We start from the raw sequence: 72,089 nt of genomic DNA on the forward strand, positions 1-72,089 counted from the left end.
GGAAATATCAAAGTGGGTCGAATGGAACCGGGTAAAGTGGGTCTAAAACTGAAAAACCCGGGGAACCGGGTAAAGTGGGTCGAATGCATGTTTTAAAATTTCACAAAATACAAAAATAAAGCTGAAAAAAAAAAGAAATTCGTAGCTTTGATATCCCAACTTTAGGAGACTATAAGTTAATGAATATGAAACCAAAAAAGACAAAATTATAGTCTAAAATCATGTACAGACTCTATACTACACTTTGGAAAAAACTGCATGCTATTCCGACTTCAAACGAGTTAGATATGCATGTTTTAAATCTATCACAAAATACAAAGAAAGCTTAAAAACATAAAATTTTCAGCTTTGATATCCCGAATTTGAGAGACTATAAGTCAATGAAAAAACACCCAAAAATAACAAAATTATAGTCTAAAATCATGTACAAACTATAAACTACACTTTGGAAAAAAAAAAACCTCATGTCAATCTGACTTCAAATGAATGCGATATGCATGTTTTAAAACTATCACAGAATATAAAAAAAACTGAAAAATATAAAATTTCCAGCTTTGATATCCCGACTTTGAGTGACTATAAGTCGATAAATATAAACCCAAAAAATGACAAATTATAGTCTAAAATCATGTACAAACTATAAACTATACTATGGAAAAAACCTCATGCCAATCTGACTTTAAACGAATGAGATATGCATGTTTTAAAACTATCACAAAATACAAAAAAAAGCTGAAAAACATATATTTCCAGCTTTGATATCCCGACTTTGAGAGACTATACGTCAATGAATATAAAACCAAAAATGACAAAATTATAGTCTAAAATCATGTTAAAATTACAAACTATACTATGGAAAAAACCTCATGCCAATCCGACTTCAAACGAATGAGATATGTATGTTTTGAACTTTTCATAGAAACTGGTTCCGGCCCCTAAAACCGGTTCCGGTTCCTAACACGGTTCCGGTTCTTAAACCCGGTTTACCCGGACCCGAAACCCGGATTACCCGGAACCCGGATAGAGCCATTCTTTAAACCCGGGACCCGGACCCATTTTACGTATTCCGGTTCTAACGGTTCCGGTTCCGGTCCGATTCCGGTCCAGTTTTTCGGTTCTAAATCTCATCCCTAGTTAGAATAAAAGATAATTTTACATAGACATTAAGAAATAATCCAATAAAAAACCAACTCTTTTGGTCATTGGGAAAGTCGCTTAAACCAATGACACAAAAATCATCCAGACACTAAAATGATAAAAGAAAAAGTGTTTCATATAAAATTTAAAAAATAAGGGGAAAGACCATACCTCAATAACTACAAAATGAGAGGATTAGTAGGAATGTATCTAATTTTTGTCGTACCACTCTGCAAAAAATACAACATAATATCTTATACCCTTTAATAGGCTGTCAAATATTGTTATATTGTTTGGGAACTTTAATTGCAGGTTGTTTCTTTGTTAAACAACTGTTTAGATTGATGCAGTGCCACACTGGCATATAGTAGCAACAGTGGTTTAGATTTAGAGTTTAGGGTTTTGGTGGTGTCAAAGGGCGACAAGAACGTACGAAGCAGTGTTGGCCCATTTGCATGATTGATGGGCCCAATAGACTTAAAACATACACGGAACATTATTCACTGCGTTACATAGTGTAACACAATATCCGCGTAAATATAGTTAAGGTTCTTATGAGACTCGTTCATTCATTCGTACCTACCTAGTGTACAACCTTTAGTCCTATAGTTATAACCAGAGTCACTTGGAGGGAGAGCGATAGTTTGTGTATAGATCTATACGGGGTTGATAGCCCCGCACCTGAGCTGTTCGCTACATCTAGACTAGGCCAGTCTAGGGTGAAAAAAGTCTTACCTTAAACAAGTCGATGTCTGAAAAATGTCATGACAGACAGATCAGTCATATCAAGTATGGTTATAATGACTCACAAAGAAATTAATTCTGCTGTAAAATTTACAGAATACATAAACGATTCTACAATTACAATTCTATACAAACACCAACGTACGGTCTTTGGGTTTTTAATACTACAACACTTTTACAGGCATAAATTATCAGAGTTTTTGGGAAAAACTTACATTATACATCACCTTCTACTTATAACAGAAAACATGTGATTTTCTAGAATACTTCCCTTATACATTTTCAAAACACACATGCTTTAATACAAAATTTGATACAAAGCGTTCAAACCATATATTTTTTTTTTACAGAAAATATCAGGTTTTCTGGTGTTTACTAAGTCATACAAACATTTCATACAAATACACTTATGAACTCACCAACATTATATATGTTGACGTTTTCAAAATAACTTGTATTATCAGGAAATCGTTAAGCAGGTGGGCATCAAGAATATGTGGAAATCTGTTGCATTTTGATGCTATTATAAACCATTATATTATGGGATGTAACTCTTGTAAACAATTACAATGATGTAAGCTCAATATTGTTGTATTATTGAACGTGTGATGATGATGTTTGCCTTGTTTCTATTATATTTAATGTGATGATATTACAATATGAAGTCACTCAACCCCCGGACGATTCCGCCATTCCGGTCCAGGGGTGTGACATATTAGTATTAGAGCATTGTTTATAGTGAACTGACATATCTAATCATACAAGATATGCAACTATAAATACAATGAGACTAAATTACTCTGAACAAAATAATTACAATACATATATATTTGTGCATTAGTACAATAACAATAAAAGTCTTTGGAGGAATTGAACATCGTGGTTAAACCCGGACAATTATGTAGTCGTATTAGGGATAAATATAGCCTGATCAACTATATTTATTCAAAATACGACCAACATGTGTTTGGGAGTGATCATGGTGGGCAATGAATCTAGAAACTCACCAACCTTGTATCCAAAAGTTGTAACAACGTAAAAATTTAAAACAATTTTCCATTTTTCAACAAAATAAAAGTCATTCAATATTCTCAAATCTCATGTTTAACAAATGTCATCATGAAAAAAACATATCCCAAGATCATAAAATGAAATCCTCTGCCAGTGTGTACGAATCGTGCCGACGCCTTCCCGCGATTCTCGCTAATACCTAAAACACATAACACATAACATTGTAAGCATAAAAGCTTAGTGAGTTCCCCAAAATACCACATACAACAAATTAGCCACTCGAGGCTATAACTATGTATGACCCTCTTGTCATTGTGTCTCAGTGGGACCCTCCAGTCCCACAACTCTGGTGGACCCTCTGGTCCTAACTCTGTGGACCTTCTGGTCCTAACTCTGTAAAATCTGAATCATACATAGCATAAATCACATAGGAATAATGCAGTGTATCACATCATATAAATAGCACATAAAACACTCTATTACACAACTCTGATTACCTCCCTAGGTAAAGTATAGTGAGAAGACTCACATCGGGTAACTCGGATAATCTCGTACACGAATACACTGATCTAGCCCCCGCCTAATCACATAAACAATATCCTCAAATAAATAATGGCTCTCAAAGGCTAGATTAAATCCCTTTCTACAATCCCACAGAAGGGTAAAAGACCACTTTACCCCTCCTTGACCCTAAAGTCCAAATGTTGACTAAAACCCTAATCAGTGTCTCAAACCCTTACGCTGCGCGTACTGAGATTTACGCCCAACATAAGTCTCAGTTTCATGCTCTTATGGATTTTTGGTCTTAAACGGTTAAGACATAAACTCAAACTCCAAATCTGACTTTTCTAAGGTCACTTAATCCATAAAGTTGAAACCTTTAAGCCTTTGCATGGCTGTAAAGGTCACTAATCACTCTAAACACCTTTCCTATTTCCTCATAAAGCCTTTATCTCATGCATGACTTAATATTCATGTCTAAGATTGGATTTTTATGAACCCACAACTCATTTTACTCTGAAATATGGCAGATCTAAGCTTATGAAGACCATTTTCTCATAAAGTCTCCACCTTGGGACCAAAATCCCTAAAAATTGGTCCATGAAGCACAAATAAAAAATGACAAGGAAAGCTTTGAGCTTTTTACCTCCAAGTGAAGCTCCTCCCTCTGTAGAACTTAGATCCAAGCTTGTACTCCAACTTCTAGCCTCCACAAGAACCTCCTCTTCTTCTTCACTAACATACAAAGGCACTTTCAAGCTCAAGAATACCCACACACTAGCTTTAGAATGATAATATTGCTCTCCTAGGGTTTCTCTCTATGGAATGGTGGCTGGGTACAAGACCATAGCATTCCTTTTATAGTCCTCAAGCCACAATTAGGTGCATCTGGGCCAGCTACGCCCAGCGTAACCCTGGGTACGCCCTACGTACCTAGGTGAGTCCGCGCCCAAAGTAAGCGCTTGAGTATGCGCGGTGTACTCTTCAGTACGCCCAACGTACTCAAATGCCATACTTTTCCATAAGGGGCTAAACTTGACAACTTGATAAAGAAGAAGAGTTTAAGAGATGCACCTGAACTTTTCCATAAGGGACTAAAAAAACATGTGAACTTGCGAACTCATGATCAACTCATCATTTTTCAAAACCAAAAACACAAATCTTCTCTAAATGGTGGGTCTAAGCCATATCTAGGCTCAAAAAAGAAAAAGATTTGACATTTTTTTTTATTTATTTTGGAAATTTGCATGTATGCATAGTCAGCAGTCATATGACTGCTGATGAGCAAAATCAACAGTCATATAGACTACGGATGTGCACAATCAACAATGATTGTGCTCATCAACAGTTTATATGACTGCTGATTGTGGTCATCAGCAGTCATCCACAAAAAAATCATCAAATCTTTTTTTAGCCTTTATATGGCTTACACACACCATTTAGAGAAGATTGATGTTTTTGGTGTTGAAAAATGATAGTTGATTATGAGTTCGCAAGTTCTCACAAATCTTTTGGTTCTCAAAAGAACACACACACACACACACATATATATATATATATATATACATATTAATTTGTTGTTTCAGATATAAATATTGTCGAGCTTTTCAAGATATTTTGCAATTTACATGCGTACGCGACAAAAAGGGTTAATAGGTCATGTGCATGAACATTTTAGATATTGATATCTCAACTGATACTCGCACCATATTCATGTTAGATATCATAAATCATAATTTGAACATGTTTTTACAACTATGCTCAAGAGGCTTTAAGTCATATATATTCACATCTTCGAAGTTGTATCGAACACTCATTTGGAGATTCATGATCCACAATGTGACCATTCATGACTTAAGCCATGAGATACAATAAATTTTTAATAATATTGTGAACATGATGTAATGCACTGAATGTGTTTTAAAACTAAAAATGATCGAAAACTCTTTGTTACTAATTAGGTTAATATGATGAAATTTATGATTTATTTTAATAATGTTTCATACCATACACCAGTGAAATGCACACAACGATACTAAAAACCTGGAAATCTTTAAACAAATACCAAAAACTAAACCAAGATTGAATTTTCAAACCATCATGAGAAAAGATTGATGATCAAAAACCATTTAGGTTCAAATTGAAACCCAAAAACCGAAGCTCAAAAGCCTTTTAATTATGATTAACTAACTAACATCAAAGCCATAAAATTAACTGAAATGAGAGGAAGAGTAGGTGTTGTTAACCTTGATGGTGAACATGGTAGCTCTTATCTATATCTCCGACAATGAGACGATCATAACTATAGACTGCTCTTTCTTTTCACTATTTAGAAATAAAAGTACATATTTGGAAACGCAAGCATTGCAAAAACATTAACAAGAAGATTTGTATTTTTTGGATTAATTTTGATTTATGAATCTGATTTTTTTTCTTCCCCTTCATCCCTACAACCTCTGTTTCTTATTGATCTATTTCGATTCTACATCAATTAACATCAATTCGACAATCACGATCCTCGCTTGAAGGTGAACGAGAAGCCTTAATGGAAGGCTCTAATTAGTCATATATTGGCAAGATGATCCTAACAGTAGACACATGCACCAAATATCACCCAATTTCTTATTCCACATGGTAGAGTGACAATTCATAATTCCACACTATTTTCTTATTCCATACAGGTTTTACGGTGATAAAGAGGGCAACGTTTAGGGGTATCACCCAATTTCTTATTCCACATGGTAGAGTGACAATTCATAATTCCACACTATTTTCTTATTCCATACAGGTTTTACGGTGATAAAGAGGGCAACGTTTAGGGGTTTTGAGTGGAGAAAAGAGAAATGAATGAAGAGGGTAGTAATGTGATGGTGAAAGTGTGTGCAAGTGAAGAGACGAGAGAAACAAGTGAAAAAGAACGATGAGGGTTGTGCTGATGTCGATGATGAGGTTGAGAGAAAGAGGAAACATAGTTAGCCAAAATGACCAACCATATAAGTTTTTGAAACCACAAGGACTAGATACTTGACATTTTATAGTTGTCCTTGAGAGAATTTTGGAAACCACTTACACCATCTAAAACCCACCCTGCAATTTGAGTCCACAAGTTCAAACATTAAACAAAAACATAATCACAAGTTCTAAGTCAATCCTAATACATAAAAAAAGAAACATAAATACAATACCAAAACAAAATATAATTCACGATGAATCCAAACAGATCATGATCAAAATCATATATATTAAAACATGGAGTGTTATATGCATCAAGTTCACGGCCACTTAGAATATGAAATTCACAATCATCTTCATTCTCATCAAAAAAAATATTACACTTTCTTTTTCTACATTATCAAATAAGATTTTTTAATGTCATTAATAGACAAATAATAAACTAAAATTGCAATATTAAATTAATTCATGTGGAAATAAAAAACATAACATTGCGTTTGACAAATTTAAACAAAATGACTTTGTTAATAAAGAAATATTTTTAAAATATATTGTATGTATTTTGTAAAGACAAGTTGTATTGAAAAATACAAGATCATTTAGCCTTTGATGTTCCAACCTATTCCACCTTTTCGAATGAATCCTTTCAAAGACACCCCAAATACGCTCACAATCGGAAGATGATGTGGTTTGCCTTAATATTCTAACAAACTTTTGTAATATCGGGGCATCTCCGCTAAATAACTTACATCATTCATCTAAAAAAGAAATTGCTAAAAAACATATATTTCATGATAATGTATTTAGTAATAACATATAAAATTTAAATCAGACATAGACACGAAATAATACGATAAGCAACATCACTTGATTGACCAAAAGTACCTCCACTCACGAAACTTGGCTAAAGACATTGTAAGATCTACAACTTCCTTACCTAGATAATTCTTCTTAACCGTATCAAGAAAACCTTGAAAAACCTCTTTCCTATAACGAAGCTTGTCATGATCATACTAAAAAGATGGGTTTAACCAATAAGTTGCGCACAATGAATACTTTTACACAACATCCTATCCCAATGACGATTGATTATTTTAGTATAAGGCTCGTATAATTCTTTCTTTTTCTTAAACAATTCCTTACCCCCTTTCTTGCTTGTTGCATTCCCTCATAATCATAATCTGATGTAGGTTTTTCATTTAAATCACACAACACACAAGCATTAACAAAAAAGTCACCACTTTCACTATAATCAAACAAATCTCCCAAAAAGTTTTTTTTCAAGACATTTTGTTTACGTTCATCAACATTTTCCACTTTAACATCTTCTTAAACTCATTAGATATGACCAAAGCTTGTAAATCAGCTTTATGGTCATACAAACTTCTCAACGCAATGGACGTGGTACCAAAATGAGTATCACATGGACGAATGATTTTTGTCCAACCATGTCTTTTCCTTAACCAATTCATAGGCCACTTGATTATAAATAAAAAAAAGTAAGCCTCGAGACCAAACTTTTCATGCTATAAAATTTCAAAACATCCTTTAATACAAGATCAAACCAATGTGATAGAACTATATCTTTCACATAGCAAATTACCAACAAGTTACAAACTTGTTGGTAACAATTTGAACAATGTTCTACAAATTACAACTTTGAAACATTGCTCTTTATATCTGATACATCAACATATTTAAGAAACGAATCCCTTTGGGACAACAAACCAATAATTTAATCAATTGCCGTTGCCTAATATCTCCCTCCACCTATCACTCATAATCGTGCAACCACTTTCAATCCATTGGCTATTATACAAATCAGCAATAATAAAATTGACTTCTTAACTTCTATCAACAAATTGACAATCGAAGCAAGATAATTAGGTGCTTTGTAAACATAACCAAATCTTACTATTTTACCCATCATATGTTGAAAATAAGAGCAATTACAAGCATTCATAGGCGTACATGTATCATAAAACCATTTAACAATAGTTAAATCTACATCATGTAATTTTTCCTTACTTTGCATTATAGATTTAATCGTAAGTTTGACAATAAGAAAGGATGCAAATTTGATGTAGTTTTCCTTTCTAAACATATTGTTCTTTGACATTCCTTAGGTATGTTTCCTCCGACTCTTTATCGTCATCTGAAATATTAAAAACTATTTATGCCACCACCATTAGCTTTATTTTTTCTATGTGGGCCATTTAAAAAAAAATACCTTACATAGTTAAATGAAGAACGAAGACCGATAAATCCTGAGCATACGCAACTCAATCATATTCTCCCATTCAATCAAATGTAAGAACGAATATGGATAAATCATCAGCATATGCAACTCTAGTTGTTGATGATAAGGGAAAAAAGACACATGAGTAATTTTTGGCAAAAGGTTATTCATTATGGTGGAATAAGAAGCATCATGTCGATACTAGTGGTGAGATAACATCATGTAAAATAGTAACTCTGGAAGTCCATTTACTATGTAATGTATTTTGATAGAAACAACCCAAAAGGAAAAAAGATAAAGCCAATGGTGGTGACACAAATAGTATTAATATCTTAGATGACGATAAAGAGTCGGATGAAACATTCCTCATAATTGCAAAATGTCGAAGAACGGTTTGTTAAAAAAAGGAAAAAAAGGAAAGCTACATCACGTTTTCATCTTTTATTCACAAAGGGTATAGATGATCATTCTCGACCCACAATTAAATTTGCCATGCAAAGTAAGGAAAAATTACATGATGTGGATTTAGATATTGTTATGTGGTTCAGTGACACATGTGTACCTACGAATGATTATAACTCTCCTTATATTCAACATACAGAACATGAAATAACAGGATTTCGTTATGGTTACAAAACACCTAATTATAATGCTTTGAGGGTCAATTTGTTGTCAAGACGCTAAGTAGTTAGTTTTGTTATTATTGATTCATATAGAAGTCAATGGATTGAAAGTGGTTGCACGATTATGAATGATTGGTAAGGGATATTAAGCAACGACATTTGATTAATTTATTGGTTGATTGTCCAAATATGTTGATGTATCAAATATAGAGAACAATGCTTCATATTTGTGTAATTTGTTTGTTAAGATTGTTAAAATAGTAGAAACAAAGAATATTGTTCAAACTGTTAGTAACAATGTTGGTAATTACAAGCTTGCTGGTAATTTATTATGTAAAAGATATACTTTTATTTCTTGGCCTCTCAATCTGCAACACATTTCTTAATTTTGTATTAAATAATGTTTAAGAATTAGAGAATGTGAAAAATCTGGTCACTCTTGCATATCGTACTGTTTTAATTTCTAATCATAATTAACCCTTGAATTGGATAAGGAAAAGACGCGATTGGACAAAAATCATCCATTTATGTGCTACTCGTTTTGGTACTGCAGTCATTTCATTGAAAAGTTTGTATGGCCATAATTTACAAGCTATGGTCATGTCTAACAAGTTTAAGAACATGTTGAAAGTGGGAAATTCATTTGGATATAAACAAATGCTTTTGAACGGAATGTTTTGGAGGAATTTTTTGATTAAAATGAAAGTGATGACTCATTTGTTAAGGCTTTTGAGTTTATGCAATTCGGATGAAAAATCTGCACTGGGTTATATTTATGGGAGAATGCATCGGGCAAGGAAAGGGGTTATGGAATTGTTTAAGAAAAATAAAGAATTATACAAGCCTTATATCGAGATAATTGATCACCATTGGAATAAGATGTTGTGTAAGAGTATTCATTGTGCGACTTATTGGTTAATTTGAACTTTTTAGATCATGAGAAGCTTTGTAGAGAGAGGGATATATATATATATATATATATATATATATATATATATATATATATATAGAGAGAGAGAGAGAGAGAGAGAGGTTTTTCAAGGTGTTCTTGATATGGTTGAAATTTTTTATTCAGGTAGGGAAGTTTTAGATCTTACAATTAGGTGTTGTTTGTTTTTTTGAAGCCAAAATGTCTGCAGTCTGCGGACCACATCTGCAAGCCTCTGCGGCAGAAGAGGTGGACCAAATGTCTGCAGTCTGCAATAAGAAGACTGTGTGTTTTTAACGTCTGCAGCTGTTGAAATAAATTAATTTTTCAAACTTAATTTCATGTCATAAACATTAAAAATGCATTTTTAGCAAAAAGAGAAAGGAAAAAAAAAACAGGTGGTCTTTTTTTTTTAGTAAAAAGAGAAAGAAAAAAGACAGTGGCACATGTCTGCGCCAGGAAGACCTCGCGCAGACGTTTTTTGGTCTACGCACTTCCAAAAAACAAACACTCTGCGAGGGCATATGTCTGCGCGGCGCAGACAAAAGTGATTGCGCAACTCTTCACAAAAAAAACAAACAGCCCCTTAATGTCTTTAGGCAAGTTTTGTGACATTGAAGGTACTTTTGGTAGATTTAGCTATGTTGCTTCTTATACTTATCCAAGTATGATTTGAATTTTAAATGTTACTTTAAATATACTATTATGAAATCTATGTTTGGCTAATCATTTCTTTTTTTAGATGAGTGATGGAAGTTATTTGATGGAGATACTCTGATATTGCGAAAGTCATAGGTTGTAAGCGTAATTGGAGTGCCTTTCACATGAAAGTGAATAGTAGGTTGGAAAATCAATGATCTTGTATTTGTTCAATATAATTTACGTTTACAAAATAGATACAATATATTTTAATAAAATATTTATTCAATTCGCAATGTCAATTCATTTTTTCAAGTTTTTAATGTTTTTGTAGACTTGAGGTTGATAAAAGGTCTTATGATTCAATTGACTATGAATGTATTGATAAGATTAACTTTTGGGTGGTTGAAGAAGAGTTGAAAAGAGAACTTAGGTGTTGTTTGTTTTTCGTCTTCAGATCGTCTTGCCCTCTTCTGTCTGCGCCACACAGACATTAGCTTTTGCAGGCTGTTTGTTTTTTTGAAGACTGCAAACCTAAAAATGTCTACACGCTCTCTTCTTGGCGCAGATGTAGATGAGAGTCTTCTAACATCTTCAGACATCTTCTAGCATAAAAAACACATATATCTTTATTTTGTTTAGTTATTTTTTAAAATTTATATTTATTCCAACTTTATTATTAATAATAAAGAATTTGAAAAAAAAATTACAATACTTAAAAAAAAAGGTTCGACGACACAATCATAACATTTTTGACAAATTTATAAATATAGATTTATTATAATAATGGTCGTTGAAATTGTTTATATAAATATGAAAAAAATCAGAATATATTCTTATATTTTGTGCCAAATTTTATAAAACATTATTTAATACAGTATCGTCAACTTCTTGGAAAATATTTATAGTACATTTTTAATTGATTTAATTGAAAAAATTGAAGTTTATTTCCGTCCATTTATGTGTCAAATTCTTTGATTTATAATTAAATGTTTAGGTATAACTTTGCGATAAAAATTGTTAGGTTTTATCAAATATATACGTTAATTCGTACCATTTTATTTTCACTTTTTATACAATAATATATAAAAGTTGATCTAGATTTGTTAATTATTTATAACAAAGTCATAAAAATACTAAAAAATCACTTTGAAGTTAAAAAAAATCATACTATTTACATTTTAGTTTATTTTAATAATCTGCAGATGTTAAAAAAACAAACAACTTTTTTTTTTCAGACTGTAGACGTTTGGTCCACTTCTTCTACTGCAGACATTTAGCCCAAAAAAAAACAACACCTTAATTATGATGATTTACAAAATATACTTGGCGAACATGAGCAAAAATCTGCTTCTCAAACGTAATGTTACATTTTTTATTTCTACATAAATTAATTTAGTGTTACAATTTTAGTTAACTATTAGCATATTAATGACATAAAAAAAATCATTTTGATACTTTAGAAAAAGAAAATGGTCATGTTAATGTTGATAAGGATGAAGATGATAACGAATTTCGTATTATAAGCAATCGTGAGCCTGATGCATATAACACTGAAGTGTCTCAATATTTGTGATATGATTTGATTGTCATTTGTTTGGATTCATTGCAAATTATATTTTGTTTTGGTATTGTAATTATGTTTCACTTTTGATGCATTGAGATTCAACTGAAACTTGTGGACATCAATTTCCATGTTTTTATATATGTCTGTATTCATGTATGTTTATGGATCAACCTTTTTTTTTTTTTTTTTTTAATTTTAGATACGAATTTGATTCAAACATTTTTACAAATTTGCCCAACTTTTTTTTACAATTTTTTTTAATGTCTTTTAAAAATTAGTTTTTTTTATTTTATTTTATTTACAAAACTAACTTTTTTAGTTATAAAATTATTGTTTACATTTTTTTAGTAAAATTTTCATGTATCTCTTTTCGATGTTTCATGTATGTTATAAATATTTTTTTTTGTTTTTACAAGTTATGTTTTTTCCGAAATTCTTTTCCAACTTTGTTGTTTATTTTGTGCATGTAAAGTTATAAAAACATATAAATATTCGCTTTAACTTATTTATTTTAGTTAAATTTGTAAAAAACCTAATTTGTAATAAAAAATCTTAAGTTGTAAAAAAATACAAAAAGTTGTAAAAAAACTAATTAAAAGAAGTTGTAAAAGCTATAAAAAAATAATTTGTAAGAAAAAAAAAAGAACTAATTTTTAAAAATATAGAAAAACAAAGTTGTAAAAAAGACGATGGAGCAAATTTGTAAAAACGGTTAGTAATAAAATTTAAAACTTAACCTAAATTTTGAAAAACAAAAAAGTTAGAAAACCTAAATACATGTTGCAGCACATCACGAGGACTCATTCGGGTCAACCTTCATGGTAAGGAAAAATAAATCAAAAAAAGTAATAAAAATGGTAGAAAAGTCATTTCGTGTCTCTCAAAAGATGAAACATGCAAATTTAAAATAAGGAGTGATGACATGTACAACTTTTAACCAACCGATGAACGATTTGAGTTAATTTTTGAAAATAATGACAAAACGCACATTTTGGTACGAGGGACGATTCGTGTAATTTACCCTAGTATTTTAAATTGAGAATATTAGTTAGCCATATATAGGCTATGTTTGGCGTACTAGCTGAAAAGCTAGCTGTTATATAAAAAGCTAAATGATAGCTGAAAAACTAGCTGATAAAAAATGACGTTTGATAAACTAGCTGAAATATATAAAACGACATAAAAAGACATTTAAAAGAATATGTTTTGTATAATTAACTAGATTATAGCCCGCGTTAAACACGGGAACGCATAAAAAACATATAATTGTTTACAGATATTGCATAATGATTATAAAAAAATATATGGTTATTGGTATTATTGAAATGTGTAGAAAATACATTGAAAACGATAAATATCCATAATCATTGAAGGACCTCTTCGTCTCATATACTTATGATATTATTATATAATTATACGCATTTTAATTAGACGTTCTTTCCATAATAAGATTACCTAATTTAAATATATATTGACAACCAATATATCATTTTTTCCACTGCATTAAATATTGACAACTATTTCATTTATTCAAATAAAATCATATAATATAATTTATAGAATGTTAAATGTTATATGGATTTAATTTTAGTATATCATTAATGGAGATTCTTTTCTAAATCATGATAAATTTATTTTAAATTGATTATGAATATAAGTGCTAGCTTTTATGTTTGTTCTTATTTATTTGGTGTTTACAAGAACTTTGCATTAGTTTTTTAATCTTAGTATAGCATTAATGTAATTTGGTATATATCTTTCAATTATGTGAAATATCAAATATTGACATTTCATTACTATTGTGATAATTTAGTTTATATATTGTATTTTTACTAATCTTAACGGTTTATTTTTTTCTAATAACCGTAACGTTTTTACTAATTGCACTTTCTACAAATCTCCTAATATCTTATAATTTTTATCTTACTTTATAATTTTTCATAACTATGTTATTTTCAAGATTGACTGTCTTAATAGTTTTTTTTTTTTTTTTATATATATTTCATTGTACAACATCATCGTTTGTATGTATTCTGTAATTTCACTTTAAAAATGCTTAATATTTACACCTTGATATTGTTTTTTTTAATAAACTCATGTAATAACTATGGAATATATCTCGTTTTAATTAACATTTACTTCCTTCATTAAATCAAATTCCTCATTAAACGGATATATTTTTGGAAAGTAATAATTATAATGGGGCAACATTATCTAAGACGTAAATGTTTGATATACTTTTGGAGGAAAAATCAGGATCATTAAAAAATTTTATATAAAGAAAATACAAATTTAAATTTGGTGAAATTATGGATGAAATTACTGGCGAAAATTATTTGGAGGGAGTTATATTTTGTAAGGTATAATAATATTACAAAATTCGAAATATGTATATTTGCTGTGCAAAATTATAAATTTTATTATTACTATATAAAGATAAAAAAGTAGGTTGATATGATATACAAAAACATAGTAATTTCAATGATATTTTAAAATCATGCAAAAATTAACCGGATTCTTATTACATAAAAATTAAAAAAAAATCATAATCATCTCTAATATATAAAAGTAACATTTTCGTAATTAATGTCAGTTCCCATGATAGTTAATTTTTGTTTTGTTAAAGGTACGTAATATCTTTTCCTATTTATTTGAAAAGTTTCAGAAAAATAGTTAACTGATTTCATGTAATTTGTGAGTAAGAAAATCGAAATATATGAATACATATATTTGATATAAAAACAAAAAAATAATCGAAAAAAATATAAAAAACGAAAGAAGATACTAACCTTCTATTGCTCAAGAGCGAATGTTTGAAGTAGAGAATAAAGATGGAAGTTATAAGCAATAAGAATGATGTAGGAGAAGGTTGGAACAAAAAAAACGATTGAAAATAAGTGTGAGTCGTGGATTCAAAGATGAATCGTATTACGTGATAATTTGAATATGATTTTTTGGTATTAATGATTCCTAATAAAAATAGATTTTGTATTAATGGTTTACTAATATAAATGGATTTATATTAATGGTTGATATTAATGCCTTGATTGAAATGGTTTGTTAGTAATATGTTTTTAAAATTGACCATATTAAAATCTTCATAACCGGGAATTATAGATTTAAAATATGAAAAGCTTTTATTGGAATTAAATACATTCCATTTCAACAAATGTAAGTTATTGTTTAACGACTGGAAAACATTTATTGGAATTAAATACATTCTATATGGGGAATATGATGTCAGCAATTTGATCTAAAGGTGAAAAAAATAAGATTAAAATACAATCAATGGTCCAGATTATTTAAGATGATGTCATAAGGTTTCCTTTTTAATAATATTTAGAGATTAAGGGGTATATGTGAAATATTTAAAAAAAAAGCTCTGAAAAGTCTAAGTATCTTTTTAAATATAACTATATAACTAAATAAACCAAAAATGTATAGATCTAAACTTGGAAGGACCAAAATTGACACATTAGACATCATTATAATATAATTAAATTTGATGTTATACTGTTTTTTTCCATCAAAATTGTATAAGAAATTAAGAATAGTGTTGAATAATAGCAAAAGGTATAAAAGTAATGTAAAAAAAAAAAAAAGAGATTTGATGATGTTTTGGAATTGCCCTAAAGTACTGTTATATCAATTTGCATGTTTAATTAAACATATTTCCTTTTGTTTTACTAAAGTTTTGCCATTTTTATTAGAATATAATTATTTGATTCGAATAGATGATAATTACATAATTAATATAATAATTAAGAGTTATTAAAGACATGAAATTATGATTTATGAGACGGTTTTTTTTTTTTTTTTTTTTTTTTTTATTTTTTTTTTTTAATTTTCTGCTATTTTCAAATTACCAACAAAATAGTCAAAGTAACAAACAGAGACGTACCAGTTACCATGGCGACAAACCCAATTCAAGAGAGCTAACGAGCCCTTCATCGAGGTTATCAAGACGACTCAAAGATCCATTAATCCATTCGCTTCCATCTTCACCATCGTAACTCTGATAAAGCTTCAATCTTTGTTTATACAATCTTAAACGATCTTCCAATATGCTTCTTTCCGATTCATGTTTCATCACAATCCACCTCAACGATTGAATAACTTCTTGATCATGGAGTTGCTTTTCATGACTCAATCTTTGATGTTGTTGGGCTTCCATTTCAAGGACGCTTTTCTGATTCTGAAGACGCAAAATCAAAGCCATTGCTTCCTCGGCTGCAGTGGTGGACGCCATTCGCTCTTTCTCGAGTTCTATGTAAGCATCATGCGCTCGCTGCCTCTCTATCTTCACCAATCTTCTCAGAGTCATTACATCGAACACTTGGTCTTCTTCGTCACAATGCTCTTGTTTATCAGCACCGGAACGACTTCTTTCGTTGCTATTTACAGTTTCTTTAACCACCTCCCATTTCTCGATCATTGGCGAGGTCGGAATATTAAAAAAACTCATCCATCCGCATTTACAAATCGACATCTTCGAATCGGAGTTCCCATGTAAACAATTTCTCAAGCACAACCAATTTAGAAACCGATTAAAAAACCCAACGTTGAAAATCTTTATACCAAAATAAAGCAAAATTAAGAGACCTAAAAGATCCATGAACTTTTTTAAACAGCCCACGATCAAAACCCAAAACCCTAAATCTCTGTCAAAACCCCAAAAGCAAAAAACCGATTCAAGATCCATAGAGAAATATCCCAGATGAAAGTTCGAATATATCCCTTGAAGTGTTTCAAAGTATTCGCAGTAGTTTAAATGCGTAAATTCTACAAATATAAAGTTCTTCAGTGTTTATATAGCATTTATGATGCAACAAACGAGATATATCATATAAATTCCACAAATATACAAGTTCTTCGGTGTTTATATAGCATTTATGGTGCAACAAACGAGAAATATCATATTTATGATATTTTTGCGTTAACATATAAAGTTGGAGATTATGCGAAAATCGGGGCAAATGTGTTTGTGTATCTACGTTTTAAAATAATTACTATGAATGTTTCAATAGTCAAAATAAGAATTTAGATAGTTAGTTATAACAATGCGATATATTTTCTTTTACATTGTTCAAAAAACCAAATTTAAAGTCGCGATTCTTAACTTCATATACCATTAAATTTATTCGATGATATGTTTGAACAATTGCCTTATTATTAGTAGATAACACAACAAGATAAAGTAAAAGTTGATATTATAACCAATAATATATAATAGTATGATTATGGTGCATAATAGTATGATTATGGTATGATTATCATATCTTATTAATATAATAGTATGATTATGGTATATAAATATGTGATTCATATATCATATTATTTTAATGTGTAATATGGAAAATAAATGGTTTTATATCTAGGGATTATAATTGTACTATGTGCCATACAAATGAAACAATAGATGATCGAAATAAATTGGGACCACTTTGACAAAATCATAACCAAATTAATAAGTGGTTTAAGGTTTTGTCCATCTCATTTGTGTCTTGTTAATGTCATAATTGGGATGGTTTTGGACCACATCTATTTTTTACATAATCATAACTTGAGTTTCTGTGAAATAATTTATTCATTATTATGTGAAATAGTCAATAACAATATTAATGAGATAATATATAATGCATGAAGGAGCTATTTGTACCAGAATTTGAAATATGTTTGAATAATTGTTTAGTGAGTATTGAGGAAGAACTCAAGCAAGGTGCTGTTTGTTTTTTGGAAAAAACCTCTTCAGACCTCTTATTGCTGCACGGTGCAACACACGCACAACACTTTTCATCTCGCAGTTGTTTGTTTTTTAAAAGTCTTCAGAGTCAAAAACTTATGTGCGTGCTCTGTTTGACGCAGCAGTTGTACTACCTTTTCCAGCCTCTTTTTTTTTCTTGCTAAATTTTTTATTATATGTTGTTGAAATTTTATTTCACTTTTTTTTTCGTTTTTTGTTTATTCTTGTTGATTTTTTTTTCGTTTTTTTATATTGAATAATGATACTTTTTGATGAAATATCATTATTTTTTTACTAAATATCTTTGTTTTTTTTGTTGAAATATAATTATTTTTTACTTATCATTCATTCTTGCCGAAATGTTATACATTATTAAATTTTTCGTATTAAAAAAACTATTTTTGATTTATAAAAGTAGTTTATTTTAATTTTTTAATATCTGAAGCAGTATGCAGATGTTAAAAAAACAAACACGCTTCTTATTACAGTCTGCAGCCGTTTGGTCCACCTCTTCTACTGCAGGGGTTGCAGAGGTGGTCCGCAGACTTTATAAATTTTTGCTTCAGAAAATCAAACAGCACCTTAGTTTCAGAGGTTATAGATTTTAATTATAAAAGTAATATCAACTTTTTAAATTTTAATAAATGTCAACATTGCTAAAAAAATATATAGAATGTTCTTTTCTGTGGTTGAATGGCTTATTTGCCAAACATGGATTTTGAATGTTGATAAATTCTTTTTTAATATCTTTTTATGGTGATTATTATTTATCAATAGGGACGACAATTCATATCAATTTACCAAGGATGAGTTGTTTCGTTTTTTTTTATTTATCAAATTTTAATCTAAAATATAATATGATATTCTGACAGCTAACTTTTGAGAGTTTTTATAAATTTGTGAAATAACTCCAAAGAAAAAACTTCTTTTATGAGTATGAGCTTAAAAGTTTGTATTTTAAACAAAAAAAATTAATCCAAAATTAGTTAAAATAGTTTTTGAGAGCTTTTAGTTTTTAAATTTTATGTTATTTTACATTTTAAAAAATTTACATCCCACTTTTTCCTTGCACGTCTATATAATAATAGTTATAACTAGATACCGTGTAATTTTGCCAAAATACGGTAGGTTTAAAAGTCTCCAAAATGCATCTAAATATTTATAATTTCTTACATCACATTAATAAGATACAAATATTATTATGTTATTAGCATAACGCCATAACCTCTATAATTATATAATATATTAATTCAAATTAAATAAAAAAATATAAGAAATATTGTGAGTTGACCCAATCTATATTGACCGATACAATACACCACTTTGCCCAAAACTCATAACTCTTCTTTATGAAGGTAACACAAGTTGCAGTGAAATTCACTTGGGCACATGAAATTGAGAGGTTTTACAAAAACAAGGAGATCAATTCAATTCTTTTGAGGTAAAATTCAAACATTCCCAATACAAGATGTGGTTTTTGTAAGATTATAAATTACACTCCAAATCGTGGTTCATTTTTCAATATTTATCTGAATTTTTGTATTTTTAAAACTCATTTTGATATATACTTGATATATATATATATATATATATATATATATATATATATATATATATATATATATATATATATATATATATATATATATATATATATATATATATATGTTCGGATTTTAATTAGTACTTAAGTGAGTTTTTGAAGGACAAACTCATATGTCCCTTTATTCCAACTAGAGGAAGACCCGACAGACCATTGACGTGGATTTGGATAGGTCCGCACAAAGTTGTGCAATGGGTTTCCTTCTACATATTATAGAAGATGTTGAAAACACCACTGGTGTATTTGGTTGTGAAAAACTATTTTTTTTTAAAGAAAATATTTCAAAAAATAGAGTTGAATTCTCATTTTCAATTTTCAATGAAAATTTTAAAAATGTGTTTGGTTGGAACCGGTTGGGTTTTCATTTTCCATCTTAGATTTTTAGAAAACTTCGGAAAAATATAAAATCACTTTTCAAATTTACGTACAATTTGATGAACGGGGGGGGGGGGGGGGGGGGGGGGGGGGGGTGTTCTTTCGGGTTTGGATAGGTCCGCACAAAGTTGTGCAATGGGTTTCCTTCTACATATTATAGAAGATGTTGAAAACACCACGGGTGTGTTTGGTTGTGAAAAACTATTTTTTTTCAAAGAAAATATTTCAAAAAATAGAGTTGAATTCTCATTTTCAATTTTCAATGAAAATTTTAAAAATGTGTTTGGTTGGAGCCGGTTGGGTTTTCATTTTCCATCTTAGATTTTTAGAAAACTTCGGAAAAATATAAAATCACTTTTCAAATTTACGTACAATTTGATGAACTGAGGTCGCGTTTAATTGCAGAAAAATTAGCCTTTTCCAAAAAAATTTCCAAAAAAAATGAAAAATTTCAAAACGTGTTTAGTTCATCTATTTTTCTAAATTTTTCACGGAAAATTTTCCGTTTTTTAAATTACAAAGATGTTGGAAATTTTTGGAAAACTTATAATCATTTTTTTCCATATTCTTCTAATTCTAATATTTTTCTAAAAGATAAACACACATCCACTCTTACCTCTATTTACCTCCATTTTAACACCCCCAACCCACCATACCCCTACATACCCACACCCACCCACTCCCAAGCCCATCCCCACAAACACATACACACACCCACCCATACACACCCATACACACCACAAACACATACCTACCCCAAACCCCCACCCCCACAAAGACACACACAACCACAAACACACGCACACACCCACACCCACCCCCACCCCCACAAACACACACACACAAACATACACTCACTCCAACCCACACCAACACCCCTCCACACACACCCATCGTGTAAAGCCCCGTTTATTTATTAAATAAATAAATAAAATAATAAGCGAATAGAAGCCCTAAAATAAATAATTATATACCAAATGATGGTCTCGTAGAGCTAATTGTCACACTTTAAGAGATTAGGGATTAAAAGTGTAATTTTCATACTCAGCTTTTAATTATTTATGAAGACAGGGGCTGATGGGTAACAATTAGGACTCAATATGAAAGGAACTATGGAACTAAGGGATAAAATGTAAATTATGGGTTATATTGTAAAGATTTATGGAATCGGGGGTTAAAAAGGTAAATCCTGGATTAGTTTTGAAAATATTTCCAAGGCAGGGGGTTAAAAAGGTAAACCCTAGAAACGCATTGCAGCCGCCAACCCTCTACCACCTTATACCTCCCTCATCTCCAGCGGCCGTTCCCTACTCCGTCGATATTGCTAACCACCGATCGAGTGACTCCGGCAACAAGCATGAAGGACGAGACTGTGGCTGCTGTTGCTATTTCCCGAATGCTGCTCTTTCTCTCCTTCTCTTTCTTCCGATTCGATCCCCGTTGGGCTGCGCCACCGTCACTAAACACCACATGTGGCTTCGTCGCTGTTGCCGCTGCAATCGTGGCTCGAGTCGCTGCTCTAGCAATCGCAAAATGTCGCTGTGAGCACCGCTGTCGCCGCCGTCTGGCATGTTTTGTTGCTCTAGTCACCATTTGCCATCTCGAAATGTCGTTGTGTTCGTGTGTGTGGACTGTCGGTCGAGTAGGGTTGTGAAGAACCACCATGACAGTTGGCCATGGTGGCTACTACCGTCCACAGGTCAATTAATTGTGGCTGCCATCTTAGATTCGCTATTGCCACCGCCAGGAGCCACCAGGTGGGTGGATGGTGCGTGAACCACTCTTCAAAATGTGCGTGTGTGTTTTCTCTGTGTGTGCGTCGTGAGTGGCTTGTTTGGCCGGAATATCAAGAACAACCACTGCCACCACCGTGAGGTGGTGGCTGCCGCCTTGAAACACCATGTATCATAGTGATTTTGTGTGTTTATTTTGATTATTAGCCTTGTAAAATGTAATCTGAAATTTGAATAATAAAAGGAATTGAAAACCACCACCTTAGGGTAGTGGTTGCCGCCTCTTGCCGCCACCGGCCGCTATGTCGGGTGGCGGTGTGCTTGTCTTGTGAGTTGACTCGATTGGGAATGCTTGAAACCCTAATGGGCCCAATGAAGCTTAATGGACTCCAATGGACCCTAATAAAACCCTAATGGGCTTAATGGTATTCTAGTGGGCTTAATAGGCCCAATAAAGCCCTAATTGATCTAAAAGCCCAAAAAATTAATTAATGGACTAGTATTGGGTTGGAAACCCTAATTAGGGTTTGGAAAACCCTAATGCCATGAAACCCTAATTTGGGGGAATTAATCGGGACACACGGAGATTATTTAATAACTTGAGATATTAAATAATAAACTTTGGCAAAGATTAATCTAAGCGATAATAGACTTAATGGATTAAGTCCTTAATGGGTTAAGTAGGAAACCTAACCCCAATTGTCATTTTATGTGAAACGCTAATTTCACTTGGGTTTATTGTTGGACCTTTCTATTGGGCCTTGAGGGTTGGGTTATTAATGGGCCATCCAAAGTCAAGCCAATGGACTAGAATAATTTAATGGGCCTGGGGTAAGGCCCATGTAAGGGGCTTGGGCCCAATTTGGAAAATTGGGCCATAGTTGGGCCTTAGTTTGGGCCTTAATGAGTATATGATGTTGGGCCTTAAAATGAGACCATGTATAGGCCTAGGCCCAATTTGGAAAATTGGGCCATGTGTTGGGCTTTGGATCCTAGTTGACTTTGGGCCTACGGATTGGGCCTTGGGCTTGAATAAGCCAAGCTTGGGGTAATGTAATTATCCAAAGTAAGTGTTTATGGTTATGTAGTGGGATCCAATTATTAATTGGGTGATGTTTTGATATTGACAGATCGGGAATCTGTCAGCCAACAGTTGGGGTCGAGTCTGCGGGATTTCAGCTAGTGGGGGATTGTGCCTTCGGGACTTCAGCAGTGTGAGGTGAGTTACCTTCCAGTAGCGGTGGGTCTACGACCACAATGTCGGCCCACCAGTAGGATTATATGATAGATGTTTGTCTCTGTGATATTCATCTAGGTTTGCTACTACCTGTGATATGTTATTGTGCTAGTATGATACGATGCTATGTGCTAGTGACAGTAGGGGGAGATAGTCCCCCAGAACACCGGTCGATAGGGCTGAAGGAGCGGTTATGCCCAACCATGCTAGATAGTTTGAGATATATGTGTTATGTGGTAGTGGTAGGGGTGAAATAGTCCCCAGTATCCGGTCGAGAGGACCGAAGGGGAGACCAACACCCAGATATGCTAGTCAGTATCCGATCGAGAGGACCGAAGGGGAGGCAAGCTCCCAGATATACTGGTCAGTATCCGGTCGAGAGGACCGAAGGGGAGACCAGCACCCATATATGCTAGTCAGTGTCCGGTCGAGAGGATCGAAGGGGAGGCAAGCTCCCAGATATACTGGTCAGTATCCGGTCGAGAAGACCGAAGGGGTAGGTCGGGCACCTAGATATGCCTAAAAATACTTGTATGTTATGTGATTGTATGGTATGTGGTATGTTGGGGGAACTCACTAAGCTTCGTGTTTACGGTTTTTAGTTTTGGTTTCAGGTACTTCGTGTTTAAAGGAAAGGAACCGGCTTGATCGCAGCGCATCACACTATGGTTTTCCGCATGTGAGATCTTTGGGATTACACTCTGATATTATTTTATGATAACACGTTTGATTATTTATACTTTGGTTTTGACATGACATTATAATGACGTATTTAAAAATGAATTTTTTTGGCCTGTATTTTTGGGATGTTACACATCGACCCCCACATATACACACCCACCCCAACCCCAACCCCAACCCCAACCCTCACCCCCACGTGCACCCACACCCCTACAAACACACACACACACACACACACACCTCACCCCCACAAACATACACATACACCAACCCACCCAACACCACCACCAATATCACCGACCTACCATCACCATCACCACCGTCGTCGCCCCCGTCACCACCACCACCGCCGTCGCCGTCATCACCACCTTTGCCACAATTGCCGTCGCTACCACCATCGCCGTCATCGACATCACCCTCCCCCCCCCCCCCTCCACCACCCCTATTCCCACCCTACCACCGCTACCGTTTTCTAAAAATGAAAACCGATAGAAATGTACACATCTAAATGCGTTTTCTAATTTTTAAAACTAAAAATGAAAAATGAATAAGTTTTAACTAAACGCGTTTTCTAAGTTTTTCAATGAAAACTGAAAACAAAAAACGAAACCTGAAAAGGGAAAATGAAAATTGTTTTTCCGTAACTAAACGTAACCTGAAAATTTTCATTTTTTAGGAAATTTTGAAAAACTGAACGAACCAAACGCATTCTCAAAATTTTCTTTTTTTTGGAAAATTTTCCTAGAAAATTGGAAAGTTTTCCACAAGGGTGCATTTTATTAGGAAAAATTGTTCTCATTTTCAAAGAAAATGTTTTGAAAATAGAGTTGAGTTTTCATTTTTAGTTTTCAATGAAAATTTTAAAAAACGCGTTTGGTTGGAACCGGTGAAGTTTTTACTTTCCATCTTAAAATTTTGGAAAACTATAAAAATCACTTTTCAAATTTACATATAATTTGGAAAACTGAACGAACCAAACACATTTTAAAAATTTCCGTTTTTCTTGGAAAAATTTCCTAGAAAACTGGAAAAATTTCCACAACCAAATGCACTGCGTTCAGTTACGGATGATATCTAATTGTGTTTACTGTTTAGCTTGATCAGTTTTATGCTTAATTAAACGTTTGATTCTAATTCAGTTTTTGTTGGCCACTTTAATTGTAAATAATCCATTCCAATTATCTGATTTGTTTAGATACGTAATTGTCTTTATTAATTAGTAAAAGTAACGGATATTAGGTTGATTATGTTTTAGGATTAACTTTAATATAAACTGATCAAAAAAGTCTTTACACTTCCAAACTTATGAGAAGTATTGGACTTTACTAGGAATTTTACACTGTGTCTAATGTTGCTTTTGTAAATTAGTTAAAAGCTTATTTGATTAATTTAATAAAAAGTAATATTTAATTCAAAGAGCTTGTTTTGGTTAAACATCTTAGTAAAAGAAAACCGTTAGAACTTATTAGTAATTTTCAGTACCAATTTAAACAGTACACAACTCAATTATCATGTTGAAGGTTATTTGTATGATTAAGAGAGTTTCCGTGAAACTAAAATTGTTTTACTTTCTGAATTTTACCCTAGTATTTAAATTGCATTTTTCTTTTATAAAATTCAGTCCAAATTAGTTTTAATAATCAAATAATTTCCCCTATTTTAATTTCTATTAAATTAGTGTGTGCCTTATGCAAGAGAGGCATAGACCTTAGGACGTGTCCTTGTGGATTCACCCCTACTTTCCTATACTTCCCCTAATGCATTTGTAACAACCCAAAATTCTAAGGTAAAATTTTCATTTTTATTATAATCAAAACACTGTTGTAACTTTGCTCTAAACATTAAAAAGTATTTCAATTAACACAGTTATCAGAGTTCATTCCCAAAAATCACATATTGCGGAAAACACGGGTGTATGTGCTGCGATCATCCCGCGCTCTTTCATTTGATAACTGAAGTACATGAAACATAAACTGAAAACCGTAAGCACAAAGCTTAGTGAGTTCCCCAAATACCACATACCATATATATCAAACGATCCATACATGCTATACATAACTGAGAGTCATACATATCAATCATATACCATAATCAATGAGAGTGTTATGTGCCAACCATAGTTTTGTCATTATGCCACGAGCCACCTCGTGGTCTTTCTTTCCAGGTCGGGGGCTACAACCATGGGTCTTACATACAAGTGCCAAGAGCCACCTCCTGGTCTTCCATGCAAGCATCACAAAGACAACTAGCATAAAAACTATACTACTTAACTAATTACTTGCCAAAGTTTAGACTCTGGTCTTGCATACAGTGTTCCAGGAGACGCCTCATGGTCTTTCGTACATAATGCCAAGGGCTAACCCCCGGGTCTTACTATAACACATAAATCAAATGGGCCGGAATTGGTACCTTCGACCCATACAACAGTGAGCAGACTTACCTCGAATGCTGAAGCCCTACTGCAGAAATCCTTAGCTGCTGCCCAGATAACTCCTCGAGCTAACAATACCAAAATATCACCCAATTAGCAATTGGGTCCCAAACCATGATCCAAAATCCATACTTCGGTAAAATGAACATTTTACCCCTGGCCCAACAAGATTTATAACTAAGGCCCAAGACCTAAATCCAACAAGATCCAAATCCACACAATCCAAGAAAGCCCACTAATGGCCCAATTTTCCAAATTGGGCCCAATCCCATACGGGCCTTATCCTAAGCCCACACTTTCCAATTTAAATTGCTTTAAACGCCCCTTGGGACAAACTTGGTCAAAGGCATGAGTCCAAAGTCAAAGTCAACAGCCTGAGTTGACCCAAATCGTCGAGTTTTATCCTTCAACTTGATGGGTTTCGAGCAATACAACATTCCTATGGTGTACATGCAAAACCTAATAACTTTGGATCTAGTTTGTCTAATGAGCATGCAATTGATAATCCAAAGCCATAAACCCTAGATCTAATAAACTATAACTGAAATTAGGGTTTAGATCTTACCTTTGATTGTTATATAGCAATAACAATCAATCCTTGGCTTCAGAAAGCTTAGTGCCTCAAGTGTTGCACCTCTAATGGAGTCACAAACACCACTAAGCAACTTGGATGAAGAGGGAGGAGAGAGGAGGCACCAAACATAGCTGGAAACCCTAAAGGAAGAATTAGCCACGTTTTTGGGTCTCAAGAGTTCTTTAAAGAGAAAATGACAAAAATAGCCAATTACACTAATTGCATTACAAAAATAGCCAAAAAAAAATCGGGATTACATATTTAGCCACCCATTTCGCAGATGGGACCTTCTCATCTGCGAAATGGGTGATTTTTAGGTATAAAAACGTTTTTTTTTTTTTTTTTTTTTCATTTTCACCATTCTCTACACAAAAACTCTCTCTAACTTTGGGCTTCTCTCGGAATTTTGGCTAGTTTTTGAAGAAAATGGAGGATTATATCAACAATCCCGCAAATATGGTTAGATTTTAACTCTTTTAATGTTTAAAGTTATTTTTTTATCAATTGTTGTATTATTTAGTGTTAAAAAAGGGTAATTTTGTTGTGTTTGATAGTTTTAGTATATTTTTAGTATACTTGAAGTTTAAATGCAAGTAGAGACAAGTAGAGACTGCGTAGATAATGTTTACAATTTGTTATTTTTGTAGTTTTTTTAGTTGTTGTATAACCTGAAATCTTGTAAATTTTTATCCTATAATTGTTTATATAAACTGCAAAATAGTTGTTTGTATATATATTTGTCGTATAACATTTGTATAATTTGAAAATTTGTCGTATATATATTGTTAGAAATTGTTTTTATTTGTCGTATAAGTTGAAAATTTTGTATAAAGTAGTCGTATAACTTGCAAAATTGTTAGTTTGGTTGTCGTTTTATTTTTAAATTTTTTTGTTTATATGGTTATATAATGTTAGTTTTAATTAGAAAGATAAAAATTGTTTATATATTTGTCGTTTAAGTTGAAAATTTGTTTAAGTTGAAAATATGTTTAAGTTGAAAATATTTATATAATTATGTATGATATTGTTTTCTATCGTAAATATATTTGTTGTATAAGTTGGAAAATTGTTTATATATGTGTATGTTATTGTTTTTTATTGGGGAAATATATATATTAGTAATTAAGAAAGTATTTGCAGTTCGTAATCATATATTTAAAAAAAAAATATTTTTTAGTTATCTAATTTGTTTTTGTGTTTTTTTTTTGCAGCATGATTTTAGTTTAATGAATACGAAAGCCTTTGCGAACCTAAAAGGCTCTGGCGGTAACATATGGGAAGTCTTTGAAGTTTTAGATGATGCCCGACGTGCTATTTTCAGAAATACCGTCTTTGGCTATTTTATTGATGTCCCTCGTTTACAAGGGGACGCTTTATTGTTTCATAAAATGTTCCTTCATCAGATCCGACCGGACCCTGTTTTATCTCCAGATGGAATAAAACGTTTATATTTTCGAGTAGGCAATACCAAAATGGTTTATGGGCCGGAAGAGTTTTGTTTGATTACCGGCTTCAATTTTGGGGAGTATCCAAAAAACATTAGGAGAAAAGGGTCGGAAAAATTAATAAGCAGTAAAAAAAGATGTTTACTGCGTGAACGGCTATTTCCGGACCATACTAATAGTTCGGTGAAAATCGGCGACCTGAAAAGTTTAATTTTAAATCAAACATTCCTAGCACTTGACGACCTTGATGCAGTTAGAGTATGTTTGATATACATTTTGTGTGAAGGTTTTTTGGGCAAAGAAGTTAACGATCGGGTGCCACAAGATTGGTTTTTTTTGGCTGAGAATTTGGATCTCTGTAATAGGTATATTTTCTTTACGTTAAAAGTTCTATTTTATTAAAGTTATAATTTATATAATAATCAATTTTGTTTTTTTTTGTTTTGTTAGCTTCTCTTGGGGTAGCTATCTATGGGATTTTACTTTTGTTGACCTTGAGGATACGTGGAATAAGATAAATCATTATTTATCACTTCCTCAGCGTGGTCAAACTTTAAAGTATTCCGTCTCAGGATTTACGGCTCCAATTAGGGTATAAAAACTTTCTTATATTTAAATTGTTTTATTGTTATATTTTTTATTTTAATTTTAACTTTTATTACTGTTATTGTACAAAATTGTAGATATGGATATATGAGATGATTCCGGCTGTTCGTGCATGTGGATTTGCATTGAGAAAAAATAAAGACTTGCCTCGGATGAAAAGATGGAGCGGAACAAAAAAATTGAAATGGGTTGACGTGAACAAGATTTGGTCAAAGATGCAGGTTTAAAAATATTTCGTTATTATTAATAAAGTTGATTATTATAGTTTTATATGCATTTTTAATATGTTTAATTTTTTAGGAGGGGCTACCACCAAGACAAAACATGTTACCGGGTGATGGTGAGATGACATCTTTTTATTATATGTCATTTCAAGAGTATGTATATGGTGAAGGGAAAGCAGTTCCATCCCCAGTACGGGACCATTTTAGGAGACAAGACGAATCTTCGTCTAGTATGTCGTCCAGTGGTCGCTCTCATGGTAGAGGTCGGGGCAGTGGGAAACACAAGCTAGACGAGTTGTTGAAACGGGTACATGCACTGGAGCAACATGTGTTTATGAATCAACAAAAACCTACAGAGGTTTTTCTGTAGGTTTTTGTTGAAGAAGTGAATAATGAACAATTTTGGAACGACATTATTTTTGAGGAACCGACAGTGTCACAAAGAAATTATGATGAACAAGTTAGTTACACGCTACATTATTTATTAAATTTTATTAACATATATGAATACCTGTGTTCATATTTTATATTTGAAAATATAGGTTGTGCAAGATGAAGTGATGAATAAAAACAATACAACTCAAAATGTTTTTGGTGATACTCAAGACGACAAGGTTGTTATAGATGTTACCTTTACGATTTTAATAATTACTTTTTAATAAAGTGTATTTTGTTATTAAGTAAAAAGTTATATTTTTAATATAGGTGTTGGAGGAGAGTACTCAGTATGCGGGGAACAAATTTGATGATGATGTGTGTGATGTAAACGATTATAGTGAAGTTAAAGAGGTTATTATATAGTTACATTAATATTAATATTTTGTTTATTTAGATATTATTGCTTATTAAATTATGTGTATTTCGTTATTAAGTATAAAGTATTATCTTTAATGTAGGAGTGGGAGGAGAGGAATGACAATGCAGGGAACAAATTTGATGATGATGTGTCGGATGAAGACGAACTTATAATAATGGGAAATGTAGATTATTTTCATGATGATGATGATGACAAAGAAGTTACACCCGATAAACCTAGGAGTCGAAAACCATCACAATTTTTATGCACTCCTTACACCGAGGTATTCGTTTTATTTATAAACTGTTGATTTTATGTTTATGTGAATTATCTGAAAGATATACATTTAAACATTTGAATATTGTTTTTAGTTGCACACGACACCGAAACAAAAAAGAAGAACAAAAAAGAAGGTTGGTATGAAATCAACAAGCCCCGTTCCTCCTCCAGTTTTTGGTGTTGCTCATGACTTCTCCAGGTTGCGCCTGCAACCTTACGTAGCAGGCGGTGAGGATGTCATCCAAAATTATGTATTGCATTCATACGATGTGCAGCATCGTTTGTTTAATTTCGTGTTAGATAGAGATTTTTGGAGCTCATTGTTTGGGCATACACACGACGGATGGTTGGAGTCAGCGGTAAATAAATTGTTAATTAATTCTTTTAAAAGTTAATTGTTTTTTAGTCAATAACAAAAGTATCATGTGTGTAGCATATAACCATTTGGTACCGACTTTTGATGGAGAGACGGTTTGAGAGCGACCGACATACAATAATGCCTCCAAATTTTTTTTGTTTCTCATGCTTTGGAAGAAGGACAGGACTGGAGGGCGTTTATGGCTGGTATTGCTACATACCCCAACTTCATGGTTGCTTGGTGGGATGTTGATACGGTAAACTTAATAGTTTATATTGAAAATAATATCGTTTTTTTGTTATGTTTTTGTATTGTGATGTTTTTGTATTGTGATGTAAATAAACATAATTTTATTTTCTGATCCTTATACAGGTCTTATTGCCGATTCATTCATCCCCTAATCATTGGCTATTTGGGGAACTACGATTAGCGTCAATGGAAGTGCATATTTATGACAGTCTTGGTAGAGGTGCTTATGAAAAATTCCAATCCGAAGGAATCTTTTCCAAATTTGAACGTCGGGTGGCAAATTATTTGGACAAGATTAAGTATTGGGCGCGGAGGAACATCCCAAGGATTCCATTGAATATGCAATTCATTTATGAAGAAAACGTTCCCCAACAAAGTAGTCATTTGGGAGATTGCGGTGTTTTTCTTTGTATGTTTATGGAGCAATTGGTTTCAGGTCAACCAATACGTGTTCTTATTGACCCAAAGAACGCAGCTTTAGAGTTCCGTCTCCGGATGGCAAAAATTATTTGGGGGTCTAGTCTTGCTCCTCTGTAGTTGGATTATATAAATGTATATACAAATTAATGTTGGATTTCATTATTAGTTTATCTTTAGAGTTTACTCAACGGATGACAAAAAATATAATGTTACGACAATTACAACAATTTAATGACCTACTAATTACTTATCAATAAATTCAACATAAGAACGACCACAACATTTGTTTTAACGTTACAAATACAACAATTTATTGACCTAACAACTTCAAAACCATAAAAACAATATTGAAAAGCTTACAACTTGTAAACAAGAACTGCCAAGAACAACACCCAACTACAAACCAACGCTATCTTTAACTTCTTATTTTCTGATTGAAAGAGCTTATTAGAGTTAGCTACTTTAGCTATTACCATAGAAGATTGGTCCTTCTCTTCATCAACCCAACTGATAAACCCGCATTTTGGTCCCTGTTAAATTTAATATCCACAGTAAGAAAATAAATTTGTGTCATGTAAACACGAGGGTTTAAATTTGAATGACGGTAAGAACATGATACCAAATACGGGCAAGCGTAGAACAATCTTCCTGGGTTTTTAGCTGTACCCGAAATCCTAACGATACGTTCTCCTCCACAATTGCAGTATGCCATTAGCCTTCTTATTCTTTTAAATCGGAGTTACTTTCTCAGTTAAATTTTTTCATAATGAGTGACACCCATTTATAGAATAAATCATATTATGGACAATTCTTTTTGACTATGAAATAAACTGGTTTGACTATGAATTCAAAAAGTTCAACTATGGAATGCAGACAAGTACATTCTGTAGTATTGTCATGTCGGTCAGTGAAATTTGACTATGAAATGAACTGGTTTGACTATGAATTCAAAAAGGTCAACTATGGAATGCAGACAAGTACATTCTGTAGTATTGTCATGTCGGTCAGTGAAATTTGACTATGAAATGAACTGGTTTGACTATGAATTCAAAAAGGTCAACTATGGAATGCAGACAAGTACATTCTGTAGTATTGTCATGTCGGTCAGTGAAATTTGACTATGAAATGAACTGGTTTGACTATGAATTCAAAAAGGTCAACTATGAAATGCAGACAAGTACATTCTGTAGTATTGTCATGTCGGTCAGTGAAATTTGACTATGAAATGAACTGGTTTGACTATGAATTCAAAATGTTCAACTACGAATTTAAAGGGTTAAACTATGAATTTTGATAAGTAGAGATACAATAACTTCTATTTATAATTCCATTTGTGTGATCATTGTAGAGCACAATTATCGGTATTGAAAATGAGTAGTCACAGCCAAAGAACCTTTTCTCAACTACCAATTTTCTTGCATAACCTTCAAAGAACAAATCCTAATACCTTCACAGCCATTAAGAAAACCGATAACAACCGCTTTCAATTCTGTTTTGTGGCTTTAGGTTGCGTGGTATAACATACTTCTTTTATTGAGTTATACAATATTTCATGGTAATGTATGCCGATTAGTTCTTACATAACACTAATATGTGTTCGTTTTTATGTAGATTCGTACCTTCCTTAGGTGCATGATACCGCTGATATATGTGGGTTATTTACCCCTTCTTGGGAGCTTTCTGACAACAATGTACTTCGCAGTGGCTTTAGATGGAAATCATGAGCCATTACTCTTAGCACTTGGTCTGGGAACCTTACAGTGTGAAGAATCATGGAGATGGTTCATGTTGAGGTTAAGAGATTGTTTAGGTGAGGACACAGAGGTTGGTTTCATAAGCAACATGTGTGATAACATAGACTTTGGTGTTGACAGTGCCTACCCGGATTCCTATCATGGATATTGTCCTAAAGATATAGCTCGAAAAATACGTGAGTCTATCGGACATAACAATACGGAAGTCGAATCGTTGTTTTGGAAGTCATGCAATGCATATAGCGTTGATGATTTTTACTTGTGTTTCGAAAGGTTGCAAAGTACATGTAGGCAACCACCTTTCTGCACCTTGCTTATGAGTCCAATTTACTGGCTTGATGATATACCGATTTCAAAATGGACAAGAGCATTTTTCCCAAAAATACGTTACAATGTTAAATCGATTGACGTCCCTGAAATTTTGCAAATTATATCCTCACGTGAGTTTCCTATAACAACGATAATTGAGTTAACCACCACGTCGATAAAATCAAAGTATGCTGAACGGGCCGAACTGGCTGGTAAGGGAGATTGTTATATTTTGTTTTTTTATTGTGCTGCTATTTTTATTAAAATATCAAATTTTACAGGGAGGTTGTTTGGTGGGTTGACCCCTTACGTTGAGAGTAAGGTTCAAAAAAGTCTCAGCAAGTCTTACAATTGTAATGCAAAACGTTTGTATGGGGATACATTTGAAGTCCATGACACTTTTGCCACCAGCAACGTACAACTTGAACGAAGGATATGTAGTTGTGGTAAATGGCAAAAAAGCGGTATACCATGTGGCCACGCTATAGCATGTCTAAGAACCCGTACATCTGAGTCCATTCAGAGAATGGTTGAATACAAGTTCACTAATTATGTGTATCGAGTTGCATATGGATCTGAGTTGGTGAATGGTATACCATCATATGAGCATTGGGAAATACCAAATGAAACGGTGGTCCTGTTACCTCCCTCAATGTAGTAGTTATTCATGTAGCACATTTATGTTTTATGTAGTATTATGTATTAGTTTTTTATGTACTCCGTTTTTATTTTCCTGCTGTGTTACGTATTAGTTATCCATGTACCCAGTTTATTTTTATGTCGTATTATGTGTTAGTTATTTATGTACCCCGGTTTTATTTTATTGCTTTCTAAATATTGGCTATTGAGGGAACAACATACATTAAAAGAAATGGACGTTTATTAAATAGTAACGACTAGACACATACAACAACAAGCAACTTAAATAACGAAAAACAATTAACTTAACCAACATGCATATTAAAAATAAGGGACATTCTTTAAAACATTCCATGCATCTAAGTGGGTAAACTGCTACCATCGTATTGAAAGCGGTATAGTTCCAAAGCCACCTGCCGTAGAATGTCTTCATCCGTATTTGCATGTTCGTTATCCAACTCGTTATAAATACGTTGAAATTGTTTCACCTTCATTTTCATATCCAGAAACTTCGCTTTGACATCTCTTCTTCTTCGATATTGAGTGCGGTTCATTAAATGGTGAAACAAATGACAGACACGAGACCAAAATGATCCAGCACGAACTTGTGGGGGACCCGGTGGAAAATCCACCTCTACAGTTGTAATCCAAGCTTGAACCAAAGCGACCTCCTCTGCGTTCCTCCATATATGTGGTGAGTCCATAATTGCAAGGAGGGAAGTAATAGAATACAATTACAACGGATATTGAAATCTATTTATAACGACTCCTTACTTTCCTGGTGCAATGAGTTGTCAACTCAAACAGCAATGTATTGTGTTGTCATTCAACCGGGGATGAATTGTCAACTCGAACAGTGATCTGTTGTGTTATAAGTATAGTACACTGCATTCGTCAGTTAATTTTGACTATGAATTGCAGAAATATTAGAAGTTTGAACTGCGATTTTGTGTAGAAACTACTATAAATTGACCCTAAGTTACATGCAAAACGTTATTAAATTAACCAATATAGTTGTTCAAATATTGTTTTTTAGATTCTACCCTCTTTGTTTCAATCCAAATGACTTCTATATCATGGAGCAATGAAGAGTTCTTGGTTCTTACACATGCTTATATTCATGTGTACGAGACAAGCAAGTTGAATGATCCAATGTTTTGGAGCCGTCTAACAAATATTTTCAATGCTGAAAACCGAATGGCTACAAGAAACGATCGTGACGAACTAGACATCTTAGCAAGATGGTATGAAATGAAAACCGAAGTTCTATTATTCAACGATCTTTATACCAAAATTGACGACACCCGTTTAAATGCTACTGAGGATGTCATCTTGGAAGCTGCTAAGGAGGAATACAAGTCATTAAGTAACGGGTTGGAATTCCAGTTTGAAGCCCCTTGGAATATTTTGAAATATATCCCGTTTGTTTAAAATCTATTTTAGTTTATTATTTGAGTACTAGGTTATTTTCATGTACTAGGTTATTTTCATGTATTTCTTATGTATTTCGTTTGTTTAAAATCTATTTTAGTTTATTATGTGAGTACTAGGTTATTTTCATGTATTTCGTATGTAATTCGTATGTATTTCATATGTTTAAAATATATTTTAGTTTAGTATGTGAGAAACTCGTATGATTAAGTTGAGTTAATATATATATTTTAGTTTATTATGTGAGAAACTCGTATGATTAACTTGAGTTAATAAATGACCATTGCATTAGTTATCAAAATATATTAGAATACATTAGTAACAAGATTCCATGAACCATTAAAACATCACAACAATTACATGAAAAAAACGACATAATACGAACAAAGCATTAACGTAAAACACAAGTCCATGGCTTATTCTTAACACAAATTAGAGCGGTCTACTTGAAATACTGTTTATCTCTAACAACCTTCCAAACTTCCTCATATTCGAAGTCTCTGCCTTCATGCTCAAAGATGTAAAACTCTGTAACAACTTCCAAGAACTCTTCTTCGTCACGACAACGAACATTGTTACGTTTCGCATAACTACATGCTCGATTGAACCATGTCACTTCCTCCTTTACATCCGTCCACTTAGTAACAACATATGATTTTTCTCTTTTTTGCCCTTCTCCCATCTCATGGTTAAACAAAGATGTGATGCGACTCCATTCATCACCAATTAGGCAATGCGGGGGAGCAAGTAACGATTCACCATCCTTAACACTTAGCCAGCACCGTGTTAGAACTAACACCTCGTTTGTCGTCCATGGCCTTTCAAAATTGGAACCAGGTACTTCATTCGAAGAACTTGCTGCATTCGACGACATTTCTAATAATGGGAATTCGTTTCGTTTAGGTGATTTGGGTGTTTGGTTTATGGATCTTAAACATCTATTTATATAAATAAATAGACTATGAAATAATACTTTGACTACGAAATGGTTATATTTGGACTACGAATTTCAGCTTTATGCAGTGTTTTGTCATGTCAAACTGTCATTTATCTCTTGTCACTTAAGGGACCCACTGGGATGTGCAGGTTACTACAGTGACTTGTCATTACTGTCTAGTCATTTCAAAGTTGGACTTCTCATTACTGTCTAGTATGTATAAATACCACTTATTGCTCCAGTTTAATACAACATCGATTTTATTATGAGTTCCTCACACAAATTCGAAATTTGCTCATGCAACGAAGTAGATTGTTACTACTGTGATTCGGTAGACCCTTTTTTTACACCCTCTTCAGCCGGGTCATATATGTCACATGAAAATTTTGAAGAATTAAAGAAGGCTGAAGCACAACAAGAAGAGGACAAAGAGTCATCCCGACTTCTCACTCAACTTGCTAATGATATAGGTTCGGAATGCAAACAAGCTGAAGAATGGATTGACCTCAATAAAAACAAAATCAAAGAGCATAAAGATTGGATAAAAAAGAGTAAGAAGGCAATCAAAACGACTGAAAAACGGCTTGCTGAGAAGGATGAGCAGTTGATACACATTATGGTAAAAAAGGATCGTTTCGAAGACAAAATGAGAATTAGGGATGACTATATAACAATGGAGAAAGAGAAGTACCCGTTGCAGTTCCCTGAGTTTAAAAATTAGTTATAAAGTTGTTGTAATATTATCATGAAACAGATTAGGTTGCCAAAGGATCGTTTGTTGTTTTTTTTAAATAACATGTTGTAACTGTTAAAATAAATCTGCAAACTATATTTTATAATATAAAGGCTTCATTCATTGTTATAATCAACAAACTTAACTAAAATATGAAAGCATAACAATGTCTTGTAAGAGTCAATAAAAATATTACAATACATAATAAGCTAACAACTCGTCATTACTCTTAATTTCAAGGTTGTTTTATATCAAAATCAGCGTTATGGGTTTGTGAGCAACCCGCTGAACCACCAATATTATATGCCATTTCTGCAGTAGAAATTATGTGACCTACTCTGCTACCAGACGCCCTTCCAGTACAATTATTTCTCGTGTGTCCTAGTTGACCACATGTAGAACACTCTTTTATAATTGGACCCTCGCCTTGGGATGGAATGCGGTCTGTGTTTCTTGGCTTGCCTGGCTGACGTTTATCCATTATAGGTGGCTTAACAATCATCAAATCATCGGGGATCTCCCATTCGGATGGCTTCGGCAGAGGGTTTATTGATTCCTCATATGTTTTCCTCAGTGTTTCGGTAAAGTAAGCATTTAATGCAAACCTCAAGCAGTCTTGGTAATTGTTCACTGTTAAACATCTTATGACATGACCACAAGGTATCCCATCAAGTTGCCAATGCCTACATGTACATGTCATATGTTGAAAATCAACAATCACATTTTGTGCCCCCTTTTTGACCTCGCATTTCGTATTTGAGATCATGCGAACATCCCATTTGGTAAAAAAATTCTTGTTTTCTTTTACAACTTCATCCGCCCAAGGGGTAAGTGTTGTTGTTGCTTCCGCTAAAAAAACAGCCAAAATGAAGAAGTTAAAATCAATAACATCGAAACTAATAAAACATTAATATTACAAATTTACGTAATACCTGAAAAGTTACGTCTTTGAAACCACCATTGTTGCATTGTAGCATGAAAAAAATCAATCAACATAAGTATTGGCACCTTACGTGCGTGTCTAGATAATGCATTTATAGACTCCGCACTGTTGGACGGCATAAGATTGTATCGGTTCCCTTTAAAATGTGCCCTTGACCAGGTTTCTGGATTTATACTTTTTAAGTACTCCCATACTGGTTCTTTTGTCTTTTTCATAACATCCATGGCAGCATCAAAAGCATCAACTGTGTACGCCCTACACGCCTCCCAAAAAATTCCTTTAACCGTCTTACTCTTGCCGAATCTAGATACTATGTTGAAATACAAATGGACACCACATATTCCATGATGAGCGTGAGGATAAATGTTGGCAACGGATGTTGCTATAGATGGAGACCTATCAGATATAATTGTAAGCTCCTACATATTTCCTATGCAATCACGTAGTTTTTGAAAAAACCATGTCCAAGAATCAGTACACTCATTTTTGCATATACCATATGCAACCGGTAATATTTGATTTTGTCCGTCCTTAGTAACTGCAAGTAGCATAGTACCTTTGAACTCGCCCTTTAGGTGAGCTCCATCTACTACTAGGGTCGGCTTACAAAAATTGACAAAAGCTCGTACCTACAATACATTGTATATCTATTCAAATACACCAAAATAAATATTAAAAAAATTAGGACATGATAATACTAACCGAGTAACCGAGTGCGACGTACAAAAACTCAAACCGATCATCAGCATCTGTTTTAATATGTGTGACAGTACCCGGATTATGTTTGGCCAAGTTGTGACAATACGCCGGAAGTTTGGTAAAAGAATCCTCTTTCGTACCCCTTAACGACAACAATGTATATTGCTTCGCACGCCATGCCTGATGGTATGAGATATTGATATTCAATTGAGCATTAATATCATTAACAATTTCTTTTCCCCGATAAACTCTACTATAGTCTTCAGCCAAAACATCAGCAACATATTCACCCAAAACATATTTGTTTGCTTGTCGATGATTAGGTTGCAACAATGTTGAAGAACATGTGTGTACATCAACAAATTTATTCACTTGGAAAAGTCCATCAGTATTTTTAATTGCTTTTGCTCTTAGTAACCAAGAACAATTTTTCGAAACACACACAACTTCATACCTTGATTTGGTGGATCTACTTGTCCTCGTCTGGAAACCTTCTCGAAGACATTTTTTTACCAATACACCGCTTTAAAAGTTCTTTGTTTTTAAATATACTCTCACATTGAATCTTTTGAAGATTAATGTCTACCATCTGTGTTGGGATATCTTCATTATTATCAACTGGCCATGCTGGTACAGGGGGCATACCGTGAAAAAGGTTATCGGGATACTTAGCTTTAACTTCATCACCCAACTCATCTCTATCGGAATTACTTTGTAGCTCGGTTATATCTAAACACACATCACCAACATCAACATAATGCCCGTAAACATGATTTTTTTCATTTTTTTGAGTTGAATTTTTTTTTCTTTTTAGTTTTATCTACCACACGCCTATTCATAAGTTTAACTTCTTGTTCGGCAACATCATCACAACGACCACCAACATGATTAAGATATGTACCAACATCATCATCACCAACATACTTGTAATTCTCGGGATCCACATATTGAATAGGTGAATAACTAACATTAACATTTTCAGCAACACTGTGAAACTGAGGTACACTAGGAGTATTGAAAGTACCTATCGGATCGTTGCTCCCTTTAAAACTGCATAAATTACCAACAACTTCGTTTCCAATTTCACCGCCCCCATTAACCTCCTCAACTTCATCAACCACCACAAACACTTTCACAGCCCTTCCTCCACTACATTTGATTACGTTTATCAACATTCTAACATCCACGTCTTCAACTATAGCTATATAATAATTTAATTCAGGATGGTGGAAACGAAGACTAATTCTATATTTGTCTAACAAACCAATTTTGCTTCTTACCATAGATACAAAATCACTATAACTAATATACTCAGAAAATATCAAAGCAAGTTCAGAAATACCTCCGTGTGGACATATGTATTCCAGATTAGTTCCATTAACTTGCCATCTCCCACCGGTTACAAGACAAACCAAATATTCAATCATTTTTTGAGCAAATTGTAGAGATAGAGAGTATTTCACAAACCAAATAACAACCAAAATGATATTTTTTCTACAAAAGTTTTTATATAGCAAAGCCCATTTCGTAGTCAAACCAATTCATTTCGTAGTCAACCTTAAAAAAAAAATAAAAAAATAAAAAAATAAAAAAAGTTGCATCATTTCGCAGATAGGATCAGAGGATTTCGCAGATGGGACCTATTCCATCTGCGAAATTACCCCTATTTATACCGAAAAAATTTAAAAAAAAAAAAAATTCTCATCTGCGAAAGTACAAGTGCCTAAAGCACAACTGTGCTTTAGGCACTTGTACTTTCGCAGATGAGAAGCCCATTTCGCAGATGGGACCTTCTCATCTGCGAAATGGGTGGCTATATATGTAATCTCGATTTTTTTTGGCTATTTTTTAATGCAATTAATGTGATTGGCTATTTTTGTCATATTCTCTTCTTTAAATAGGTAGGCAATTAGGGTTATCTAACAAGCAAACCCTAATTTGACTACTTAATCCCTAAGCAGCCCATGGACCCCTTCTGGAACATGCCTTGGACGATTTCTAATGGGCTTTCCCATAGAATTCATCCAACCTGTTATTCCAAGGTGATCCATAGCCTAATTGCAATTATCTTATAATTACAATTCCAGTCCCCTAAGTTTAATTAATTTCTTTTAGCCACAAAATTAATTCTTTATTAATTCTTGACTAATATTAATTAAACAATATGATTTCTCATTTAATATATTATTCTCATAATATATTAATAAATCATAATTAAACCTTTCTCTCCTTAATTCATCCTACATACTGCTATGGCGAAGGCAACCCAAAAGGACCATGCTCATAATTGGGTCAAGTACATACCAAAATAGTTATAGACTTAGACACTGTTCCAACAGTCTCCAACTTGGATAAGTCTAATAACTATTTTGCATAACTTCAGAACCTGATCAGCAATCGTAGCTTTCAAAAGACGCTGTAAACTTTGATCTTATCAGATAGCGTGTCCTTTAGATAAGGTATTATATATTCCTCCATTCTCAAGATATTGTATAGACACGAGACATGGATTTAAATCATTCTCTCTGTCTATGTATTGTTTCCCGACATTTGATTTATGACGACTGGCAACAGACTACAATTGAACACATCACTAAATCATCGAGGGGCCCACATATATCGCTTTAATCCCACTTTGGGTAAAAGGAATGGATAAACTTTGACTCAAATGCTTTCTTGCACCTACTAATCAAATCACACACAACAATAAGTTTTATAACACCAAGTTACTGGTGCGTTTACTTATCATCAATGTGCAACCGACCAACAAATAACAACTCACACGTCTCGATTTCAATAATATACAATGTTATCATCTCACTAATCACCCGTGATAAATCCATGAAGTGATTTAAGTGAGCGTGGGTTTAATCTAATATTTTAATCTTATCAAAGCACTGATGAACTCTGCAGCAAACTTGTGCCATGTCTAAACACTTTAGACAATCTACAGATAGATTCATGACAGTCTTCCTTCATACCTACTTCCAATTTATGACTGACTGTGGAGGTTCGAATAACCCAGTTATTCTGGAAATCAAAACATGCAAAATGAAACACAACGATAATATTTAATGTTATATGGCCCCAAAAATTTTGAGCGTAAATAAAACACTTTTATTTAAACACCATATTGACTACTCATTATTCATTGTTTAATGTTTTGGATAATCAACTTATTACTTGAATTACAACAATAGATGTCCCATGCTCCAAGCATGTACACTATGTTACCTATGATCCTTACTTTGTGAAATAGATCAATTAAAAACCTTTCCAATGAAACCTAATTCACAATTCCCAACCCTCATCATTAGTGTAAGAATACCAAATTCTTGCCACTTTTGGAATATGTCAGATTCTAACATTTTATGCAACGATCCTTTCGTAATGTCATAGCACAAAAGTCACCAAGACTTGGCTAATAAAATTCCAAGGTATTCTATCGGAAATTGTTACAAGACAATTCCATAGTCATGAAGTCTCACATTCAAAGTACATTCCTTTGAACATCCTTCTTGCATAAAAGTTTCTAATCTAGCCATAGACTTTCAATATCCAACTCCCAATATGGAAACATTTCCATATTTTCCATATGACAACTCATGCTAAATAGAGTCTTATTTATTCAAAATAATGTCAACATGGTCCATCCAATACTATACTTCCAACTACTCACAAGCAACAAATCCTTGGCGAACCTTAGATCGTCCTTTGATAGTTGTTTAATTATTTTAGCGAAAACCGTTCTAGTCCTTTTTCCCTCTTAATGCGCTAAGCATTTGGAAAATTTTAGAATGATCAAACATTATAGCATATGCAATCGTTCCTATACCCGAAGCGTATGGAACACAATTCATAATGTCTCACATGAAGACGTGATACTTTACCAGTCTTCCGCTACAATATTTCTAATTGTCATGTTCTCACAATTTTGATTATGAAAAAGGATGTCGTAATCATAACCAAATTTTTGAGAATGCAATTATCCTTTCCATATATAGAATTTCCTCATGTTGAACCATTCCAACACAACATTCATATATATTTGACTAAATTTGATTAAAATTCCACAATCTAAGCCTTTAGATTTGAAATGAAGTATAATATTCTCTCCCTTAATTATAGCAAAACAACTTTTCAACCCCTACAACTTGGCAAAGTGAATCTTTGTTTTCTATAATTAATATTGCTAACTTGCAATACTTGAAATAATAATCATGCTCCCACTAGAACGATGATTATTACCATAAAAGCATAACACTTATGCTCCCACTAGCTTTGACATATATTCAGAATACATCTGAACTTCCAGAAAACAATGTTTATTGAATTCCTTAAGCTCATATTTCTAAATACCTGATGCTTTGATAAGCCTTTATCTAAGCTTCTTAACCTCATACACTTTTTCCTTAGAAAGCTCACATGTGTGTCTAAAGAAATTCAGAACTTATGTTACTAAGTCCTAAATGTTCAGACTAATTGCCAAATCTCACAATTCGAATTATGAAGAGGGATGCCGTAATCATAATCGAATTTGAGAATACAATGTACTTTCCATTGATCAAGGTGCTTTGTGTTTATGTATTCAAATAAGAACTCATAGAAATCACATGCATAATTAACTTAATTGGAATGGCACAGAAAAAGAGTATGTCATCCACGATAGGCTTTAAACCTCAAGTCGTGTGCTAGTGATGATCAACTAAGTTTAACTCTTGATTTGTTCTTGAAACCTTTCAAGACCATTAAGACTCCCACTGACTCATTGACATATAAGATTCTCTTGTTAAGAAACATTCCTTGACAAAACAAAAAATTCAAGAGTTAGTGTAGTTTTTATCAAGACTATCACTTCACATAATTGGTTCTAGTTGGTCTTTGTCTCATCCAAGACATCACATTTTACCAATCTCAAATGTGTAGGAATAAGAAGACCTTTTCCAATTCCACATTTGTTGAGTGTTATAAACCTACTAAAGACGTGTCACTCAATACACAATCTTAGAGTATAACTCTAAGACTTGATATTGGAATGAAGTATGATTGACTTCTTGATTTAACCATTTCCACAATTCTCGATTCCTCTTCTTAGACATACAAATGCACTAAGACTTACTTAGAGGATCAATTGAGATACGGTTCTTAATCATTAAGACTTATCATAAAACACAATAAAAGGTACTCTCCCTTCTTCTTAGAATGGAGAAACTTTTATCTTTCTGCCTACTTGATTCTTCTTTATTCGTTCTGCTATTCATTGAAACTCTTTCAACCAACTTAGAATTACACTTAATCTTATAAGTATAATCATATTTACTAAACTTTAGTAAATCATGATGAATATCTTTATCACTCTTGTGGTGGACTTGATCAACGTACAACCTAGTGTACTCGATTTCTTAGTCCTTCACTTGACACTTTGCCAAAGATTTAGTCTAATTTCCAAATATGAAGTTTCTCATTCATCACGCAATGTATGTTGCATGATTCCAAGTTTCTGTCCAATTGAAACTTTGGCGATGAGAAACTCTCCCTATTTGGTAAATTCTCGACATTTCACAAATAACATAATCAAGAATCACATCCAATTCAACATTGCTAAAATTATAAATACATAAACATCCATTTTCACATATGCCATTGAAAGGATAAATAAATAAGACGAAATCAAAATTCATTTTTATTGCGGAAAACTTGTCCTTACAATGCAACTCAAATGAAAACTATGTTATTTCAATTTCTAAGCAATCTATTCTAACTCTAAAGTAGTAGCTCAAAAATTCGATCTTCAAGCAATGCGATCAAAATCCATTTCTTCACGATCAGATTTAGCTTACTTCTTCCCTTAAGCTTCCTCTCTTTTCTTCGATCCTACAAAACATCAAAATGTAATCTTATCACATCATGTATTGAAAATCAAAGAATAGGAACTTACATAGTTAGTTATTGGATTTTACCTGAAGTAGAGCCATACGTCTTGACTTTCCATCTCTTAGATCTCTCAGGTAGTTTAGGAAGCTTCGTCTCCAATGCCCCTTCTCTTAGCAATAAAAGCAAATAGACTCCTTTGGAACAGAACATGGGACAATCTCATACTTATTTCTTTTTGGACTTCCAAAGTTGCCAGTGTCCATTGAAGTTGGGAGTTTGATTCACCAAACAAATTTGTTTGACTAACACGCCAAATCATTGTTGATTCAGCAGCTATAAGCAAATAGGTGAGATCAATGAGGGTCACGTCATGGTCCATCATATAGTACTCTCTAACGAACTCACTATATGATTCAGGAAGCGATTGAAGAACCCAATCAACAGCCAACATCTCTGAGATATCGACACCCATCATCCTTAACCTATCAATGTATGACTTCGTCTCTAAGATGTGTGCACACACATGTTTCCCATTTTCGTGTTTACTTACCAAAAGGGCTTGAGTGAGCTTGAACTTTTCAAGCCTTCGAACTTGTGGGTGAGGGAGAATAATTGGAGGAGCTGGAGGAAGTAAATCATGATCTCTGGTTCCTCCATCATATCGTGAAATATCATCTTCATTTGGAAAACTTGTTCCATGGGATTTAGGAAGACCATTGTTAGATTCAGACATCTACAAAACGGGATAAATTCAAGTCAAGTTGATTAGAATCCTTGATGTAACACCCAAATGAAACATCATTGCTAGGATCCAATACAATACTCTACAACCTAGAAGAGGGATGTCGTAATCTAGTTGCAGAATATTTGAAGGTAGGTAAATGACGATTCACCAATTTCCACCTTGAAAAACAAAAAAGAAAATTTAAGTTTTAATTGAATTGAAACTCCTAGATCTTTTCAGACTCATTGAAATTTTCAATGGCATGTTTAATCTCGATTATGCCCTACTATTTGCGACTGGGATGCCGAGGATCACAAACAAGGTGTGAATAACCATGTGAATCACGTGGTGCACTCAATGCTACTATCAACTAATCAATGTGTCGGTTAGCCACACACACTCCATTGATCTATGATAAACATCGAGTCACCCTTCACTACCAATTCCAAACCCAAATTAGTGTGTCAGTTAACCACACATGCTCCACTAACGTCTCGGCAAGGGTACAAAGTTTCATTCCATGGATTAGCATACAATTTCACATTTTGCCTAAAGTAACTATGATTTGGGAATCTGAAAAGCATTTAGTTACTTTGTACTTTATTATACTTATAATGGAAGGTTTATGTCCTATCCTACCCGTTCGGCTAACGACCCTCCACTAGTCAAGAGTGCGGTGGGTAAGAGTGGATACCCATTCAGTCATCATTTTATAGGCAATTTCCTCAAACACCCCTTATAGACCAGCTTCGTGAATGAGGCCTACTAATGGTAAGACATACTCTTTACTCATATATATATATATATATATATATATATATATATATATATATATATATATGTATAATATTAGACTTTTAATGTTACATATATATATATATATATATATATATATATATATATATATATATATATATATAGGGTGTATTTTTCACTTTTAAAATACTAGGTGGTTTTATTAACTTTCTCTTTTAATTAAACTTTAAATTAACGTAACAAAACCATGAGGGTGTAATTTAAACTTTTCAAAATACTAGAGTTTTAGAATTTAAATATTAAAAAATTAAACTTTTAATCAAAAAAATTAAATTCCAAAACTTGCAGGCAAGTTTTGAAACTTTTCAAAACATTAGGGTTTAACTATTTAAATTTCAAAAACAAAACTTTTAAGTTCAAATTTAAATTATAAAACTTAAAGGGTGTAATTTGAAACTATTCAAATAAGGCAATTATTTAATTTTGACCTAGTCAAATATCTTGCAGGATAATACATCAAATAACTCAAATAATTAAACATTATCTTATAAGGTAACAAATATTTGATTAAATGGTAATTATCTACTATTTTGGTAAGGATATTCATCCAAAATCAATAAAAATCGGATTTTATTAATTAAAAATGTTTATGGTAAGTATCCCAAGCCAAAACAGCAAGAAAATCGCTAAAAACCGCTGCCAGACCCTCGGACTCGCCGAGTCAGCCAGACTCGCCGAGTTCATCTACTGACTCGCCGAGTCAGTCAAGCAGAAGGTGCAAAAATCGTTTTTTTCAGCCAATATACTATCAAATAAGCATCAATTCATCAACAAACAGCTATAGGCTCTAATACCACTGATGGGTTTCGAGCAATACAACATTCCTATGGTGTACATGCAAACCCTAATGGCTTTGGATCTAGTTTGTCTAATGAACATGCAATTGATAATCCAAAGCCATAAACCCTAGATCTAATAAACTATAATTGAAATTAGGGGTTAGATCTTACCTTTGATTGTTATATAGCAATAACAATCAATCCTTGGCTTCAGAAAGCTTAGTGCCTCAAGTGTTGCACCTCTAATGGAGTCACAAACACCACTAAGCAACTTAGATGAAGAGGGAGGAGAGAGGAGGCACCAAAAACAACTGGAAACCCTAAAGGAAGACTTAGCCACATTTTTGGGTCTCAAGGGTTCTTTAAATAGGTAGGCAATTAGGGTTATCTAACAAGGAAACCCTAATTTGACTACTTAATCCCTAAGCAGCCCATGGACCCCTTCTGGAACATGCCTTGGACGATTTATAATGGGTTTCCCCATAGAATTCGCCCAACCTATTATTCCAAGGTGATCGATAGCCCAATTGCAATTATCTTATAATTACAATTCCAGTCCCCTAAGTTTAATTAATCTCTTTTAGCCACAAAATTAATTCTTTATTAATTATTGACTAATATTAATTAAACAATATGATTTCTCCTTTAATATATTATTCTCATAATATATTAATAAATCATTATTAAACCTTTCTCTCCTTAATTCATCATACATATTGCTATGGTGAAGGTAACCCAAAATTACCATGCTCATAATCGGGTCAAGTACATACCAAGATAGTTATGGACTTAGACACTAATCCAACACAACTCGCCAAGTTCATCTAACAATCTGCAAAGTTGGGAAAAGCCAAGCCAACTCACAGAGTTTATCCAGAAACTCGCCAAGTTCGCCAACAAGTCACCATCTTAATGCATTAAGCCCTTTTTATCATATCTAAGGCTCTAAAGCGTAGATCTGAATTGTTTCCAACATACAAATCCATAAAGTTGACACCTTGATGTCTTTACAACCCCCAAGTGGATCTAAACTCGAGATATAACAACCTACTTCCATAGAAATGGCCTTTTCTCAAACATGGAAGAATTTCAATTCAAAACATGACCACTTTATGACTCAAGGGACCAAATAACACTGAGAATGGCAATTCCAAGCTTCATAACCATGAGAACTGATCATACTTTGCCAATGGGACCAAAAAGGTCCATGAATCTAAAACAAGAGATATCTAAGCTAATAATCACCAAGTTCAAGACTTTATACCTCAAATGATTGCTAAGTGATGATGATGTTTTGGATCTTCAAGCTCAAGATTCACTAACTCTCCTTCACCAACTTCCTCTTTTTCTTTCCAATGCTCCAATCCTCCAAAAATGATATTCACAAGGTCAAGAACACACAAAGATGATAAGGGTTGGGTTTTAGATTTTCTAAGCTAAGGAGGTTGGGGCATGGGACATAATGACATATTTATATGGCTTGAACCCTAAAAATTAGGGTTTTCTCAAACAACGTCCAACTGTAATGCCCCGATTCTCAGGTATTGTTCAATTATAGTTTCTTGGTTTTGGCCCTACTCGACGAGTCGGTTATCCTACTCGTCGAGTAGCAGCGGGAGTGGATCACGGATTAAGTGATTGACTCGGCGAGTCCACTAGTGGGACTCAGTGAGTAGGATCTGGCAAGTGAAACCCTAATTTCCGGGGTTTGTGCCCCTATTTAAAGAATCCTTAGCCTCCCTTGGGTTTCTTTGCAGTCTTAGAGAGCCCCTGATTCGAGTGTGTGTGCTTGTTGAGTGTGTGAAGCTTGAATAGAAGATTTTGAAGGAGAAGGCTTGAAGGAAGAGGAGGTTGGAGCAAGTTAGGTGGGGAAATCTGCACTATTTTTAGTTGTCATCTTCCAGAGGTATCCTAAATTACCAACTCTTCTGTGATTTTTCCTTTTTATTGAAGTTCTAGGGTTTTCTATGGACCTTAAAGGTTGATAAGTTGAACAATGAGTTGGATCTGAAGTTGTAAATTCATATCTGAACCTTCTCTAAGCTCTAGAAACATAAAGTCTCAAGAATTGATCATGTATGAGGTCCCTCTTGGGCATGAAGCCCCATTAAGAGCTTAGAATTGGCATTTAGAGCCTTAAATGCAATGCATGTACGTAAAGTTTGTGACTTTACATAATAAGTATACCATAGAATCCTAGATCTATGAATTGGAGCCACCGCATGGCTCAGAATAAGTCGGTATGGGAAAAAGACCAAACGGACTCGGCGAGTCACAAGGATAACTCGGCGAGTCTAATGAAGGAAGCCGTGAAACTCGACGAGTTGGATGAACAACTCGACGAGTCAGATGAAGATCGTCATGGAACTCGGCGAGTTGATGAACAACTTGGCGAGTCAGATAAAATTTCCCAAGGATATGCCCACGTATGTACCCGTCGAGCTTCGCTTAGGAAACCTGACAAGTGGCGTTAGAGTTCAGTCGAAAAACGAGGGAAACTCGACGAGTCACTCGACTACTCGGCGAGTGCACCAGAAGCCAAGGAAACTCGGCGAGTCAGGTCAACATGGACTGTTGACCTTGACTGTTGACTTTAACCATTGACCTAAGTTGATTTGTTGACTTTTGAGGACAGTTATAGGAGGACCAGAATCTTATGTATGCAATTCGTAATAAATATAGGTGGTGGGATTCGTGACAGTAGCCCGAAGGTTGGAACTAATTTTTGTGAGACGACGTTTTGAGGTGAGTTATCCTCACTATACTAAGGGGTCTAAGGCACCAAGGCCGGCCCAATGGATTTGATATCCTAGTAGTATTTGATATCTTGAGTTGAGTTAGTAATGTATGCCAGTTGATATGCTAGTCGGGTAGATCTGTAGGACTGCCTGTGATACTGATTGATTACCTGTAAGTGCATTTATCTGTTACATGTCGACATGCTGTGTGGGGTGGGTTGAGGTTGTACTGCTCCGTGCGGTAGCCAACAAACCCGAGAGTATTCCAGATATGAGTTGAGGGCCCGATAGGCATTCCAGACTCATACTGAGGACTCGGGAGCATTCCAGATACGAGCTGAGGGCCCGGTAGGCATTCCAGACTCGTACTAAGGGGTCGATGGCATTCCAGATACGAGCTGAGGGCCGGTAGGCGTTCCAGACTCGTACTGAGGGCCCAGGGGTAGTCCAGCTTGTAAAGATGTAGACCCAGTACATGTTGTTCCGTTTTGATTAATATGATATGCTATTGTTGATATTGCTATGTGGACTGTATGTGTATCGGTATTTTGGGGTGACTCACTAAGCTTTCGGGCTTACAGTTTCAGTTTATGGTTTCAGGTACCTCAGGGGATCGCGGCAAGGCCAAGGCGTGATCGTACAGCTCCTCTTACTATGTTATGTTTATGGGAAAAGACTCTGATAATCAATGTTTTGGAAACTAAATTTGTAATGTTTTGATGTACATGATATGTTTTTAAAAGTTTAAATTTACTTGACATTTTGGATGTTACACCAACTCATCGAGTTCCCTTCGCCAACTCGACGAGTTGGTCTTTAAAACACGTGTCCAAAAGCCTCTAACACGTCGATTTTCCCACCATAAACTCGACGAGTTGGTCTTTAAAAAAAGATTTATACTACAATTGATCTTCTAGATTCCGGGCGTTACAACATTTGAGCAGTATTTTTATTTATACTATTATTTGTTTAGGCGTTGCAACAAGCGTCTAACAAATTGGTGTCATTGCCGAGGACACAGAAAACACTAATCGTTTTATTCCAATATCTACATGTACAAGTACTCCACTACAGTTTGATCCAGAAATAGAGAATATAACAAGAAAACTCATAAAAGAAGCACTTCAACAGAAAAAGTGACAGGATTTTTTCGCATCAACATCTTCTCTAGCTTCATAAGAAACAAATCCACAAGGCACTCCCTTGTGGAATGAGCCTGAAATAACATTTTCATCTTTTCCCAAGGCACCCCCATCCTCGCCTTCCCACAAGCCATTAGAAATACTAACCAACATCTTCTATCAAATTCGAAACACCCAAACCCTCTGATTCAGATACCAAAACAGAACTAGCCTTGAGTGAACACGGAGACGATCATGAGAAGGCTCTCCGAGAGTGGGCGATACAAGATGTTACACGATAGCCCTTGTGTATCACTTTACCTGAAGCTCAAAACTTTGACCTGAAGTATGGTTTGATTCATCTGCTCCCGACTTTCAGAGGCCTTGAGAACAAAGTAACATCCACAAAATTCATGAAAATTTAAAACTTTTTCAAGAATCCAAAAACCATTATTTATTACAAAATGTTTTCAAAATAGTTTTATATCAGAGTATCCCAGAAATCAAAATCATAAAATGCGAGGAGGTTCACGATCAAGACTTCGCCTTCCCGCGATCATCTGAAGTACCTGAAACAAAATCCAAAATTGTAAGCCCGAAGCTTAGTGAGTTCCCCCAAAGTACCAACACCATACAAACCATAACTATATCATAACAAACATCATGCATATATGTAGCAACCCGTTATTTCAAGTCAATGTTAGTCAAACTTGTTCAAATAAAAGTCTAAACTACAACCGTATACAAGTGAATTCACATCATAACAATGATACAATAAGAACTTTGAATGCCATAAGGGCATGTTTATATATGTTATTGTATGAGTATACTTTGAAAACCATACTTATATAAGTTATATCTACATATATGTTGAAAACCATGCATATATAAGATAAATGCAAGTCAACATAAGTCAAGGAAGTAAGTTAAAAAGCATGAAATGCACTTTATCATGTTGATTTCGGTTTTGGGAATCAAGGAACAATTATGTTTTCGGTTTTAAGCATCTAGAAACTTTAGGTTTTCGGTTTTGAGTATCTTGGACCACTTTAGGTTTTCGGTTTTGATCTCTCCACTAGGACCGAAATCAATCAATTGTGGGGCATCTAAGGTAATTTCGGTCATGTTAGGACCGAAATCAACCTTCTTTTGGCTGAAATCCACCTTAAATATCTAGATATTTTACTTGATTAAGCTCCCAAAGTAATAAAATACACATTCCAAAGTAAACATCCCATCATATTTTATCCCTATATATATATATATATATATATATATATATATATATATATATATATATATATATATATATAACCGAAGTCATGGTCTCAGTTCTCAATTTCAACTTAGAAAACTTCATATTTTTCTCTCAAAACTTCATAAGTTTTACCCAGTAAACTTCAAACCTTCCATATTTCAACCAAGAACATCTTCAAACATCCAAGCCTTTTTCCCAGGAACTCTTTCACATTTTGTAAGTGTTTTATACAAACTAATTTTTATTTAACACTTTGAATCATTAGCTTAGCTAAGTTGCATATATTATTATGTGTTCAATATAATTAGGATTCATATATTATCACGTGTTGTAACGTGAAGAACTTCGACACTCTCTTCGTTATCAACCCGCAAATACACACTAGATGTGAGTTCATACACCTAAGTTTTCATGATTTTTCAATGTTTTAGGGGGGAATAAGCAAAACACAAGAAACCTTGTATTAATATTTAAATTATTTCAAATAGTTTCAATCGTTATCGTTACTAAAAACACACACACACACACACACACACACACATATATATATATATATATATATATATATATATATATATATATATATATATATAATAAGATTCAACAAGCTTAGAATTGGTGATTTTTCTTTATTTCTTGTTCCTTGTTTGGTTGTGGGCTTAGGGTAGAATCATTTATTCGACTGTCTTTTTAATCGTAATTATATAAGTATTATATATATATATATATATATATATATATATATATATATATATATATATATATATAAGTATAAAACTATTTAAATGTGTTAAACAAAAAGAACATCTTTACAATTTATTTTATTACGATTTGGACATAAATAGTTAAATTTCACTGAAAATCTTTATCATGGATTTACGATTTCAAACTTACAAAGTTGTTAATAATACAAAGGTTTTCATTTCAGTAGAACACACAGTATAAACTATAGTAGGTATAGTTTATAAAACTTACATATCATTTTACCAAGTTCGAGATATACTACAGAAAGAAACATATAAACTATAATAGGTATAGTTTATGGATCATATGCACTATAATACCAAGTTCAGAATACATTACGGACAACAAACATATAAACTATAATAAATATAGTTTATGAGATATACGTACAATTATTTATTAAAAAAGGACTTTTCACTATTCTACACGAAACCGTCAATATAGCTTTGTGAGACACACTTCACGTAGTTTTCTAAGTACCAACAAAAGCCCTGAAATTATAACCAGAGTCTCCTGGAGGGAGAGCGTGAAACTTGTGTATAGATCTATACGGTACTGCAATCCCGCACCTTAACTATTAGTTACACTTAGATCGGCAGGCCTGGGATGACAGATGTCGTACTGATTTCGACGCCTGAAGAACGTCGTATTCAGGCCATCTTAGGTCATGAAGAATGGTTATTATAACTCACAATTGGGTATTGAACAATATGTTTAGTGTACGAATAAGTAAACAACTTCACATAGTTTTATTAAATAATAAAACTACAATACAATATTTTACAATATAGCTGGTGGATCCAGACACATACACTCACATAATTTCATACAAGTACAACTACAGTATACTAATTTCTTAATACAAAGAAACTTACATTTCAGGAAACATTCATTTTATGGTTTTATGTAGATTAAAACTACATCATACTATTTCATAGTACAATAACATTCACACGTTTTGGTCTTAGGGTAATAAGACTACATTACAATTACAACAAAAAATATAGGATTTTCTGGAAGAACACACTTACATTTTCAAGGAACAAATGACAGATTTCAAATACAAACATGCTTATAAACTAACTAACTTAATTGTTGACACTCTTTTCAAAACTACTTGTATTCTCAGGAAATTAGTAAATAGGTACTCACAGGTTTTGAGATGACGGAGCTTCATAGTGTCACGTCTTTTAGTTTTTGTTATACATTTTGGTGTCAAGTATACATTTATTTGAACACAAATGTAAAACTGTACATTATTAATATCATGGTTGTTGTACTTTGATTACTATTATGTAATTGTTGTGATACTGTACATGACGTCATCCGACCGCGAACGTTTCCGCCGTTCTGATTTGGGGGCATGAAAGATTGGTATCAAAGCATTGTTTATACTGAACTAAGTATATCAAACTACAAAAGATATACAACTATAAATACAATGGGGCTGAAACTCTCTAACTAAAAGTATACTTTTAAAATACAAGTATTTTTGTAAAAGTATACGAACATGCATACATACCACAAATAGTATCACAGTAAAAAATACATAAAAGTATTTAGTTGAGTTGGACACTGCGGTTAAACCTGGATAGTTATGTAATTAGGGATGTCAAAAAGTCTCGTGGGACTCTGTTCCCGTGGGGGCCCCGTCCCGTTTGGTGGATTTTTTTTGAAATCGGGGGCGTGAACGGGGGCGGGGGGAAGGTTAACCCCCGTTTTAATTTCGGGGATGGGGGCGGGGTTAGCCAATCCCGTCCCGAAACCCCCATGGGGACACCGTTAATAAATTACACATATATTTACATATATTAATTATATAAATATAATAAACAATAACGTGATCTTGAGCTTCCAAAATTCATCAGAAAAACATTTTTTAAGTTGTTAGTATAATGTTTTTAAGATGCTATAACTTTTTTATTTTTAACATGTAAAATTATGTAATAAATAACTATTTGTTATCTAAAAAATAGTTTCTTTTAGCTTAAATAACAACTTCTTTTAGCTCAAAAAAAGGCAGGCCAAAATCAATCGGGGGCGGGGGAAGGGGAAGGGGGTGGGGGTAGGAAGGCTGAACATTTTCGGGGGTGGGGGCGGGAACGGGGGAAAGGGAAAATGTCGGGGCCGGGGGCGGGGAATGCACCCCCCGTCCCGTTTGCCCCCGTTGACATCCCTATATGTAATCATATCTGGAATAAATATAACCTGATCAACTATACTTATTTGAGATACGACCAACATGTGTTTGGGAGTGATCGTGGTGTGGCAACAAGTCTAAAACCTACCAACTCTATACACAAGAGTAACTCTAGAACTAAACATGAAGTGAAAATACTATAGGATTATTTTATGACACTAAAACACTAGAACAACAACATTTAGGCCTTGATAGTTAAATAAACTAATAGTCGAGAAAGGCCTTATTACCAGAAACAATCATGTGAAAACAAAGAACCCTTGTTGGTAGATCTATAATTGCTAAGTGTATACGTTAGGGTGATATATATATATATATATATATATATATATATATATATATATATATATATATATATATATATATATATATATATATATATATATATATATATATAATTAAGATTTTATAGACTTAGAATTTGTGATTTAGCTTTACTTCCGGTTCCTTGTTTGGTTGTGGACTTAGAGTAGGATCACTTGCTCGAAGGTCTATTTGGTCTTGGTTATATATAATTTGTATACACTTGTGATTATAGGGGGCCCGGTATGAGTCACACTATACAAATTCACTAGAAGTGTTGCTATAAATATCATAAATTGAAATTTGCGATTGTTTACTTATGTTAGTAGAATCCTATTGTAAATCGGTTAATAGAACACTATAAAAGTCAGGATATGATGCGTTAAGGACTAAGATATATCTTGTTCAATATCACATGACTCGTAACTACTATAGAGGACTTATCATCACTTCCTCTTTAAATCTTATAGAAAAAGATGCCACCACATAAATCAAACAGGCGTTTCAACAATACTCCACCAATTCCACCACCGCCACCACCTCCACAGTATGACCCTGCTATTTTCCAAGCAACAGTAGTAGGCGATGTGGCAGCCGCCATGAGTCAAATCAATGCAAGTGGTGCTAGTGGGGCGGGTAGTGGTGTCAACCCTTCTAATCACAGGGAAAGCCACGGACACTCAAGGGACCGTTCCTCTAAAGACTTTATGAACGCCAAACCCAAATCATTTGATGGCACTGGAGGTGTCATTGCTCTAACATGCTGGTTCGAGAAGACTGAGTCGGTGTTTGAAATATATGTGTGCCGTGAAGTTAGCAAAGTGAAATTTGCAGCATGCACTTTCTTGGATAGATCCCTCTCTTGGTGGAACGGCTATGGCAAGTCATTGTCTCTCCTAATAGCCAATGTCATGAGCTGGGAAGACTTAAAAGTCCCAATGCTAGCAGAATACTGCCCAAGCGGCGATGTGCAAAAGCTAGAACAAGAACTCTGGGGTTTGACGATGAAGGACTCCGACATTGCTTCTTATACTGCCAGATTTAGTGACTAGGCTATTCTATGTCCCGGGATGATCACACCGGAAAGTAAGAAAGTGGAAAGGTATATCTGGGGATTATCTCCTCAATCCAAGGCAATATGATAGCTACAAACCCACTTACTTTCAATAGTGCCAAGCGTTTGGCACAAACACTCGTAGATCATGGAGTTCGTGAAGGCTTCATGACAACCATCCCAAAGCAACCCAAAGACAGTGAAAACAAAAAGAAATTTTGAACAAAAGAAAGGGCTAATCGTCGCAATATCTCGCAAAGAAGCAACAAACAGTGGCAGTTCATGCTGCTACTGTACCTGTTGTTGTTCCTGCTACTCCAGCACCTCCGAGTCGATATGCTGGAACCTTGCCAAAGTGTAACAAGTGTAACTTCCATCACACATGCGTTTGCCGATAAATGCACTGTAAAAACTACAATAAGAAAGCGCACATCGCCCGTTTCTGTAAGGCGCCGACACAACCTATCACCTAAGTCCCTGGCGTAGGAGTAAGTCAGGCTTGTTACGAGTGTAGTGAAGTAGGACACTTCAATAGAGATTGTCCTAAGGCAAAGAATGGAGACGGTGTAGGGAGGGTATTGCCAATAGGTCACGAAGAAGCGATAGCAAATCCTACCGTGGTTATCGGTACGTTTCTTCTCAACAATTCTTACGCATGCATTCTTTTCAATAGTGGTGAAGAAAAGCTTCATGAGCCATAAATTTAAACACCTACTTAAACAAAATCCCCAATCACTAAAAGACGCATTCACCATAGAAATGGAAAACAGAAAGACCGAAAGCACTAACGACATATACATAAGATGTACTCTTACTCTAAATAACTATTCTTTCCAAATCGACCATATACCGGTCTCAATAAAAAGCTTCGACGTTATCATCGGCATGGATTGGTTAAGTCCTCAACGTGCTGATATCCTATATTATGAAAAATCCATTCGTCTTAATCTGCCAAGTAGTGAAACCCTCGTCATTTATGGCGACAAACCCGATACAAACCTTCAAATCATTTCTTGCGTCAAGGCCTAGAAGTATCTTCGCAAAGATTATTGTGCCTTCTTAGCTCACGTGGTAGATAAGACACAAGAAGTGAAAAATATCAAAGATATCCCCGAAGTTTGTGATTTCCCCGACGTATTCCTCGAAGATCTCCCAGGAGTTCCTCCTGAACGCCAAGTCAAATTCCAAACCAAATTGATTCCCAGAGCTACCCCCGTAGCCAAATCCTCGTATTGTTTAGCACCGTCAGAGATGCAGGAACTATCCAACCTATTAAAAGAACTTCTAAGCAAAGGATTAAGACCAAGCTTCTCACCTTGGGGAGCACCAGTCTTGTTCGTGAATAAGAAGGATGGATCATTCCGCATGTGCATAGACTACCGAGAATTAAATAAACTTACTATCAAAAATCGATACCCTTTACCTAGAATCGATGACATCTTTGACCAAATTCAAGGAGCAAGTTTCTTCTCCAAGATCGACCTCATGTCAGGATACCATCAGCTACGAGTCCAGGATCGCTACGGTCACTATGAATTTGTAGTGATGCCCTTCGGTTTAACAAACATACATGCAGTGTTCATGGACCTGATGAACCGTGTGTGTCGACCTTACTTAGAAAAGTTTGTTATAGTTTTCATAGACGATATACTAGTCTACTCCCGAATTAAGGAAGAACACAGCCAACACTTATGACAAGTCTTGGAAACACTAAGGGCAAAGAAGTTGTATGCAAATTTCTCATAATGTAAATTTTGGATTCGGAAGGTGGAATTCCTAGGTCATGTGGTCAGTGAAGAAAGGATACATGTTGATCCCTCCAACATCAAAACTATTGAAAACTGGGCGACCCCTAGAACCCCAACAAAGATTCGTCAACTTCTAGGTCTCGCTGGCTACTACAAAAGGTTCATCCAAAACTTCTCAAAAATCATGAAACCACTCCCCACCCCAAATTAGAAGGGTGTAACCTTCAGTTGGGAGGAGAAACAAGAAACTACTTTCCGGACACTAAAGCGAGCCCTATGTAACGCCCCGATCTTGTTCCTCCAAGAAGAGATGGAAGATTTTGTAGTTTACTGTGATGCGTCCAAGCAAGGTCTAGTTTGCGTTCTTATGCAGCTAGGAAAGGTCATATCCTATGCCTCGAGACAACTTAAGAACCAAGAGGTCAACTATACTACACAGTACACACGACCTCGAACTGGGAGCGGTGGTTTTTGCTCTGAAGATCTGGAGACATTACCTTTATGGTACAAAATGCATAGTCTTCACAGATCAGAAAAGCCTCCAGCACATCTTTGATTATAAAGAACTGAACATGAGGAAATGATGATGGGTGTAACTACTCAATGATTATAAATGCGAGATTTGCTATCATCCTGGCGAAGAAAATGTAGTAGCAGATGCCCTTAGTCGAAAAGAGTACTCGGGTCACCGAGTAAAGTCTCTAACTATGAAAATCCATTCACACCTGTCCGCGCAGATCAAAGAGGCTTAGTTAGAAGCCTTGAAACCCGAGAATGTGACAAGTGAAGCCTTAAGAGGAATGGATAAGAACCTAGAAGTTTGGGGTGACGGAGTTCGTTATCTCATGAATCAGATCTGGACACCGAAGTTTGGTGGCTATAGAGATGTTGTCATGAAAGAAGCCCATAATACTCAATACTCGGTTCATCCAGGTTCATACAAAATGTATCTGGACCTTAAGAAACTCTATTGGTGGCTAAACATGAAAGCTGAAATTGTTACCTATGTGGGCAAGTTCCTGATTTGCGCCAAAGTTAAGGTAGAATGCCAGAAGCTTCGGGTTTACTACAACAACCAGAAATACCTAAATGGAAATGAGAGCGGGTAACTATGAGTTTCATAACCAAGTTACCCAGGACAAGGGGTGGTCATGACACCGTTTGTGTAACATTGATAGATTAACCAAATCCGCACACTTCCAGCCAATAAAATAAACTGATAAAATGGAGAAGTTAACAAGAACGTACATTAAAGATATAGTACGATTGCATGGTATGACAATATCCATTTTCTCTAACCGAGATAATAGATTTACCTCACAGTTTGGCAATCACCGCAAAAGTCCTTGGGAACCAAACTCGACTTGAGTACAACATACCATCCCCAGACGGATGCGCAAAGCGAGAGAACCATACAGACGCTGGAAGACATGTCGAGGGCTTGTGTGATAGATTTTGGTAAGGCTTGGGATACCCATTTACCACTTGTTGAATTCTCGTACAACAATAGCAATCACACTAGCAATAAAGTTGCTCCCTTTGAAGCCCTCTATGGCTGTAAGTGTAGATCCCCTATGTGTTAGGTTGAAGCGGGTGATACGCAACTAGCAAAGAATCAAGTACCCGACAGCACTCTAACCAGTCCCAAGATCATTCGAGAAACAATAGAGAAAATTGTCCAAATACGAGAACGACTGAAAGCCTCTAGAGACAGACAAAAGAGTTATACGGACAAACGACGAAAACCCTTGGAGTTCCAGGTTGTTGACCACGTCCTGTTAAAGGTCTCACCCTAGAAAGGAATGATACGTTTCGGAAAACGTGGAAAACTAAATCCAAGGTACATTGGACCATTCGAGATTCTTGCTAGAATCGGTCCGGTAGCTTATAAACTCAATCTACCGCATGAAATCAGTAACATTCATCCCATTTTACACGTATCCATTCTAAAGAAGTGTCTGTCTGACGAGACTCTCATAATCCCACTCGACGAAATCGAGTTAAACGAGAGTCTACACTTCGTAGAAGAACCATTGGAAATCATGGACAGGGAAATAAAAAGAACAAAATAAAGTCGTATACCAATAGCGAAGGTTCGTTGGAATGCCAAGCGGGGACCTGAATTCACTTAGGAACGAGAAGATCAGATGAAAAAAAAGTACCCACACCTATTCCCTAGTTCATGAGTACCACTTTAGAAATAATTTCGGGACGAGATTCCCTCTAACGGGGGGATAATGTTGATGGGTTTTAGTATACTACAACATCTTATGGTGCGCATACAACCCTAAATGCTTTGGATCAATATTGTTTCCAAAGCATTAAGCCTACAACTATCATACAAAATGATATAAAAAATATAAAATTGAGTTATGGAGTTACTTTTTGGTTGTGGCTTGTAGAACTTGTTGTGTTTGGCCTTAAGAACTTAGTGCCCCAAGTGTTGAACCTTAAATGGAATCACAACACACCTTTGGACAAAGGATGACTTTTTAGAGAATATTCTTACACTCAAGTCGGCTCATGAACTCTTAGAACATCTAGTGCCCGATTTTGGATGCTAACGGGCTTTTTATATAGTGTGGCAATATTAGCGTTAGCACCATGTAAACCCTAATCCCCATGATTCTTCATATTACCTAGGATCCATGGGTTAAACCTCCATGGACTACCATATTGGTTTAGCCTATCCTAAATAACAATTGGCCCACATTGTAAGAATCATTGATTTACTAAATCAATCCCCATATATTTAATTAGTTTCTTTTGATCACAAAATTAATTCCAAACTAATTCTTGATCAATACTAATTAAACCATATGATTTCATATAAATATATTATAACTTATAATATATTAACAAATCATAAATAACCTCTTCTCAAAAGTCCATCCTATCAAATTGTCCTGGTGATATGCAACCCAAATGGACCATGCTACTCTTGGGTCAAGTACATACGAATTATAGTTATGGGCTTAGACATCTAATCCAACAGTTTCCCACTTGGATAAGTCTAATAACTATTATTGCAAATACGACTCCAAAATCCCGACTAGCAATCGTAGCTCTTAAAAGCCGTTGTCGAACTCTGACCTGGTCAATGACGCATCCATTAGATAAGGGATCATATATTCCTTCATTCTATATATCATATGGACTAAGACATGGATTATAATCATTCTCTCTGTTCATCTGTTGTTTCCCGATTTCTGATTTATGACAACCGACTAATTGAACAAATCAAATCAGTACAGGACTGGCCAAGCACTTAGGGGTGTCATGACTAAATCATCGAGGGGCCCACAAATATCGCTTTTAACCACATGGGGTAAAAGGAATGAATAAAATTCGACTCAAATGCTTGCTTTTACTTACTCATCAAATCACACACAACAATATTTTTTATAACGCCAAGTTACTGGTGCGTTTACATATGTCAATGTGCAATCAAATTGTAAATTACAAGTCACATGTCTTGGTTTCAAGAATATAAGATATTATCGTCTCACAATCACTCGTAATAAAATCCATGAAATGATTCTAATGAGCGTGGGTTGAATCCAATACTCGAATCTTATTCCAATAGTACTCATGAACACTGCAACAAACTTGTGTTATGTCTAAAACACCTAGACCAACTACAGACCCATTCATGACAGTCTTTCCTCAATACCCACTTCCAAAGTACAATCGACCGTGGATGGTTTGAATTACCTAGTTATTCGGGAATTCAAAACATGCAAAGTGAAACACAAGAATAATACTAATCATATATGGCCCCAAAACTTTTGCCATATTGATTGCTCATTATTCATTGTATAATGTTTCATATAATCAACTTAATACTTGAATTAAAACAATAGTTGTCCCATGATCCAAGCATGCACACTATCTTTATCTATGATCCTCACTTTGTGAAATAGATCAATTGACAACATTTCAATGATACTCATTTAACAATTCCAAATCCTTACCGTAAATGTAAGAATACCAAATTCTTGCCATTTAATGTAATTTGTTAGATTCTAAAATTATATGCATTGATCCTCTTGTAATGACTATGCACAAAAGTCACAAAGACTTGACAACAGACATTACAAAGTGTTCCAATGGAGAGCAATCCCATGGAAATGAAGTCTGAAATTAAAAGTACATTCCTTTGAACATCCTTTTTGCATTAAGTTTCCTAATCTTACACAGATGTAAAGAATAACTTCCACTTATGGAAACATTTTCGTGTTCCCATTTTGACTATCACTTCTGAACAAGAGTTACCTCTTCTCAGAGTGTGTCAATATGGTCCATCCATTTTTATACTTCCAACTACAAGCAACCAATCTTTAGCGAACCTTAGATTGTCCTTAACAGTTCTTAACCACTTTAGTCATATCCGGTTCTAGTCCTTTTTCCCTCTTAATGCCCTAGGCATTTGGAAAAATTTAGAATGTATGAATATTATAGCACATGTAATCAATCCTATACCCGAAGCGTATTGGACACGATTCATAAAGACATGATATCTGACCAGTCTTTTGCTACAATATTTTTATTTGCCATGTTCTCATAATTTTGATTACAAAGAAGGATGTCGTAATCATAATCAAATTTTGAGAACGCAATTAACATTTCCATATATAAAATTTCCTTATGTTGAACCATTCTAACATAACATTCATATATATATTTGACTAAATTTGATTAAAAGCTCAATCTAAGATTTTAGATTTTGAAATGAAGTATAATTTTCTCTCCCTTAATTACAGCAAAACAACTTTTCAAACCTACAACATTGCAATTTGAAACCTTTTGTTTTTCTATAATTAACATGTTGGATTAGTGTCTAAGTCCATAACTATAACTGATATGTACTTGACCCGAGATTAGCATGGTCATTTGGGTTGCATATCACCAGGACAATTTGATAGGATGGACTTTTGTGAAGAGGTTATTTATGATTTGTTAATATATTATAAGTTCTAATATATTAATATGAAATCATATTATTTAACTAGTATTGATCAATAATTAGTTTGGAATTAATTTTGTGATCAATAGAGACTAATTAAATAAATGTGGATCCATAGTTCTTTATGTTGGGCTAAACACATGTGGTGAACCATGGATACTCCATGGAGGTGAAAACCCATGGAGCCTAAGGAATGTGGAAATTCATGCACATAAGGATTTGCATGGTGTAACCCTAATTAAGCCACACTATATAAGAATCCCCTTAGCCTCCAAAATTGTGCACTAGTTCTTGAAAGATCTTTGAGCCGATTTTGGTGTGAGGATATTCTCTCAAAAGTCATTACCCTAAGCTATTTTTGAACTTATAAACCTGTTTTTGATGTGGTAATGATCATGCTTATCCAATTTATAAGATAATTATCAAAGTTTCATGATTTATATTAGATTAAAAGATTAGGTTAATTTCTTGAAACTTGTTTGATATGAATTATCTTAACTTATGAGTTTAATTAGATCATAGGCAAATTGTTTGATTTTCTTGTTAGAAATTTTGATCTAATTGTTTTGATAAATCCATAACTTGTCCTCAAGTTATGGAAAGTGAAGAGTCTCCTTTTAAATATCATCTTAAGTGGTTTAAGTCTTCCATAATTTGCCCTCAAGTTATGGAACTTGAAGAGTCTTTTACATAAATGTTTTTTTGAACTCCATAACTTGTCCTCAAGTTATGGAATGTTAAAAGTCTTTTCATTAAAACCTATATTAAACTCATAAGTTATGGAAACCAAAAGTTTTTAAATAGTTCAAAACTTTCCCTCAAGTTTTGGAATTTGTAAATGCAAAGTCTTACTTTGAAACATTTAGTTCCAAACCCTAGAATTTTAAAAGTTTAATATTCAACCCTTATACTATTATAATATTATAGGTTTAATATTTATCTATATGTATAAGCTTAAAGTCATTCTTACCGTTAATTAGTAGGCCTCATTCACGAAGCCAGTTTATAAGGGGGGTATAAGATTACTGTCTATAAAATGGCAGTTTAATAAGTGTCCACTCTCACCCACCGCTTCCTTGACTGGTGGAAGGTCGTTAGCCGAACGGGTTTGATAGGAAATATTAATTTTCATTATAAGTATAATGATAATTATAAAGTAAATAAACTTTTATTAAATTCCGAATCTTAGTTACTTTTAGGAAAAATGTGATTATGGTGCTAACCCATGAAATTGCACTTGCACCTTGTTAAGTCGTTAGTGGATCGTGTGTAGTTAACTAGCACACTAACCTGGACTGATAGTGCATGGAAAATGGTAGATTGATGTTAATCATAGATGAATGGAGCATGTGTGGTTAAACGACACATTAATTAGGTGGTTGTAACGTTGAGTGTACCAAGCTAATTTGCATGGTTATTCACACTTTGTTATTCATCCTCGGCATCCTAGTCAAAAACTTGAAGGGCACAATTGAGATTTAAACATGCCATTGAAAGTTTCAATGAATCTCAAAGGATCTAGGAATTTCAATATACTTAAAACCAAAAATTCTTTTTCGTTTTTCGTGGTGGAAATTGGTAAATCGTCATTTGCCTACCTTCAAATAATTTACAATTGGATTACGACATCCCTCTTCTGAATTGTAAATTATTGTGTTGGGTCCTAGACTTAATATTTTATTTGAGTGTTATATTAAGGATTTAAATCAACTAACTTGAATATTCTCCCGTGTAGATGTTTTTGTTCAGACAACTATGGTCTTCCCAAATATTTTGGAACAAGCTTCCCTCTTGAAGATGATGTTCCACGATTGGATTGCAGAAGTGGAAATCATACTTCACTTCCTCCACCTCCTCTAATTATTATCCCCGACCCACAAGTTCAAAGACTTGAAAAGTTCAAGGTCACTCAAGCCCTACTTGTAAAGAAACATCAAGATGGAAGGCATGTGTGTACTCATGTCTTGGAGATGAAGTCACATATTGGCAGGCTGAGAGCATTGGGTGTCGTTGTCTCGAGGAAGTTGGTTGTTGATTGGGTTCTTCAATCACTTCCTGTGTCATATAGTGAGTTCATTAAGGACTACTACGTGACAGACCATGACATGACCCTTATTAATCTTACCTATTTGCTTGTTGCTGTTGAATCAACAATGATTTGGCACACTAGAAAAGCAAATTTGATTACAAGATGTACTTCTCAAACATCCATGGGCATTGACAATGGAGACATTAGAAGTCCAGAAAATATTTCTCTTCCCAATGGAAAGGGATCGATCATGGTCAACCCGGTTGACCGAAAGGTAAAGAGAAAGGCTAAGTCTGAGATAGTCCTGTGTACCATTCCCAATGAGTCTATATGTTTCTATTGCCAAGAGAAGGGGCATAGGTTGCGAAGCTGCCCTGACTACCTGAAAGATCTGAGAGAAGGTAGAATCAAAAAGTTTGACTCTGCTTCAGGTAAGCCCACTATGTAACTCTGTTAAGTTCCTAATTGTTGATTCTTAATACATGATGTGACAATGTTGAATTTTGATGTTTTGTAGGATCATGCATAAGGAAGGAAGCTTAAAAGTAAGAGTATGATGACTCTGATCGCGAAGATGGATTTCAATCGTATGGTTCGAAGATCGGATTTTTGAGCTGCTACTTAGGAGTTATGATAGATTGCTAGGAAATATGTAATAACATAGTTTTCATTTGTAATTGCATTGTAAGGAAAGTTTTTCTGCATTTTATAAATAAATAAAATTTTGTTTTATTTTTGTATCTCCTTACAATGGCATTTGTGACAAATTGATGTTTGTATGTTTCTATGTTAGCAATATGAATTTGATTCTTTCGTTTATGGTAGTGTCGAGAATTTGCCAAATAAGGAAAGATTCTCATCACCCAAGTTTCAGTTGGATAGAAACTTGGGATCATGCAACTTGGAGTGTGTGATGAATGAGAATCTTTGTCTTTGGGAAATTAAGACTAATTCCTTGTTCACATGAATATATGAGTCAAGTGAAGGACTAGGAGATTGGGTACACTTGGTTGTGCGCTGGTCAGGTCCACCACAAGGACCGATAAGACTATTCGTCATGATTTACTGAAAGTAAGTAAATATGGTCATGCTTACAAGTTTAAGTATAATTCTAAAACATTGGAAAAGTTTCAATGTATGTCAGAACAAATGAGAAAAGACAAATTAGGCAGAAAAATAAAAGTTTATGAAATCTGAAAAGATGGGAGAGTACTTTAGTATCACGTTTTATGATCATCTTAATGATTATGGAAAACCATATCACAGTTGATCCTCTAAGGACATCTTAGTGCATTCATATGGCTAGGAAGTGGAATCATGAATTGTTGAAATAGTTAAATCAAGAAGATGAGTCATACTTCGTTCCAAAAAAAGTCTTGGAGTCATACCCTAGGATTGTATCCTCGAGTGACATAATCATAAGAGGGTTTATAACACTCATCAAATGTAAAGTAAAGTATTTTGCTCTTTTACATTTTAAATTGGTAAGTTGTGATGTCTTATTAAGGACAAAGACCAAATAAGACAAATTGTGTGAAATGTTTATCTTGATAAGAATCTGCACTAACTCGTGAATATTTGGTTGTCAAGGAATGATTCTTGACAAGAGAATGTTATATGTCAAGAGGTCAGTGGGAGTCTTAAAGATCTTGACAAGTTTCAAGAGTTGGTCGAGAACAAACCTATTGTTTATCACTAGCACACGACTTGAAGTTTGTAACATATCATGTTGACATATTCTTATTTCTGTTCTCATTCCAGTTAAAAGTTAACTATGCATGTGAGTTCTATGAGTTCCCAATTGTTTGCATAACAACTTGAAAGCAATGGTATGCCCATGTGCTGCCAGGTAGCAAGAAATTAAGATTAAACATGTCCAGTCCATAAGAGTTTGGATTAGTCACTAACCTTGTCTTTTGATTATGGTTTGAAAAATTTACATGGATATGAACAGATACACCATAAAATCTAAGTGTCATAAGGCTTCTCTTCGATTCATGAAAATGATAGTGAGGAAACGATTTCACTAAGTAGATTTTAAGGAGATAGCAGTTGTGATATTTGCATTCTCAAATTTGATTATGATTACAGCATCCCTTTTCATAATTCGAATTGTGAGAAATGGCAAAAAAAGGTCTAAACATTTGAGACTTATTTGAGCTATCTAAGGAAAGGTGTATGAGTTTGAGAAGTCCAACTGATTTCTGGGTACAGGTCAAAGCTAGTGGGAGCATAAGTGTTATGCCAGTAAGATAATAAATATTATGCTTATGGCAGCATAATCAATTATTGTGAATGTTGCAAGTTAGCAATGTTAATTATAGAAAAAAAGTTTCAATTTGTAATTTGCAGAGTTTGAAAAGTTGTTTTGCTATAATTAAGGGAGAGAAAAGTATACTTCATTTCAAATCTAAAAGCTTAGATTGTGAGATTTTAATCAAATTTAGTCAAATATATATATATATATATATATATATATATATATATATATATATATATATATATATATGAATGTAATGTTGGAATGGTTCAACATAAGGAAATTCTATATATGGAAATGTTAATTTCATTCTAAAAAATTTGATTATGATTACAACATCCCTCTTCATAATTCGAATTATGAGAACATGGTAAATAGAAATATTGTAGCAAAAGAGTGATCAGGTATCATGTCTTTATGAATCGTGTCTAATATGCTTCGGGTGTAGGATTGATTACATGTGCTATAATATTTACCCGTTATAAAATTTTCCAAATGCCTAGGGCATTAAGAGGGAAAAAGGAATAGAACCGGATACGACGAAAGTGGTTAAACAATTGTTAAGGACAACCTAAGGTTTGCCAAGGATTGGTCGCTTATAGTTGGAAGTATAAAAATGGATGGACCATATTGACATATTCTAAAAAGAGGCAACTCTTGTTCAGAAGTGATAGTCAAAATCGGAATATGGATATGTGTGACATCCCCAAATTTCACGGCCAGAAAAGACCGGTTTGTTTATGCTTTATTTTAAAATCAGAGTAATCGTTTAAAGAAAACGGTTGCGGAATTTGTTCCCAAAACAAGATATGATAAAAACTTATCAAAACATTTCTCAAAGAGAATGTATTTCCATTAAATAATAAAACCTTGGGATGTCATGTTCCGATACAGACACAGAAGCATAAACAGAACATACATTCATTTACTCTAGTGATTTACATCTCCTTTAATCTCTCAGTGCAAAGCAGCTTCGTATCGATACCTGTGATACAATTAAACTGAGTGGGTCAGGCTTGGGAGCCTAGTGAGCATATAGGGTTTTCAACCCACAATAATATAATTATTATATTTAATTATCAAATAATCAATCCAATTACCCACCCCCTTTATCTCCATTTATTTCTTAAATATTTATCCTAAGAACCGATTACCCTTCTCCCATTCATTCCTAAGGATTGCCCTAAGGAATTGGCACAAAGTCTAGTGTTGACATGGTTCCTGGATCACCTCTAGTGAACACGCAATTCACAATAATTAATGGACACCTAGTTTATGAACACCTAAAGAACATTCAGTTCCAATATTACCCAATGAACCTAATTATCTAAGGAACATAGAGTATGAAAGCTCTTAATTCAAACAACATGACAATAAAGTATATCTCGATCCTGCAAAACCACTGATATTATGAACACATATTATATTTCTAAAACAACATATCCCATCCCGTCGATCCCCACATACTGACCCTATACAATGATCTTACGAGATCTAGCCTAAGGATTCGATATGAATAACAACTGATGAAGCTGCTTCGGAAATTCCCTGGCAGCAAACGAGGATCAATAAAGACATCAAATGAGGGGAATGGAACAAGTTTCACCACGAACCTTCGTTCGTAAAAGAAAGAACCACAAGACATTTTAAGTCAGGGGTAGTTATCTAGATAACAATGCCTAGGCGTGGTCTGACTAACATGAGGTATTATACCCCCAGACTCTACCTATCCCAACAATATAACACCAGACATACCTAGCAGTGGTCTATTACCAACGCACTTTATTTGGTAGTCTACGAAGTTCCCTTAATTACTTCGTGAAAGAAAACGATGACATATGAAGCTCGGTCGATCACTTCATAAAAGAAACGCTGACTCTAACGCTCTCTCGAAATAAAAGTATGGGGAAATACTAATAGAGTATTCCCGTACGCTCCCGTAACCGACACACAAAATTGTCGAAAGACTTTGTACAAGATAGTACTTCTTGCACATTATAGTACTCTGGTATGCGAAAGAATCGTACCTGAGAACATAATAGTACCCTGGCACAAGCAGCACCCAAGACACAGAGCTTTGAAAAATACTTCGTACATAAAATGTACTTCTGTACGTAGGACGTACTCCACCGATCATCAATCTCACCCCACATGTACTCTTAATAAGAGACTACCCAAATCCCAATCCTAGTTGAACTAAACATCCCATTTAAGTCTTAACCCATCACTAGGCAAACCTACAATGTTTATAATCAAATTTTGATACTATCTCGGTTTAGGAAACGCTAACTAGTGTATACTTAACACAAGGTTTTTAAGTAATAGTATCATATATACACATCTTAACACATATTGAACCATATCTGATTCGCACGTTGTATATTATCAAATATATCTAACACGTATTTCGGACAATGACAAATACTTCACATACATATGTATATTTCATATTATAATCAATACTCGTATTTAAAATCACGATTCCTAAAAGAGACTATACACATGATACCTTATCGAATGAATACGTAGCTCTAAAATACATAATCCGTACTCCCGGATCTTAAATTTTCCTCATTACCTAATCCATATTCCTGGACCTAAAACTAAACTCTTGATCTGATCCATACCCTTGGATCTAAAACTAACCTCCTACTATGATCCATACTCTCGGATCTAAAACTAGTTTATCTTTTTATCCTTTTATCTCATGGTCCAACCCACCTTTTATCACCTACCAACAACCTCATCTACTCATGTTCTATCCAACATATTTTTAGATACAAAATACATATATAGTTTAACTCATTAAAACTTATATAATTCATCCATTCCACAATCATCTCAAATAAACAACAATATATTATACACATAGCACATATTTCATAGCAAATACTTAATATTTATGTGTTAGAAGAAAGTGACCACACACTCACTTGATCAGAAGATGATCGGGCAGCACTACGGCTTGTAGAAGTAGTATCCTTCGGTGAAACTGTGATCTCTTCACACACCGGACTTCTCGCGGGTAGAGCTTCGGCTCGGAAACTCTTTTCTTCTCGGGATCTTCGGTGCTTCAGGACTTGCTTCGGGTCTCGGGGTTGATACCGGGGCTTCGGGATATTTATTGCATGCAAATCGAGGTAAAACGGGAGAGAGAAGAGAAAATAGCAACCCTAAACGGCTGGCCCTTTAAATCTATTTATAGGGCAAAATTGGCCCTTGCCACGTCGTGGCAACCTTTTTCCACGTCGTGGGCTTGGTTGTCACTGCATGCGTCATCGCAAGTTGCATCTGGGGGACTCCCGGAGGTGTCAGAGGACTTGCCACGTCGTGGCACTGCTTGCCACGTCGTGGTCTCTGACAGTTTTGGGGTTTCGCGCCCCGAACTTCAGAAATTCATAACTTCCGCATACGAACTCCGTTTTCGACGTTCTTTATATCGACGCGAAGGTGAGATTATGCTCTACAACTCTCGTTTAGACTCCATTGGCTAATTTTGACTTTATTTTTAATATATTATAAATATATTACTTATATATTATCTTTAGTAGGTCGGGACAGGAAAACTCCGTTCGAAATTCATAACTCCTTCATCTGAACTCCGTTTTCGTCCGTCTTTCCGTCGTTGCACTACTATCAATGAGATCTTAAATTCTCATTTAGATCACTAAGGATATATATCTATCTACCTTAAATTCACTATTTACGTCGCGCTGGGTCGTGTCGGTTCTGTCGCGAAACTTCGACAGGTCATAACTTCTTCGTTATAACTCGGATTTTAGCGTTCTTTATATGCACGGAAACCTTGTGACATATACTAAAACTTGGTTAAGATTAATCCTTCTAAATAATTTTCCATAAAAAAGTCATTTTTGATGCTTTTAGTCTCTAAATTGACTAGCTCGGATCTACGGGTGTTACAATATGTTTCCATAGGTGGAAGTTATTCCTTAAATATGTGTAAGATTAGAAAACTTAATGCAAGAAGGATGTTCAAAAGTATGTACTTTGAATTTAAGACTTCGTTTCTGTGGAATTGCTCTCCATTGGAATACTTTGTAATGTATGTTGCCAGGTCTCTGTGACTTTTGTGCATAGTAATTACAAGAGCATCATTACATATAAGTTTAGAATCTAACATATTACAGTAAATGACAAGAATTTGATATTTTTACATTTAAGATAAGGATTTGGGATTATGAAATGAGCATCATTGAAATGTTGTCAATTGATCTATTTCACAAAGTAAGGACCATAGACAAACATAGTGTGCATGCTTGGAGCATGACATAACTATTGTTTAGACAAACATAATGTTCATGCTTGGAGCATGGCACGACTATTGTTTTAATTCAAATATTAAGTTGATTATTCAAAACATACAATAAATAATGATTTATCAATATGGTTTAAAAGTTTTGGGGCCATATAGGATTAGTATTATTCTTGTGTTTCACTTTGCATGTTTTGACTTCCCGAATAACTAGGTTATTCAAACCATCCACAGTCGATCATACTTTGGAAGTAGGTATTGAAGCAAGACTATCATGAATGGGTCTATAGTTTGTCTAGGTGTTTTAGACATAGTCGCAGTGTTCATGAGTACTCCTGGAATAAGATTCGAGTATTGGATTCAACCCACGCTCACCTGAATCACTTCATGGATTTTATCACGAGTGATTGTGAGATGATAATATATTATATTTTTGAAACCAAGACATGTGAGTTGTAGTTTACAAGTCGGTTGCACATTGACGTATGCAATCATACCAGTAACTTGGTGTTATAAAACATATTGTTGTGTGCGATTTGATGAGTAAGTACAAGCAAACATTTGAGTCGAAGTTTATCCATTCCTTTTACTCTTGGAGGGATAAAAGCGATATATGTGGGACCCTCAATGATTTAGTGATGACACCCCTAAGTGCTTGGCCA

The 72,089-nt window shown here is 34.2% G+C and overlaps 3 protein-coding genes across 8 annotated transcripts; 2 read left to right on the forward strand and 1 right to left on the reverse strand.

Moving 5' to 3' along the window:
- Positions 1–2,923: 2,923 nt before the first annotated feature.
- LOC111913278 (protein FLOURY 1-like) lies at positions 2,924–17,314 on the reverse strand. 6 transcript variants are annotated; one of them, XR_006192777.2, is made up of 3 exons: positions 16,243–17,314; positions 5,640–5,718; positions 2,924–3,091 (listed from the first exon to the last, which is right to left on the reverse strand). XR_006192777.2 is itself a non-coding variant. In XM_042902825.2 (2 exons), exon 1 carries the CDS (start codon positions 17,041–17,043, stop codon positions 16,246–16,248), a length of 798 nt encoding a protein of 265 aa, XP_042758759.1. In that variant the 5' UTR covers positions 17,044–17,313; the 3' UTR covers positions 2,924–3,091; positions 16,243–16,245. The 6 variants fall into 6 exon arrangements, 5 of the variants coding, with proteins under 5 accessions (XP_042758759.1, XP_023764769.1, XP_052627543.1 ...); XM_042902825.2 differs by lacking the exon at positions 5,640–5,718 and having other exon boundaries at positions 16,243–17,313; XM_023909001.3 differs by lacking the exons at positions 2,924–3,091; positions 5,640–5,718 and adding an exon at positions 7,116–10,441 and having other exon boundaries at positions 16,243–17,313.
- An 11,296-nt stretch (positions 17,315–28,610) lies between these two features.
- On the forward strand, positions 28,611–29,363 carry LOC128125993 (uncharacterized). Its single transcript, XM_052763663.1, has 3 exons — positions 28,611–28,755; positions 28,847–28,990; positions 29,070–29,363. The coding sequence occupies exons 2-3, from the start codon at positions 28,862–28,864 to the stop codon at positions 29,361–29,363; spliced, it is 423 nt and encodes a 140-aa protein (XP_052619623.1). The 5' UTR covers positions 28,611–28,755; positions 28,847–28,861.
- A 1,143-nt stretch (positions 29,364–30,506) lies between these two features.
- Positions 30,507–31,309, forward strand: LOC128126293 (uncharacterized). Its single transcript, XM_052764033.1, has 2 exons — positions 30,507–30,682; positions 30,799–31,309. Exons 1-2 carry the CDS (start codon positions 30,626–30,628, stop codon positions 31,210–31,212), a joined length of 471 nt encoding a protein of 156 aa, XP_052619993.1. The 5' UTR covers positions 30,507–30,625; the 3' UTR covers positions 31,213–31,309.
- The last annotated feature ends 40,780 nt before the right edge of the window (positions 31,310–72,089 follow it).

Source organism: Lactuca sativa, chromosome 5 (genome assembly GCF_002870075.4).
Source record: "Lactuca sativa cultivar Salinas chromosome 5, Lsat_Salinas_v11, whole genome shotgun sequence".
Taxonomy (NCBI): domain Eukaryota; kingdom Viridiplantae; phylum Streptophyta; class Magnoliopsida; order Asterales; family Asteraceae; genus Lactuca; species Lactuca sativa.

Coding starts and splice junctions, on each gene's coding strand:
- LOC111913278 (XM_042902825.2), bottom strand. CDS start 17,043: ATGGATCTTGAATCGGTTTTTTGCTTTTGGGGTTTTGACAGAGATTTA.
- LOC128125993 (XM_052763663.1), top strand. CDS start 28,862: ATGATTCCGGCTGTTCGTGCATGTGGATTTGCATTGAGAAAAAATAAA. Junction 28,991..29,069: donor AGATTTGGTCAAAGATGCAG/GTTTAAAAATAT, acceptor TTAATTTTTTAG/GAGGGGCTACCACCAAGACA.
- LOC128126293 (XM_052764033.1), top strand. CDS start 30,626: ATGGCTGGTATTGCTACATACCCCAACTTCATGGTTGCTTGGTGGGAT. Junction 30,683..30,798: donor CTTGGTGGGATGTTGATACG/GTAAACTTAATA, acceptor ATCCTTATACAG/GTCTTATTGCCGATTCATTC.